The sequence below is a fragment of the Neophocaena asiaeorientalis genome, unplaced genomic scaffold (genome assembly GCF_003031525.2).
Source record: "Neophocaena asiaeorientalis asiaeorientalis breed wild unplaced genomic scaffold, Neophocaena_asiaeorientalis_V1.1 scaffold63, whole genome shotgun sequence".
Classification (NCBI taxonomy): Eukaryota; Metazoa; Chordata; class Mammalia; order Artiodactyla; family Phocoenidae; genus Neophocaena; species Neophocaena asiaeorientalis.
The window spans coordinates 775,106-834,191 of NW_020175195.1; the positions used below are offsets into that span (position 1 = coordinate 775,106).

General features: G+C 37.7%; 2 protein-coding genes across 3 annotated transcripts; both read right to left on the reverse strand.

The window, feature by feature from the left end:
- Positions 1-4,673: 4,673 nt before the first annotated feature.
- On the reverse strand, positions 4,674-23,005 carry CLDN12 (claudin 12). Of its 2 annotated transcripts, none has more exons than XM_024765181.1 (3): positions 22,062-23,005; positions 13,447-13,533; positions 4,674-7,971 (listed from the first exon to the last, which is right to left on the reverse strand). In XM_024765181.1, exon 3 carries the CDS (start codon positions 7,936-7,938, stop codon positions 7,204-7,206), a length of 735 nt encoding a protein of 244 aa, XP_024620949.1. In that variant the 5' UTR covers positions 7,939-7,971; positions 13,447-13,533; positions 22,062-23,005; the 3' UTR covers positions 4,674-7,203. The 2 variants fall into 2 exon arrangements, with proteins under 2 accessions (XP_024620949.1, XP_024620948.1); XM_024765180.1 differs by lacking the exon at positions 22,062-23,005 and adding an exon at positions 15,224-15,714.
- Positions 23,006-23,075: 70 nt separating this feature from the next.
- GTPBP10 (GTP binding protein 10) lies at positions 23,076-44,337 on the reverse strand. Its single transcript, XM_024765182.1, has 10 exons — positions 44,231-44,337; positions 41,367-41,560; positions 38,603-38,694; positions 38,034-38,178; positions 33,153-33,226; positions 31,547-31,599; positions 29,118-29,225; positions 28,485-28,562; positions 25,817-25,940; positions 23,076-23,765 (listed from the first exon to the last, which is right to left on the reverse strand). Exons 1-10 carry the CDS (start codon positions 44,261-44,263, stop codon positions 23,503-23,505), a joined length of 1,164 nt encoding a protein of 387 aa, XP_024620950.1. The 5' UTR covers positions 44,264-44,337; the 3' UTR covers positions 23,076-23,502.
- Between the last annotated feature and the right edge of the window lie 14,749 nt (positions 44,338-59,086).

A 59,086-nucleotide genomic window follows, 5' to 3' on the forward strand; every position in this document is an offset into this window, starting at 1 on the left:
CTGGCCAGCCATCCACTGCCGCCCACCATCCCCAACCCGGGTCTCATTTTCTCCTATGAATCTCTTTTATTCCCCAACCAAGGAGCTCAGTGGCCTTAGGCTGCTGCCCTCTGGGCATCCTAATCCACCTAGCTTGCCCCCTTTACAGGCCAAGTGTTAGGAAAGCAATCAGATTAACTTTACTGCACTGAAATATCAATACAATTCAGCTTCCCTCTCCCAATGCTTATCTCACAATTGCTGCCACAGGCTTTTATCTTGTTATTTGTTCTACCAAAGGGAGGTATTACTTGTCAACTCAACAGCCTAATGAGTCTCAGAATCAAGCTATTTCATCATCTACCTAGGAAACTATCAGTTTTATTTTCTTCCTGAAGGGCTGACCCCAGAAATAATTGGACGGTTAGATAAAAACAAATGATTTTTTTTACAGGTATGGTTTAGTTGTTCCTAGTAACCAGAGAACAACATAACCACTATGAATATCAGATTGACTGTAAATGCATTTAACATCTATTCCAAACTCCATGAATGTTTATTCTTCAATTTATTTCCCTGACAACAAAGGCAGTCACTTATAACCTTACCAGAATTAGAGAGAACTCTGCTCCCAACCTAAGCTCAGATCTTTCTCACCTCCCACCCCCAACATACACACTTCAGATTAGGCTCTTTTACCACATTTTGGCAAAAAATATTCAGCACTTTCCAAGGGAATCTGGGATCATGAGAGAGATTTTTTTCTGATATGGAGCAAGGAAATCTCACAATACCTCTTCACAGCATAAAAACAAATATTCCTCAAGATTGCCCCCCTGCATTTGCTTTATGCTCTTTGTATTAGTCATCTATTGCTGTATAACAAATTGCCCCCCAAACACATCATCTTAAAACAACAATAAGCATTATTTCACACAGTGTGTGTGGGTCAGGAAGTTGGGGGCAGCTTGGCTGGGTGTTTCTGGCTTGGGATCCTTCAATCAGGTTGCAATCAAGATGTTGGCCAGGGATGCAGTGATCTGAAATCTGCTTCCAACATGGCTTTCTTACATGGCTGGCAAATTGGTACTGGCTGTTGGTAGGAGGCCTTGGTTCTTCCTAAATTAACCATAGGGCTGTGTATGTCCTTACAACATGGCAGCTGGCTTCCCCTCAGAGCAAGTGATCCAAGATAGAGAAGCAGAAGCTACATCTTTTATGACCTATAACCTCAGAAGTCACAGGCTATCATTTCTGCAAAATTTTATTGGTAACACATGTCAGCCCTGTTCAGTGTGGGATAGGACTGCATAAGGATATGAATACCAGGAAGCAGGGATCATTGGGGGCCATCTTAAAGGCTAGCTATCACATTCATCATGCCATAAAACAGAAATTCCTTGAATAATGTATGTAACCAATCTAGAGGTCCCTGAGAAGGGATATTCCCTATTATTTATTCTTGAATTTGCATTGTTACACATTAGACTTGTGAGATATTGTGTCAATAATTGCTAAAAGTCTCATCAGCTGTGGACACAGTGAAAAAAATCTCTTTCTAGATAACTTGTGTGGCTGTGCTATGCCAGGTAGTTTGTTTTTCCTGGCTCTATATTCTTTGATGAACTCTTATCTGTTCTACTGCACAAGACCTACCACTCAGACTTAAAACAAGAGTTTAGACTCTGTTCTGAGAGGTAATTGCTGAATTATTTTAAGTAGAGGAGAGATTAGGTCATACTTGTATTCATTAGGTTCCTTCTGTTGTCTGTGTACAGGATGGGTTGGTGTTGGGGAGGGACATAGAGCAATATTGGAGGTAGAGAGACCCATTAAAAGTCTATTTCAGAGAGTCCCTTTATCACAGATAAGGTTTTACAGCTCTCAGCACTTGCTATAATTCCCAGTTTCCCAGGAGAGGAGGGCAGGGAGGGAGGGAGGAAAGAAAAAAAAAAGGAAAAAAAACCCAAACTCTAACTTGTAGCATTTGCCAATTTCTGTGGCATCAATACTTCCACCATGGCCAATTTCAAACTACCAACATGATGTCATTGGGCGAGGAGTTGGGAAGAGATGTGCACAACCGGCCAGTACAACCGGGCTCCAGCATCCACTGCTACCTTCGAGCTGTTAAAGCAGAAACAGCCAGGAGCAAGTCAGCAGGTCAGAACATGAGCCAAAGCCCTCATTCACGTGGCTAGCAAAGGGAAAGACAGGCTTCCTACGCGCCTGCTCACCCCAGAGGGGGACTGCCAGGACCTGGGGTCCCCACTATCTGCAGAAACCTCCTGGTGCTAAACTCCCCACCTGGACTGTCCAGAACACAGGATTAGCCTGAGAGTGAGGACAAGAAAAGGGACATGGGGATAGAGGCAAAAATTATTTTTAAATTTAAATGAATTATCTGGATTTATTTACTAGAAGTACCCTTTCAAACTGTTAAAGAGTGAATCTTGGAGCGAGGCCACTATATATAAAGCAGTTGAAGTATCAATAATGCCTTTTCTCTTAATGAGAAGCTGTTAACTTTTTTCTATAAAGCAAAACCCTGGAGACATGAATCTATATTTTTTTTCTATAGAGGATTTTAATGAACAAGGACCACTCAAAATCATGATTACTGCATTCCTGCTAACAGGACCCAGTCATACTGGGTTTTTCATACAAAATAAGAAAAAATTTCTCTCCTCATTCACCATCTCATTTTCTTCGTCAAAATTTGCTGAAGGATTTGTTTCACATAACAGTCTGGAAAGCTGGAATATTTCCAAACAAATTCAAACAAACCCAAATTTCCTGTTAATAGCAGATTTGGATATGACTATTAGGCAGGCTATAGTTGTGCTTTTTCTCTCCGAGTTCCACAGTCCTGTGGTGAGGTTTTAAAGGGCTCTGGCATGCTATGTCACTGACAGAGAACCTTCCTGGGCTGGAGGGTGGTGAGACACACACCCGGGACAGGGAGAATGACCTTCTCCTAGAAAGGTTACTCCAGTGTGGGGGAGGGGAAAGAAGGGGAGATAGCCCTTAGGCTAACCTATCAGTATACTTCAGGACTGAAGATACTGCTAAGCAATGAAATGGCACAGCTAATTAAGATCCCATGAGTCCTGTGGTTCTGTCACTTTGATTTACATCTCTTCTGCAAGGACCTTTCCTTTTTTTTCCCAGAGAAACCTGACACAAGCTCTTCAAATTCTCTCCTAAAAGAGTTACTGTAGGAAATGCTTTAGAGACAACTTAGACTGTAAGGTTTTATGCTTTTCTATTAAAATGAAGAGGTGTGAGATTAGGAGAGGTAGAGAAGGAGGCAAAAAGTAAAAGTGGAACTGACAAACTGCACGTTTCCTCAAGATTAGTCTCAAGCTATGTATTTTTAATGGAAACACCACAAAAGCAATGATCTGACCTTCTTGTTGCATCATATTAGAAGGTGCATGGTGTTGGTTTGTTGTACTGGTGATAAATTTAATCACTTGGTTAAGGGTGTGTCTGCCAAGTTTATCCACTAATAAAGTTACTACTTTTCCCTCCGGAATTAGTAATTTGTGGAGCAGTATTTTGAGACAACGTAAATATCCTCTTTCTCATCAAACTTTCATCAACTAGTTTCAATTCTATTGATGTTTTCCCAACTCCATCTATTTTTCCATATTTATTATTTGGTATTTTACTGTAAGAAACAACTTTTCTTTCTTCCCATTTGTATTAGTAGGGATGCATGGATTTTTGCTTTATTCAATGGATTATAACCCATTACTATTATTTATTTTGATGCTCAGATTGTCCCAGATTTGGCCAGTGGGAACCTCTTTAAGCCGGCTTCTGTGCAATTGGGTAAATCCCCATCATTCTTTGACCATTTTCTTTACAGAAGACGCTGGGCTAATCTTGTACTTTCCCTACCCCAGGAGTAGAATCAGTCCTTTCTCCAAGGAGCTCTGTGTAGGGTGTATTTTTAAAACACTGGTCTTGGATAGTGGTTGCAAGGCATCTATATTTCTCACTTCTGGTTGGTAAATCAGTCTCTTGTGAATTTGTTTAGCATGAAGAGTTTCTCTAGCATTTCAGCCACCCTCAGTGAGACTGTGCAACCAAGGGGCAGGCTCCGGACTGTGGTACGTTAGTATAATCAGCTATGGGGATGGCCAGCTTGAAGCAGCTTTGGATTTCCAGTGCAACGTACGGCTCTGGCATCTAATGTCCCACCAGAGAGCCTTGGGTTCAGTGAGGAGTGCTTGTGAGTGCTCTCACCAGGAGGCAGAAAACTAAGAACTCATTCCAGGCTCCAGAAATTCTGAGGTGACTTACCTGTTAGGATTGCTTTTCCTGTTAACCTCAAGTTCTGAAGAATAAGGAAAGATCTGCCACTTAACCATCTGAGAAATCCCAATCTCCAAGATCACAGATCGCTGAAACACTCCATCGATGAGGCAAGTCTGGCACATTTGACTTTATTTGGTGCTTTTTTTTGTGGAATATTGAAATCGTCCAGTAAACTCCTAAGACCACTCTTAGAAATGAAGGGTCCTGATGCTTCTGAGATAATAATGCCAAGTTTTCCAATTCTGTTCCAATTGCTATTCTACAGGGCTTTAAGTGGTGCTGTCTTTTTCAATTTGCACATATTTGAAAAACATTTCTCGAAATATTTCAACTTAAAGCACTGACGAAATGAGGATAGAAACAGAAACTTGTAAAAATACATCTTTTAATAAACATCAAGTACAGTGCAGTTTTATCGAGGTTTTACATTGCAGTTTACAGCAAACATATTATCTATTATAGTGTATATTTATTTACAAGTAAAGTAAGCTCAGGGTTTTGTTTTCTCCCATGGTTGGATAAACCAGATCTGGTGGATCATACTACGTTTAAGGTTTTCCAAACTTCTGTAAAAGGCCTTTAACATTAAGAGACTTGTAACAACAAAAAAAGATATCCCGCATCACAATGATAGACTGATGAATGCTCAAAAGTTATTAAAAAGAATGATAAATACTTGATTTCCTTTGATGGCTTTGAAGAATAGCTCCTGATAGCAAATCTGAAATATTAACGACAATAAGGGAAACAACTGTTTCTTTTGCCAAGTGAATCTATAATAAATACTAATTAGAGGCTACAGATTATGAAAAGAATCCGAAAGATTCTTACAGGAAAAGTTTAACATTTTATATACATGATCCCATGGACTAAAAACTGTCTAGAATATTAATGGCTGAGTCTGCTTTTAACATTGTTTATACAAAGAATGGTGGAACTCTTGACACTTTTGGACAACTTCAGTGAGAGAGGGGACAGAAATTAATTAGCAAAGGGGGGAAATTAATATTAATCTCAAAATTCTACCTGCCGCTGTCTTGGAATGATCAAGACTCAGCTATATCTGAGAAGAATTAAAAGAACTGAAGGAAATCAGAAGCTATAGCTAAGAAAACCATAGTTTTGCGTGCTTTCAACTGATGGCATTTAAAAATTATACAACTGTATTTATTTGCTATATACATAAACTAGTGTTTGTAATTAGAAACAAAAGTACCATTTACATCCACAGAAGTACCAGAAGCATACTCAGATTTGCAAAAGAGGCACAATAATCTGTTAGCCATGCAACTAGCTGTCTGTGAATTTTGTAATGGGTAATAGAACAAAATCCCCATGAACATAGCACTAATGTGTAGCAAATTACATCAAATAAACAGCTCAAATTCATAAGGGTAAACACCCAATATCCCTGAATTTCTAAGCATTCATCTCGGTGTTAACATGGTTTCCTCTAAATGTTACCCCATTAGAAGAGAGATTTTAAATATTCCTCCCTCTTTAATACATCGTCATACTTTCAGAGGTGAAAAGGGAACAATTTAATCTTTACCACTTTTGCCCATCCATTCTTATGAATCTGATATCATGTTATTACAGTGTCTAGGCTAATGTAGGTGCTCTAAAGGATCTAACAAACTGAATTTCTGGGTTCTAAATATTGCTGGTATTGTACAATAAGCCTGTCTGCCAGAAAGCCATGTCTCTGGGTGAAATATATTCCTAGATCAATGATTGAGAAGTGAAGACCAGCTGTCACTGAAGTCAGACTGTTCCCTAATTGTCAGATAACAATTTGATCTTCTCTATTAAATTAAAATTTCTTAGTAGATGGGACCAGATCTCATTCTTTGCATGTATCCTCTATAGCACCTAGTAAAGTGTTGGGCAAAGATATATCCTCAAGAAAATAATCAGTGATGGGGGCAGGAACTGAATCAAGGGTGAATGCAGTCATGGTGAAGTCATGCCTCACTTCACCCATCACCCAAAAGGCAGTCACCAGAATGAATCTCTGATGTTGTCACTGAAGAACAGATGCTTGTCCCCTACCACTGTCTAAAGGAGAACTAACCACTCGGGCCTCTTTATTTCTTTCTCTTAGTCACTAAGAGATTATACGTGGGCATGAGTACCACTTGGTGGATGATATCTGGGGAAAAGTTTTTCTGCCTCAGAGGAAGCACCAATCCATCGCATGGCACACTTTAATAATACAACTTATAGAACTATTAACTTTTAAAATTATGTTAAATGTTATCCATACTAATAGATATTTTAAATGTTAGGTTTATTCTCTCTGACATCACTTAAAATACATTTTATTTTTAAACACAGGCATGAGGTAGAAGATAAGAACTCACAAAAGAAAGTCATCTTCAAAATACCGAACTCTATTCAATACATTTTGCCCCGAGAAAGAAGTAAGAAAAGTTACAGCCTAAGCTGGTAGACTGGCTACTGTTAAAATATCACCCTTACCTGAAAAAAGATTTTTATTTTGAAATTGCCCTTTTTTCCCAATTTAAGGTATTATAGCAAAAGGACAAAACACATTCTGAAATACTCATAAGGATCGCTTATAAGAGCTTCTCTTAGCAATCATTTTTTACTATGTTGCTCTAAATCACCTCAGTTGAGACACAGGTCCTTTCCACCGAAATAACTGATCAGATATCAACCTGGAGGCTAAAAATCCTTCTAGCATAAGAAGATAAAAGGAATGATTCACATTTAAATATTGTACTTTTCATAAAAACTAGCAGCACTTCATCCTACTAAGACATACTAATTTGGCTTCACTGACTGTGATCAAAGGAAAATGTATATAGGTCCAAAATAGCTCCTTGCACAAGGGAAATGTGAGGCTACAAGTTTTCTTTAGCAACTATTTCCCCACTAGGTGCTGTGTGAAACTACTGGAATGTCAATTTCTATGGCAGAGAGGCGGGAGCGTGCTGAATAGGGCTGTGAATATGTATGCATACTGGGAGGATGGGAGTACAGCGGTTGCCAGAAAGGAGAAGGCAAAGATTTGCATGCACAGTACCAAATAAACAGTAGAAGGGAAGTCGTAAACAAGCCCCCAGCACTAGCAATAGTGACATACACTGCATAGTCAAACATAAAGACTGGCTCGAACTTCCTGTTCAGATGGATGTTATAAAAGATGACCCAGATGGATGGGGAGAGGCTCACAGTACCTGCCAGGAAAAACAGCAGCCCGGCCACCAGATGGCAGCCGGCACTATTGACCAGACACTTGGCCAGTTTGATGTTGGGCACCGAGGACCTGAAGGCGGTGTTACACATTCCAATCAGGCAGAGCAGCAGGGCCCCCATTGCAATCAGGATGCTGAGGGGCAGGGCAAACTGGAGGACCCGCAGGTCCAGCTGGTCAACTGATGAGTACCAAGTAGTGTCGTACATCAGGCAGTCATTGCCCCCGTCGTACCGGGCACATTTCACCCACAGGCCTGTGTAAACAGTCAGGTTCTTCTCATTTCTGTTGAACGTGATCAGTCGTAATTTTCTCCAGTTGGGAAGCAGAGTCCCCGCAAAGAGGCCTGCTACCGAAGCGATTCCACACAGGAAGGAGAGGACCGTGGCTGCATGGACATCCCGACAGCCCATGGCAGGCAGGCTTGTGCAGTACTGCCAGTCAGACTAGGGGGTGACACACAAGAGGACAAATCATGAGGGGACAATAGGAGAGCATGGTGCTGACTGGAAACACAACCAATGACATCAATGCAAACAGGGAAATTCTGTCCCTTGTCTCCTCTCCATGTACAATATGAATGTATATAAGCACACATGCATGTGACCTCAGAGCACAGCTGCACACACACACGATCGCTTACTACTGCCTGGGTCATATAGCAACTAAAGTCTTCACACATGAGTATTTTTCTACACAGTGAATCAGAGGAACCACCAAAATAATTTCAGATTCTCTTAACATCACATCAGGAATTCTCTCAGTTGTCCAAAATCACTCATTCGACAACCACATATCAAACACTTTGATGTGTCAGACACTCAAATATATAGGGTCAAAGCACTCATCAACCGTCAACTACAAACAACACAAATTCGGCTTCAAATGCTCACGCAAATGTAAAATGGGACCAGCATAAAAGACAAAGGCATAGGGAAAGAAGCACTACAGGGCAGCAGAGTGGTTGAGGGCAGACTCTGAGCCAGACTGCTTGGGTTCCAATCCGCAATTACTCACTTTCTAGCCAAGTGACCAAAGACACCTTGGGTCAACAACAATACTTCCGTGTGCCTCATTTTCCTCATCTGTAAAATGGGAAAAGTAACTGTGCCTACCTCACAGGGTTTTCTAAGTATTCAATGAGTTAGTATAATGTCAAATGCTTAAAGTTACATCTGGCGCCTTATAAGTGGGATGCAAGCGTTAACTACTTCTTAGCACTCAGTGATCAGCTCAGTGCCTGGCATCCTGGAGCAGTTCAAAGAACATCTGTTGAACAAACGTTAAATTAAAAAAAAGCAAACATCTCATTCCTATATACCGGGCATACCAGAAAATCACAAAACATAAATAGACTCCTCTCCAATGAGTTACTCAAACGAAAAAGAGAGAACAAAGGTCCCTGAAATTATTCTACTCATCTACTTCCTGACTGGTTCAAGATGATGGGCATGCATTTCAGGTTATTAAACTATTGGTTATTATACTAATATACTATGATTGGTTAGTCTACTATTACTGCTCATATAAAATGAATACAGAGATTTCTGAAGTAATGACAACCTATCTCTATTAATGCTATTATAAGGAAAAAGAAAAAAGGTAGCCAGGCCTTTCATCTCAAAAGGCTGTGTTCTTTTTCTGTATATGACAAATTATAAAAACCAGTATATTATTCACCTTTATTTATTCAAGAGTTTGAAACTCACTCTCCAAACACCACTCAAATGTATTTTCTCTGCCTTCCATCATGCCTCCTATGAGACAACAGAACAGACTATTTTAATTTACTATATATTTAACACAATCACATGAACTAGGAATAATTTTACTAGCAGAAAACATACACGTATGTGTACATACCTATACACACACACATATATGTAAGTGTACAATATAAAAATCAGAGTTTAAGCACAAGTGACCATTTTTTAAAGTCCTCAAGTTAAGCATAACTAGTTCTAAGTTTCTCTGTTCTTAGTTTACTACTTGTTTATCATGTTGTCTTCTGTCAATATTACCAAAAGTAGTAATTGTTTAAGAAAACGTTAAGGATGAAAATACTTCAAACAGAGGAATTATGGTCCTAATTTATTTTTTCCTGCAAATTTTAAATGCTTAATTTTAGCAACCAACCGACCACCTTAGTCCAACAATGGAAACTCTGGTGCAAGTTTGAGGATGTTTACCCTGGAAAAGGCCACTACTGTTGTCAGTCTCTAGAATCCAGCTTCCTGTTGGTTTCTGCTCATTCGCCTGTCCCCCCAGTATACTGTAAGTAACCTGCACAGTGCCTGGCACAAGAGTCATTTTAGGAATATGTAAATAAATAAATACTGGGCCCCGGCCCAAGGCCACAGCAACTCACAAAGGTAGGCTATTAATGACGTAGAACTGCACAAGGAAGTAGCCATTACTAAGCAATCATTCATTCAACAGGTATTTACTGAGTATCTAGCACATGCAAAACACTCTGTTAGGCCCTAGAGGGACACTAAGGCCATTAAGATCTGGACCTTGCCCCAGTGTGTTAACAGTCAGACTGAGGGAAAAAATATGCTGTTTTATAAGAACTCAAAATGCTGATAATGAAAGAGATGTCTGATTATTACATATCAAGTGATTATTGTTAGGTATTAAGCAAAGTGACCCAATAAGATACCTGTTCATAAAAATGAACAAAAAATTCAGTGTTAGAGAACAACTGAGCAATGAAAGAGAATGAAGATTTAATCAATGTTGTGAAGACGTAAGGAAAAAGGTTCCCCCAGTTTCTTTCAAAGCTTCAGAACTCCTTCACATAACCCATGCAAAGTCCTAACCCAATCACAATTCCTTCCTGCTTTCAGAGGTAGGGGACAATTACTTGGAGTATCAATGTGATTGAGATTTCTTCAATCAAGCTGCCCTGTACCCCTAATTCCTACAACGCAAATGAAATGAGAAACAAGATCAGTATGAATGACTTTGTTATTGATAAATAATTTCTGTAGTTCTTAGCCTACAGACTATCAAATGACACTAATAAACAGAGGTGGGTCAATAGTCAATATCTATTTCAGGATCAAGTATGTTCAAATTTATCCTGCATCAAATCAGTACAAGTGTTATATCAGTCCCCTGAACTTGTGTCTGCTGAAGTATTCTTAGCTCAGATCCCAGAGACTAACGAACAGTCCTATTTTATCTTATTTTATTTATTTATTTATTTTTTTTGCGGTACGCGGGCCTCTCACTGTTGTGGCCTCTCCCGTTACAGAGCACAGGCTCCAGACGCGCAGGCTCAGCGGCCACAGCTCACGGGCCTAGCCGCTCCGTGGCATGTGGGATCTTCCCAGACCGGGGCACAAACCTGTGTCCCCTGCATCGGCAGGCGGACTCTCAACCACTGCGCCACCAGGGAAGCCCAACAGTCCTATTTTAGAGAGCCAGCAAGTATACCATGGCATTTCTCAGAAGGGAAATACTTTTAACCTCTATTTAACTAAATTTCAGTCTCAGTGCTGGAATTAATGTCCTTGCTCTTTGTAACTTTCTTTGGCTGCTGTACTTTTTATATACCCTGCTCTTAACTCCACATATGTATGATTTGATGGTAAGTAGTATATCTCACTAGAGGGATGAAGTAACAATTTTATAGGGATAGTTGAGAAAAGGAATATGTTTAGTGATTTAAAACTGAAAGATAATGCTGACTTTTAGAGCTATACCAATTAATTTCGAATTTGGTATAATTTTCTCAAATGCAAATCTGATCATTTCTTACCATTCAATAGCTTCCTACTGAATAGCTTCCTCAGAATAAAGTTTTAAATCTTTTCCATAGTTTCCAAAGTTTTAAATCCCACCATTTGGTTCCTGCCAGATTCTCAATCTCCTTATTGTGTCATTCTCCCACATTACATATTACAGTCTATGCAGCCATACTGCTTTTCCTTTAACTTCTCAAATTTTGTTTTTCAACTTGGCTAAGGGCTTTTTCTCATGCTGTTTTTCCTCCTAGAACTTTCTTAATCCCATCCTATTCTTTGCTTAGCTAACTCGTACTCATCTTTCTGGTTTCCAGGGAGTCTGACCCTAAACTTCCCGTCTCTTCCCCCACCCTTCACCTTCCGCCTGCCCCTAGTTACACCTTCGTACTTTTTCTTTGGTAGCAGTGATTATTCTTATATTCCCTGTTCAGTGTTTATCTTCCTCACCAGACTGTAAATTTCAGGAGGACAGAGAGCCTTCTGTTTTTTTCACTGTGTCCAACACTGGCACATAGAAGGCACTCAATTATTTGTTGAATGAATGAACAAACAAACAAATGGAAGGTCCATGTGAGTATGGTCAGGGCACAGAAAGTTAAAAATTTGCTCTAGGATCAGTTCCACTCATTTCATTCATTCATACTCTGTGTGTTGAAGCCTTCAAACTGCTTCTAGAATGTGCCCCTGCTTTCCATTCTTTATTGGCCAAAGCCTCTCATTTTTAAAAATAAAGTTCATTTTCTTCCCCCAGAAACTTCCCAAGAAAGATGAGGCCATTACCAGGTATTTACAAACAGTCTATGCTTGTAGAAACAAATATCTAAGTTTGGCAACACTGGTTAACTTCCACAGTGGTTAGAGATTCGATCAATTATGGCTCTGTTGATTCTCATGTTTTCAACTTAACAGGTATGTTACATACGGGATTCGCCCCTTGCCACTAAGACTGGTTCATATATAAAATTAATGTTTGCTTATCAAAGTTAAACAATTTATTATATTTTTATTTCCTCTTTAAAATATTTCTCCCAATGAGGAAAAAAACATCTTTTTGCCATATGAAAACCCCTTATTAGCGACTGCAGCAAATGTGCAAGGCTAAGAACACAGTTTAACAATCTGAGGAGCACCCATGAACACTAGCTGGCTGACAGTCTTGAGCTGGGTTGTATATACAGATGTGTCAGCTTGCTGTTTCCATCTGGGAGGCAGCTTGGTATTGCAACCCAGGCAACCCCAAGACTCATATGCAAGTCATAAACTACTATTTGCAAACTGGGAAAGTCACCTATGTCCTTTGCATCTTAAATTTCTCACATGTCCCCCAAGGTAGCTGTGAGATCATATATAGTAAAGCCCTTTGTAAAGCAGAATAGGGTCAGGAATTTAAGTCTGTAATGATTATTGGTAGGTTTATGAGAACATTCTCTTTGAGAGTAGTTACTGACCAAATCAGACAAGAACTCTGTTCAAAACACCCACTTCACATCTGTCATCTAACTGTTCCACAATGACTTGCAGAGAAGTAGACGGATAAATTTTTGTACACAATTAAAGGTTATCAAAGATATTTCAAATAAAAATATTTTCAAAAGAATACCTTTCCTGTGGTTTGGAATAGAGTTCAAAGAAGTTTGAAGCAGGAATAGTGGCTAAGAGCTTAAAGAATTACCAGATCCACTATTATTTTTTTTTTTTTTTTTGGTACGCGGGCCTCTCACTGTTGTGGCCTCTCCCGTTGTGGAGCACAGGCTCCGGAGGCGCAGGCTCAGCGGCCATGGCTCACGGGCCCAGCCGCTCTGCGGCATGTGGGATCTTCCCGGACCGGGGCACGAACCCGTGTCCCCTGCATCGGCAGGCGGACTCTCAACCACTGCGCCACCAGGGAAGCCCCAGATCCATTATTGTATTGTTTCAGGAACAATTCTAAGGAATAGCTACGTAAGCATACATCTGTGATAGCAGCTACATTAATCCTTGGTAGTAACACTAGCAGTCCCTTCTACCGTAATTCTTCCGTAATTTGGGTTTTCTTAGAAACTGTAGATCATCAACATAGCACTTGCAATGGAGGTCTGTCCTATAACTTTATTTTGTTAAACAAGAGAAAAAAGTGTCATCTGATATATGGTAGCAAAAGGAAGAGATATAATCAAGGAATGTACTTACTCTTTGAGGTACTTGATAGTTCTAAAACTTTAATCAACTTAGAAGAAATATATGCACATCTGAACACACAGCACAGATGAACTGGACCTAAAGAAACAGGAAAAGTACTTCAGATTAAAATGGTACTAGTTTAAAAACTCAATTTGAATTCACAGAGCATTAGGAGAAATAATTAGCAATCATCTGAAATCAATGAAATCTTAAACCAAAAAAGGTGGTTAATGAGTTAAAAAAAAAAAAGGCAGTTTATTCTTAAATTCACACAATATCTATATGTGAGATACAGAAGAAAAAATTAACCCTCATTTTGTGATTCCAGAAGATAGGAAAAATAAGGATAAAAGTCACTTTACTGTCCTGGAAATAGATGATCAATATTTAATAAATTTTTTAGATCCTTTCATGACTATAGTGAAAGAATGGAGGGCCAATGAAACACTGTGTGATTAGTTGTCTTGTCATAAAAGACATTCATGATGTTTTTTTTTTTTTTTTTTTGCGGTACGTGGGCCTCTCACTGTTGTGGCCTCTCCCGTTGCTGAGCACAGGCTCCGGACGCGCAGGCTCAGCGGCCATGGCTCACGGACCCAGCTGCTCCGCGGCATGTGGGATCTTGCCGGACCGGGGAATGAACTCGTGTCCCCTGCATCGGCAGGCAGACTCTCAACCACTGCGCCACCAGAGAAGCCCCCATGATGTTTCTTTAATACCTTTAAAAAGGATACTGACAACAAAACTAGTCCAAGCTGATTCGCACTGTGCCTACTAAGATTTGCATCTAGAATGTTTTTTTCAGTTTATAGCTCCACCAATAGCTCAAGCCGCCATTTAAACGTTTCCATATATCTTTCTCAAGCATCAACAACTTCATCTTCAAATACTATTTACCTCAAATAGGAGGATGAGAAGGAAAACTTGTAAACACCTGAAAACTTCCCGGATTAAGGCTGTATCACTAGCCCTACTACGATCATTAAGTAGAATGATGTTCCCAACAGTCTGCACAGAAGTGATTTCAATCAGGTGGTTTTTTTGCTTTTGTTTTTGTTCTTCTCTTTTCCAGATGTATGTCTGGGTTGGTTTCAAGCACAACTGCTCAATCCAAAGTTAAGTGAAATCATTTTTACAATAGAAAACACACAACAGGATCTCTGAGCAATCATTTTTAAGTGGGGTCACCAAGTCTGGCTTTCTAATGTCATGACTAGCCTCTTGCAAAGCCTGTAACACAGAACGTGGGCTTCAGAGGAAAGCAAATCAAGCTTCCAGAGAAGCCTCCCCTCCCCCACACCCTCCTCTCACTCCCTTTGAGCTGTGTCCTCAGGAGCACCAGAGCGAGCAGAAAAAAAGAGAAAAAAAAAAGAGCTTTCCAGGTTAGAACCAATGGAAAGAGACCGCAACAGTGACTATGAACGCTCTCAGAAAAACCCATCTCTGCAACACTGAGTGGGTTGAACAGTGAGCAGGTCATCATTACACAACCAGCATGAGCTGCTGATTCAAAAATAGCAACCTGCAGCTCCACACCGCACACCCGGCCAGGCAAGCCCCAAGCCCCTGGCTGCCCCGACCAGACCCCTAGCCATTTTCATACTCCTGGATCCAAAATAATTTTTTAGAGCTCTACCAAACACCTCCTCACTCAGTGTTCACGTCCGCAAATGTGGTCAGCATTTTTCAAGGCTAAATGACTCCCGTCGTTTAAGCAACCTTACACAAAATCCTCAGCTACTTATGCAAAAGACCCAGAAATTAGAACATTCTTGACCAGACCTACCTGTTTCTCACATCCAGAGCATTTTACTCGCCCACACTGAGGAAGCTCTTACAGCGCCTACCTCTCCGCGTCCCAGGAAGTGCGTTCCCAGTGAGCCACACCGGAGGCTTCTGGGACTCGTAGTCAGGTTCCCTAAACCAGCATGTCCTGGATGACTGGGAGACTACAATTCCCAAAATCCACTGGGCCGGCAGTCCCAGGCAATATCCTGGGACCACCTCCCGCCCTCTGCTCCGCTTCCCACCTCCACCATTCCTCTAGCACCTTCAGTTCCGTCCAGATTTGTTACAGGTCTAAAAAACAGTTAAAGGAAACAAAACTAAAAATAGTTTTGAGTTGGGTCCCCAAGTAAATATTTCCCACTAAATGATTTATTTACCACTTTCAGTGGGAAAGGGGGAGGGAGGGTCAGTGTTTTTTTGTTTTTATTTCATTTTTTTTTCCACCTGCTGTTTCTCAAGTAACTTTAATTCAAAACAATCAATATGCCATTGAGGCATATTTGGAGGTGGCCTTGCCCTGGGCAGATGCTGAAGTGTCATGATCACACATACACATAAATGGAGATAAAGTAAATGTGGTAAATATTGATAATCGTTAAATCTAGAGAGAGTAAGTATACGGGTGTTCATTGTACTATTCAAATTCTCTGTACCTTTGAACATTTTCAAAATAAAAAGTTTGAGAGAAAGCATCATAATTTTAAATGAAAGTAAAAGATGGCATCCATCCCTATCCCACTCTGCCGCTGTATGACCTTGGGCAAGTTAAATAACCTCTTTGTAGCTCAGGATCTCATCTGTAATAATAATGTATTTATATCAGAAACTATGGTGAGGATTAAATGAGTTACTATACATAGACAGTATACGTGTCTAACACACAATAAGGACTTTACATATTTGCTATTTCCATTTGACATTTTTGTGTTGCTCTAGTAACGGGACTATGTGTTAGTAATGAAAAAGGCTACTATCTGCACTGCTACCACTTTCTCATCTTCTATACTGCTTCAGAGGATGTAAGGTGATTTAAGGCCAGAAGCAATCCGATCCCAAAGCCAGACCTAGAGATGTAACAATGAGAAAGAGGGACAGCATTGGGTGAAAAGGATCTCTGGGTACAAAAAGGCTCTGGGCTCCAAGCCAGCTCTGGCAATAGCAGATGGATGATGACGATATGACACAGGATTCTTTGCTCTGAACTTCAGTTCTCTAATCTATAAAACTGAATTGAATCAAATAACTGTGTACAAAATCATTTTATAATTTATTTCCCAGTCACTGATGACTACCTTGTTAGCAGACTTTAGCTGAGATGTATATGTAGTTGATAATATGTTTTTTTAAAGCTATAAAAGGAAGGGAAGACAACCCTATTTTTAGACTTATTGATCAAGTTCAGGTCTATGTTTAGCCTGCCTCTGGTATGGAAAAGATGAAGTGAAATACTTACATGCCCTAGTGGGACTAGAATGTTGGAATATCATTCTCAGAAGTACTTTAGGTAAGACTTTGAGCAATTAACAATCCTGGCTTCCAAGTTCACTGCAATATACCGTTCATCACCAAAATTCTACGAAGATTCTCGTTTATTCTATTAGTTTCCTATTGCTGCTTCAACAAGTTACCACAAACTCAGTGGCTTATAAAACACCACAAATTTATTATCTTACAGTTCTGGAGGTCAGAAATCTGACAGGGTCTCCCTGGGCTAGAATCAAGGTATCAGCTGTGTTTTTTTCTGGAAGCAAGAGCTGTGTTTTTTTCTGGAAGCTCCAGGGAAATCTCCTTTTCTTTCTACTTCTCCAGTTCCTGAGGACACCTTCATTCCTTAGCTTGTGGCCCCCTTCCATCTTCAAACCCAGCAATACTGGTTGAGTCTTTCAACATCTAAATCATTTCACCCTACATTCTTCTGCCTCCCTCTTGTAGCTTTTAAGAACCTTGTGATTAAAATTGACCCATCTGGACTACCCAGGATAATTTTTCTATTTTATGGTCATCTGACTTGCAACCTTAATTCTGTAACAGAGCATTTTCAGATTCCAGAGAGGAGAAGAAGGACATCTTAAGGGGACTATTATTCTCCCTACAGTCACTAATAACCTCTTTCTGCTTGAATTCAAAGGCTTCTTTTTGGTCCTAATTCTCTTCCACCGGCTTCAGGTCCACATTACACAATTCAGACCACCTTTTTTCCCTAAACTTTTCTTCCTTGGATATGGAAACATCAACATTTCTACCTTTCTTCTAGTTTATCTGATTAATTCACTGTCCACCAGCTGCTTTCACTTCTTCACATAAAGATATTTTAACAGTTTCCTTACATATATTATCAATTAAAAAAATAATAGATAACACTGAATATATACCAAGCACTTTTTCATGGACTCTCTAATTTAATTACCATAACCTCATATTAATGACAAAGAAATTGAGATGCAGAAAGGTTAAATAATTTGCCCAAAGTCAAGAAGTGGTTAAGTGGCAGATCTTCCTAAAAGATGGCTGTCACTATTCAGAATTCTCCAGACTCAGGACAGTTTCCTATTTTTGGATTTCTGCCTCTAAGATCTAACTGCTCATTGAAGCTATTCCTGAACTTGAAATGACCTCATACTATCCTCTTTGCTCACTCAAATCCTACCTACCTCCCCGCTGCTCTGAATATTTGTATCTTCACTAAACTACATAGTAAACTACACAGTTCAACCTCAAATTGTAAATTAACTTGCACACACTGTTCCTTTTCCATGTTAGTCATATTTCACCATAGTATTTCTCCAACTCCACGACTGAAATTCAGCAAACTTAGATTAATGAAAAAACCCATAAACTTGTTTTTAGACGAGACTGTCAAATAAAAATAATAGATAACATTATAATTGGGAAGTTGGCAAGTATAGTTGGGAAGTAAATTTTTACTATTAGTTGGGAAGTGTAGAAAGAAAAGAAGGGAAGCCTTGTGGGTTGAATATGTCCCTCAAAAATTCATCTACTGAGGTCTTAACTCCCTCAGCATACATCAGGATATAACGTTATTTGGAGATAGGGTCTTTACAGAGGTAATCAAGTTAAAAAGAGGTCCTTAGTATTAGCCTTAATCCAATATGACTGGTTTCCTTAGGAAGAGGGGAAATCTGAAGACAACCTCACACAGAATGCCATGCAAAGATGAAGGCAGAAATTGGGGTGATGCTTCTATAGGCCAAGGAATGCCAAAGATTGCCAGCTAATCACTACATGCTAGGTGAATGGCATGGAAGATTCTCTCTCCACAGCTCTCTGAAGGAATTAATCCTGTTGGCACCTTTATCTCCAACTTCCAGCTTCTAGAACTGGAAGAGACAGAAGATTTCTGCTGTTTAAGTCCTCAGTTTGTGGTACTTTGTTATGGCAGCCTTAGCAAACTAATACAGGAAATAAGGGAAGAAGGTTCTGGATAAATCAAGCAGTGAGATGTCACTTTAAAAACTGTTAGGCGAGCGAGCAAGGGCACCTGTTTCTTGTTTTCGGTTCCTCGGTGCTGCAGCAGCACACAGAATGAGCTCCCCCCTGCTTGAAAAAAAAACTGTTAGGAATGTGTTGTCTACTATAACATAGCTAGGACTACAGCACTCATTCCTGACCTTTAATAAAGTTACTAGTGAAGAGGGGAGGGAGCCGGAAGGGGACGGGACCGTACAACAGAATTGGCTTAAAGTATAATAACTGAAGGCTTTTTCCTGGAATTGCTTGCAGGTGTTTTAAATCGTTTGTCTTTTACCATGCCTATTACCCCTCCTCCCACCACCACTATTTTTTGTATGGATTTTTTTAAACATCTTTATTGGAGTATAATTGCTTTACAATGGTGTGTTAGTTTCTGCTTTATGGGAAGCCCATATACCCCATTTTTAAAGAGAAACCTGTATGTTAAACATCTGATGAACATGTTGCAAATTTGGGATTATGACATTAATGGTTCTTTTAAGTCTGTGAGTTTTCTGGTTCATATTTTTATAGAAAAGGCCATGTGTGCTCAGTATTGTTCTTACTATTTCTCTTGACCCTGGGAGTAGTACCAGTTCACAGAAAGATTTGTTTTTGAAGCTGAGGCTCAATTATTATGCAGTACTCTTATTTCCCTCCATTAGGGTTTGGTTGACCAGAGGCTTTTATTTACTCTGTCATTTAATCATGCTTCAAATCCATCCAAAGCCATAAGCTTTTACTCAATGTCTGCTCTTGATTTAAGATATTTTCAATCTCCCTCAATTTGTAGCAAACCATAAACAAATAAAACTGAAGGTATGTTTTAGCTTTATAATCATATCCTTTTTCTTAATATAAGAATATTACACCATGGCCTTTCTAAAGCCTTTTATATAGAAATAATACCAATAACAATGTTTGACAACAAATCAGAAAATGAAGGCACTGGTCAGAAGATACTGACAATTTCAGAAAAATATATTGAAATATGTGCCATGAACAAAGGAAGCTCTTGTCCTTTGCTTTCAATTTTCAATGCACTCAGAGTTTACAAAATAAATAGGAAAAAACTGCCTTGCTATATTTGCTCCAGAATTAGTTGTAATATAAATTGCATATGCTGTTCTTCAAATTCCAAGTATTTCAAAGGAAAGGACATGATTCAGATAACACCTATGCTTCACATAGCTTGGTATCTGGGTACCCCAAAAGATTTCATTTCTATTATGAACACATTAATAATATACACAAAGGAGATTACTTCCTTTGAAGTCTTCCAAATACCCAACAACTATTAATTAAGCAACTGTCTTACAATGAGAAACAGAAAATTTTTTTTAAAATTAGGACACCCTAAAATTAGTGGTTATAGTCAGAAAAGGTAGTTGAAATTGCCGCTGGCTTCTCATCCAACTGAGACAATGAGCCCATCTTTTACTCCTAAGTTATCCACAAGGAAATACTCCAACTTTCCAACATACATACTTTTCTTTCTCCTTTTCTCATTTCTATTACCTATTTGATTTTGCTTTTCCTTCAGCTGGCTTGTGACACTCACTAAAAAGCTAAAAAGAGTCCACTGATACTTTCCCTGTACTTGCTACCTCCAATCACAAAACAGAAAATAAATAGAACGCTTCCCTGAAATATCTCTTTAAGAAAAAAAATAGATATTTTTCATCATTAAACTCTGCAGTAAAGATTGTAGCATGTTGTCTGCCAATATTTATCAACTAGGTTTACCTCTTAATTCCCAAGGTATATAAACTTTTGTAAGGCAAATACTTTTTTGTAATTATAAAATATTTTAGATCACAAAAAGGTCAAAAAAAACCCCAAAACACTCATGTACCTACCATCCAACTTAATGATTTGGACTTCAAAAAAAATGTTGCCATATTTTTAAATTGTCTTTTGTATAAAGTTTACCAATTTATATTATTCCTCATTTTCATTTTGTTTTTTAAGCTATAACTTGTAAGTATATTTCTATGCTGTTGGTTTGAAACATTATTTTTTTATTTTTTTTTTTTGCGGTACGCGGGCCTCTCACTGTTGTGGCCTCTCTCGTTGCGGAGCACAGGCTCCGGACGCGCAGGCTCAGCGGCCATGGCTCACGGGCCCAGCGGCTCCGCGGCATGTGGGATCTTCCTGGACCAGGGCACGAACCCGTGTCCCCTGTATAGGCAGGCAGACTCTCAACCACTGCGCCACCAGGGAAGCCCTGAAACATTATTTTTAATGTACCTCAATGGTATTACAAATTTCTTGATGGAACTTAACTTTGTTAACTGAATATTTTATCTGAACTTTGCAAAAACCCTGTGAAACTACTTGGAAAATACTCCATGTCTTTGTGTACATTTTTAGCAAGAAAACCAAATCTGTAGTTTTCATTAACTTTCTCTGACCTCTATCCTCACAAAGCAAATGAACACTGAGCTAAAAAAAAACATAACTTTACAGGAAAACTAACTGGATAAATCCTGAAATAAAATACCCTTGACCTAATTTTGCCCATTATGAAAGCAAATTTCCCCCCTTGATTATATAATACATGTTTACCACTTAAAAGAAAACATTTATTTTACAAAAAGGTCATTTCGCTATGATAAATAATATGGATATATATTACAAAAAGAACAATAGGTTTCTGAATTTTTTTTTTTCATAGGTGAAATCTTCAGAGCACAGATCCAACCTCACAGTTGGATACTTGACAGTGTCTGGTAGCATAAATTTGTAATTTATGATGGTAAATGACTCTGAAATAGCAAGCTCTGCAAGAATGACTGGAACTTGGTAAAAATTTGTTAAACACAGTGTATTGATACCCTGGCCATTCAGTACTATAACAATTAAGGATCCAATTAAGGATTCAGTATTATAACAATACTTTTTAACAAAAAAGTATTAAGGACAAAATAAATGGCAGTTAAAATATATATTTCAAAATAAATCTTTAAGTGTTTAAAATTTATTTTTTATTTTATAAAAAAGGAATTCAGATTTTCTTCTTTCATTTAGAATAAAAATCAACCATCAGAAAAAGGTACATAGAGTACACTTTTGGTAAGAAGAAAATACAAATAATGGAACATTTTAGTGAGTTACATAAACTGTTTCAGTTAGTCGTGGAGTGGTAACCTGGGCAATACAGACACAACAAATAAGCTACAATTCCTCTTAGTCCTCAACACACATCTACTATCCTTTGCCACAGCAAAAAATAAGATTATGGTGTCAGAACTTCAGAAATTCACCTGATCAAACTGTCATCACACTGCTACTTGTTCATACTTAGGAAACAATAGAAGTGAAAAAGAGAAAAATGACACTCAAGTTATAAATGTAAAACGTACCCAATATGAAACATGGTCACTATGATCAGTAAAGATGTTCAAATTCCAAACGCTTTCCTCACTCTTACTCCTTTGCTGTAAAGTGCTCTAATCCCCTGCAGCTTCTGATGTTGAACGTGAGATCCATGAGGGCAGCAGGTCCTGTCTATTCTCCTTAACATTGGACATGCAGCGCCCCGCACAGTGCCTGGCACAGGGGAGACACTCAATAAATAGCCGTGCAATGAAAAGAAACACAAGAAAAGCCAGTGATCTGGGGACTGGGATGGGAGGTGGGAGTGGGGAATAGAAAACAGAACAAATAAAAGTGAAATAACAATTGTAAGAAGTCACTCACATTGTCACATCAGAAGAAATTTAAGTAGAATGATAGTGCCATTTTTATTTAATACTTACAGCCACATGTTAAGGCTTCACTTAGCCTTAAATTCCAAAACAATTCCTAATAGTTTAAAAGTAGCACTGAAGAATAATTTTTAGAAGCTCATTAACTTGCTACTATTTTGTAAAAACCAAAAAACCTTGGAAAGTCTTATATAATGAACTCATTTAGGCAAAAAGATATATGCATTAAAAAATTCTGCAAGAACATGTGGTTTTCTCTGAGAACTGGAGAGCCTGATGCAGAAAGATGGGAACTTTTCTTTTTTACTTTATATGCTTTTGCACTGTTTAAGTTTTATTTTATTTTACAATTAACATGTATATTTTATAATAAAATGCATTAAGAGAAAATGTATAATATGTAAGTATTTTTGAAAGTCAGGCAGAAATTTAGAAATTATAATCTCCTGAGAATATACTGATGATGGATAATACTGTTTAATATTGTACTTCCTATTTATTCTCCTTACTAAAATATGAAAGTAGACAGTGAAAGGACTAGGACACAATAAAATGAGATATACATCAGTGTGTCCAAAGCAAGAAAAAAATACTTTTTTTTTTTTAAAAAATACTCTTATACTTAAGAAAGAAAAATTTCCAAAAGCTGAAATCACAAAGATATATCTACTGATTATCAATGGTCTTTATTATCACTGAATATGTTCAAATTTAGGGTTTGAGGTTTTCCAAAAAAGAGAACTATTATATATTTAGTAGAACCAGGTACATGACAGACTTAAAGACAGACAAACAAAACCTAGTTGCTCATAAGGAATCCTTTATATAATTAAAAAAATGATCTCACTAGAGACATATGTACAGGAATATTATAGGATTTTATTATAGGTGAATTGGCCATAAAATAATAAACTGTCATTTTTAACCCTCAGTTACTTTTTTTTACTGTTGATAGACTTAACTACAAAACATCTTTAAAAAGTATGGTTCTTGAATGATGGCATATACACCAGGTTAGTAACAACTAACCTTCTAAAAAGTATGTCTGTGGAAAAGCTTCCAAATGAACGCAATTTCAGTATCACTTTTAACATATTCAAGTTATATCTATTCTGGCACTAGTAACAGCATTCTTTGATGGTAGCTCACTATAAGATATTGTATTGGAAATACGTAAATTAAGCAACTGCTTCTTATGATATGCATCATTTTCCTGGTTGGTGTGTTCATCCAGAGATTTCCTTATACAATTCTTTAGTTCACCAATTCCTTCTCCAGTAACTGCAGAGATGGGGATGATGTGTTGGAACTCCACAGTCCTCTCTGGAATCATGTTTTTTTCAAATAAATGCAAAAAATCTGAAACAAAGAACACAAAACTAGGCTGATTTTCACTGTCTCTGAAAGTAAGTCAAAACTATGCTAGAGGTTTGATTTGTGAACCAGTGAACCGAAAACTAAGCATTTAAATTTCTTTTTTCCTTCTCTTTCTAATAAGGTCTCAGAACCTTTGGTTTTTACTAGTGACAATGGTAAGGTTCTTGGCACATGACAGGTACTTAATAAATATTTGTTGCATGAATATATTTTAAACAAAATTAAGTGTAAGTAAAAGATGAATCAGAAGATGATTTACTTACAGAAGCAATAAATTTTGTTTTGGGGCAGTTCAATAAAGTAAGACAACATAGATTTTCTGAAAGAACGTTCCTATAACATAACATCATTTGTGATTTGGGATATTCTAGCTCGCTTCAGCACACAGGTGGCCTTTAATTGTCCTAATGGCTTATCATCACTGGTGCTATGAGCCATACTAAAATCGAAAAGAGTTCAAGGAGTTCAATTCATCATTTTAGATGAATCCAATCTATCACCCCACAGGGGCTGACAGCCATTATATAACTTTTCGTTCTTCCCTGCCACCAAGGCAACAGAAGTAGGGATGCCATACTGATGGGATGGATCAACACTGACATGAACTGGAAAGGCTGCCTAAAAGAGGTTAGCCAAACCAACACAGAGCTTGGATTCTGAGATTCATTTACCCCCAAGGAAGTCTGAGAGGCTAACTCAGGAATTATCACTGAGGGGACTACATTGTTTTATGATGGTCCAAAATAGCAACAAACTCCTGAATTACCCTCCCTTGTGGTACCTCCTCTGAAAGTTCCCTTTTCTGCAAGACCAGCCAGCAAATAGATCTAATGACCTCATAAAGCAAATAACATTAAGGAATAAAGGTTTATTTATAAATATTCCAGAGAATATTTACATTCCAAAGTAACTTATTAACTCAAGGACAGCCCAATATGTAAATTATACGGGGTGTGGGGTAGATTTTGAGAGGGGAGAGAGGATCTTCTGGTGCTGCCTGATAGTCCTAGTACATTATAATTTAGTTTCCCCAATTTTTATCCCAAGGATAAAAAGAGAGATTAGGTCTATTTAAAAACATGTTAACTACTTACCTTCCACCCTACTTTCCTCATTTGTGCAAAAGGTCCTCTACTAGACTCAGAAAAATGAAAGTGTCATCACTGTACGATAGAGAGTGTTCTGCAAAGGTCAATACTCAAAACTATGGAGAATCCCTTTAAATTTCTTTACACATAATGGTCCATTTAGGAACAAATTTCAAACAAATCCTTTTGGAGTAACACCATCTATTATTCTGTACCACACATACATAGTGACTCAAGTTCTTTTTAGAAGATTAGTACTCTTCGGAGATCTACAGACCTGGCACTGCAAAGATACATACCTCTTTTTTTTTTTGCGGTACGCGGGCCTCTCACTGTTGTGGCCTCTCCCGTTGCGGAGCACAGGCTCAGGCTGTCCAGGCTCAGCGGCCATGGCTCACGGGCCCAGCTGCTCCGTGGCATGTGGGATCTTCCCAGACTGGGGCACGAACCTGTGTCCCCTGCATCAGCAGGCGGACTCTCAACCACTGCGCCACCAAGGAAGCCCCATACCTCTTTTTAGAACTACTAGCTCTGTTTTAAAATTCATGATGTACTAGGGGAATGAAGTTCTAGAACTGGTGAAATATGTTAACAGACTTCACAGGTAGATGCTGACTTTATTCTCTTCTGATCCAAATTCCATTAACTCTTTAAGAGCTCACTTTAAGTTTTACTTCTCGATGATGCCTGACATTTTCAGCTCAAATTAATCTTTCTTTCCTTCTGTCTCCTCTAACTTATTGTCCATATCACACATTCTGAAATGGGATATTATTTTTTACAGTGTTATTTAGAAGTTTCATATGGTATGTGTTCTTTCTTCAAACATACTTTTTTTTAAGAGTAGCAACTTTCAGTTTTCTTTTCCACTGATTATAGTACCTAGCACTCTCTGCAAATAGCAGGTATTCATTAAATTGGCACTAAATGAATGAATGGGTTTACCTTTAGGATTCTGGAGTTGGTTCATCAGTACATGGAATTTATCTTGGGCATCTGGCAAGTCCATTTTATTAACTGCCAGGAGCGCAGGTTTTGTCTGAAGTTCCTCTCTGTACAACTCCAACTCCTTTAAGCCAAAGAGAAAAACCAAATAATTTTATTACAATATCTATATAAATGACCTATTTGGTAATGTCTTTCTTTACTTTATAGGCCTGGGTAATCTAGGGCCCATTCTCACCTCTGAAATGCAGTAAGTCCCAATAACCACAAAACTAATTAACAAAGGAAATGCAGAAAATGCTTACTAGTTAAGTCATATGTTAATACATTTTAGCTCATATGACATCCTAGAGACAGTTGTGATTTTGTGCCTAGAGCCAAATACAGATATCTGGACGTCTAGTAAGCACATAAATAAAATTCAGAACTAGATAGTGACAGCTTAATGCTATACCTGTATTATTCTTGGAAAAAGTTAAGTATGCTTAGAAGTAAATCTTTGTGACTATGGATTACGCAGTGGTTTCGTATATCTGATGAAAAGCATGAGCAAAAGAAAAAATAAACAAAGGGGACTTCATTAAAATTTAAAATTCTGTACTTCAAAAGACAACCTAGGGGGCTTCCCTGGTGGCGCAGTGGTTGAGAGTCCACCTGCCGATGCGGGGGACGCGGGTTCGTGCCCCGGTCTGGAGGATCCCACATGCCGCGGAGCGGCTGGGCCCGTGAGCCATGGCCGCTGGGCCTGTGCGTCCGGAGCCTGTGCTCCGCAACGGGAGAGGCCACAACAGTGAGAGGCCCGTGTACCGCAAAAAATAAAAATAAAAAAATAAATTAAAAAAAAAAAAAAGACAACCTAAAGAAAGTGAAAAGACAACTGAAAGAATAGGAGAAAATATTTGCAAATCATATATCTGATAAGGGATTTGTATCTAAATTATAAAGATCTCTTACAACTCAACAATTAAAAGACCACCCATTTTAAAAATGGGCAAAGAATGTGAATAGATATTTCTCCAAAGACATACAAATGCCTAATGAACACATAAAAAGATGCTCAACATCATTAGTCACATTTCTCAACATCATTTCTCATTAAAGAAATGCAGGGCTTCCCTGGTGGCGCAGTGGTTGAGAGTCCGCCTGCCCATGCAGGGGATGCGGGTTCGTGCTCTGGACCGGGAGGATCCCACATGCCGTGGAGCGGCTGGGCCCGTGAGCCATGGCCGCTGAGCCTGCGCGTCCGGAGCCTGTGCTCCACAACGGGAGAGGCCACAACAGTGAGAGGCCCACGTACCGGGGAAAAAAAAAAAAAAAAAAAAGAAATGCAAATCACAACCACAACTACAATGAAATACCACTTCATCCCTACTAGGAAGGCTAAAAGAAAAAGACAATAATGAGTGTTGACATTAATGTGGAAAAATTGGAACCTTCATACATTGCTAGTAAGATTGTAAAATGGTATAATGCTGCAGTCACTCTGGAAAACAGTTTGGCAGTTCCCCAAAGTGTTAAACATAGAATAACCATATTATCCAGCAACTCCACTCCTAGGTATATACCCAAGAGAAATGAAAACATATCCACACAAAAACCTGTACACAAATGTTCACAGCAGTGTTATCAATAACAGGCAAAAAGTAGTAAATGAAATAGGATATAAAAGTCCTGAAGATAAACAACATCATGTTGTGTTAGAGAGAAATCATTGGCTGGATATAGAATGTATGGGGTGTGGCCAGGGGTGGGGAGAGGGAAGAGAACAATAGAGATACAGTGCTTGGTAAGAACCCAACCTTGCCAGACCTCGTAAACCATGTTCATGTTAGACTTTAACCTAACAGCAATGGGAGACCATCAAAGTGTTTTAAGCAGGGAACAAACATTTGCTTGGTTCTTTAACAAAGATCACTCTAGCTGTGATATAAAACATGGCCTGGAGAGAACTAAGACTGGAAGCAGGGAGACAAGCTGGAGGGACTTAGAACATTCTAGTAAGAGGGGTTGATGATTATAACAGTGTGTGAAGACAAGTAGTTGCATTTCAGAGAAATTTAGGATATAAAACTGTCAGGGCTTGATACAGGTGGTAAGAAAGATAGAATCACTACCACCGAGGTTTCTGGCTTACATATTCAGTAAAGTTCTGGGGGAGGCTGGAGAATTAAAAGAAAAAAAAAAAAAAAGGAGTTCAGTTCTATACATATTACATTTGAGAAGTTGATGGGACATCCAATCAAAGATGTCCAATAGGCAGCTGATCTAAAACAGCAAAATATCTGAGTATCAGAGAACCTAAAAAGTAGACTGAGAAATAGTCTAAGAAGTAGGAATAAAAGTTAAGCAAGATACAGTCTGAGAAGTATGTAACAGGGATTTGGAATCAAGGAAGGTTTTAATGATTATAACAGTTTGAGGAACAGGTGAACATCGCAAAACTGGAGACAGCAAGTTTAGATAATTTTTTAATTAACATCAAAGCTTTAAAAAGTAGAGGCAGGGCTTCCCCAGTGGCACAGTGGTTGAGAGTCCGCCTGCCGCTGCAGGGGACACGGGTTCGTGCCCCGGTCCAGGAAGATGCCACAATTTATTTGAATTATCATACGTTATTCCATACAGTCCTATGTGCCTATGTATTAGACCAGATATAAAACAGAAAACCTACTTTTGAAAGCAGTAGTATGGTTTCAAAGGCAGTTCTGTACTGAGTTTGGGAAGAAAGCTGAAATCCAGAAACATCAACCTAAAAAAAAAAAGGGAAAAAGACTGCTTTTAACATAAGAACAACAGCTATACAATTCTGTTTTGAAATGTTTTACTCGCTCAAGCTAAAAATAATTTCTCAATCTATACTCTACTGCTAATTTAGTAATTCGAAATGAGAGAAACTGACGTTTTAAGATAATTATAATTATTCTGATAAAACCACAATCATTAATGAGAAACTAGTATAGATTCAACAATTTATACCAATACAGACAATCTCATATATAACTGAACACCAGAAATGAAGTAGGAAATTGATCCTATATAATTTAGTAGTATATTGAAAATCTTAATGAATTAAGCCTGACAAGTATGGCCAAACTTTAATCTGACATAGTAAACAATGCCACTTCCATCCCCATATTATAAATAAAGATTACTAACTGTATCTGACCCCTATCTAAATAGATTTAGTGGAATAATATATGCTGCTACTTTATCTTTAAATGTTATTATAAAAAATTTCTAGGAAAACTAAATTCACTGGTTCTCACATTCATTTAAACATTACATTGATATGCATATGACTTACAACAAAAAGTAGTTGTTTAGTTCTTTCTATATGCTTGAGGAATTTGTGGCCCATTCCTTTGTTCATGTGTGCTCCTTCTATTAAACCAGGAAGATCAGCTACTGATATCTAACACAAAATTAAATGGTATGATGATAAAAAAAAAATGAAAACCACAAATACAATTACATCCAACAATTTTCATGATATTTCAATTATAAACAGTTCTTAATTTGTGATTACCACTGCATCTCTATAAAGTCAGGATACCTTTATAACAAAATAAATGTATTAAGAATCAAAGTCCTTTGTTATCAGAAATTAGTCCCATTTTTTACTTTAACAATCTAGGAATTTTATGGCTTAGTTTAACAATTACTAATCACATAAATTCTCTTTAGAATTCCATAAATTATATTGTTCAGTATGAACTTTTCAAAGAATTTCAATTTTCTAAATTCTTAAAAATATACAAGGAGGGCTTCCCTGGTGGTGCAGTGGTTGGGAGTCAGCCTGCTGATGCAGGGGACGTGGGTTCGTGCCCCGGTCCGGGAGGGTCCCGCATGCCGCGGAGCGGCTGGGCCCGTGGGCCATGGCCGCTGGGCCTGCACGTCCGGGGCCTGTGCTCCGCGGCGGGAGACGACACGGCAGTGAGATGCCCGCGTGCCGCAGAGAAAAAAAAAAAAATATATACAAGGATATTAATTCAGCAGAAATTGACTTAGTATAGCTTTGTAGTTTTAAGTTTTATTCTATATGTAAATGGTTATTTGGTACCATTGTTTCTTTATTGTTCATATTCTACCAGAACTATTAACCACTCTTAAAAAGTAAGGGAAATAGTGTTACTGTACTCCTTTTGGAGGTTATAAGAGTTACTAACCATTATTCTACACTTGTGGTTTTCAAACCTCACTGCACACCATAATTATCTAAGAAACTTTTCTAAACTACAGGTGCTCAAGCCCTATCCCCAAGGGGTTTGGTTTCAAATCACGGGGGCCCAGGCTTCATTTATCATTGTTATTCTTAAGCTACCCAGATGATTCTGATGTACAGTAAGGGATGAGAAACACTGCTCTACACACACTGCCTGTGTGGTTAAAAATTTCAGTTTTAAAGAAAGTTGGAGCTATGTGACAAAGCAATGTACATGTAGGTCTCATGTCCTGAAATTCTCTTCAGAGGTTTTCTACTGATTTCCCTTAAAAATTACCAATAATGTTGTCTTTTCCTCTAAATATTGTTCTCTAAATTCATATTATCCTGTACTTATAATTTTAATTATTATTTAACATTCTATATAATTGTTGAAGTTTTAAAAAATTTTTACTGTTATACCACTATTATAAATATACATCTTCTATGTCTTTTGAATTATGTCAATGGATTGTATGAAAGTATACTGATACATCATCACTTTAAGCCCATACTTTACATTAGGGTTCACCCTTGGTTTTACACATTCCATGGGTTTTGACAAATGTATGACATGTATCTAGTATCATACAGAATAGTTTCGCTGCCCTAAAAATCCTGTGTGCTGCTTGTTCAACCTCCTAATCCTTGGCAACCATTGACCTTTCTGCTATTTCCATAGTATTGCCTTTTTCCAGAATGACATATAGTTGAAATCATACAGTATGTAGCCTTTACAAATTGGCTTCTTTCACTTAGTAATACACATTGGAGGTTCCTTTGTGTCCTTTCATGGCTTGATGGCTCATTTCTTTTTAGTGTGAATGACATTCCATTATTGAGATGTACACAGTTTATTTATCCATTCACCTACTGAAGAACATCTTGGTTGTTTCCAAGTTTTGGCAATTATGAACAAAGCTGCTGCAAACATCTGTGTGCGGGCTTTTGAGCGGACGTAAGTTTTCAGTTTATTTGGGTAAATACCAAGGGATGCACCTGCTGATCACACATTAAACATTTTAAAAATTTTGTTACTTTCCTTTTTAATTTGTTTTTATTCTAATTATTCAAAAGTTCTTCCGTAGCAGGGAAAAATAATTTTAAATAGCTAGTTAAGACGAGGATCCCATTCAATTAAAAAAAAAATTTTTTTAAACAGTAAGTTGGAGTAAAATTACATCCATGAACTTTAGAAAATGTTTTTAGGAAATGAAAATCAATAATCAAATATGGCAGTAAAATATGGACTTGCAATGAGGACAAACTGATTAAGGCAATGAAGATACAATAAATGTTGTAATGACAAACTAGACCCAAACTTTAGATGAACAAGAAATTATATTCTAATACAATATTTTTACTCTGATAGTGGTCAGCAGAATTGATTTGATCATGGCTTCACTTATCAAAAACAAAATCCTGCTACTTTTTCCCCCTAACACCACAGAAACTCCCAAATATTATAAAATCTAAGCACTAAGGCAAGTACTTTCATTACTAACCAAGTGTCTTATTTTAAAAATACCCACCTGCTTGAAATCATTATACATAATTTTTCCGAGTTCAGGCTTTAATGTTGTAACTAAAAGAAAAACAATAATAAATTGAGGCTAGAATAAAGGTTTATACTGTCAAAATTGTCTTAGCGTCATGTATAAAATAAATAATATTTTGTTTCTGTGAACAACCTAATTCAGATTATGTTCTCATTTGTTGAAATTAAAGGTATAATTATCTTTGCTATTTATCATATACTTGGAAAAGGACAAAATACAGATTTTTATAATCTTCGAAAGCACAGGTGTAATTTAATTAGTGGGCCTCAAAGTGCCTGTCTCAAACTTTAAGGAGCATGGTAAAGGTGCTGAGGATGGGGGCAGAATTTAGGTTTCTATCACTTGGGCTGTGGGTGAAATCTCTCTATGGTCCTTTCTCATTTAGTTATCCTCACACTTCATCAATCCTGCCCTAGCCTCCTTCCTAGAACTTTTTGCTTTTCTTCTTCTTTCCTTCTCAAGAATCCCCTGTATTGTAACAATAAATATTGGCCATGTGATTTATAGCAGTTAGTACAAAATTAACTCTACTTTATCAATTTTAGAATGGTTTAATTTTATTTTCCATGTTAATGTCAATCTGTGCCATTTTGTTTAATGATGGCAAAGATCCTATCACATTCATTCACTACTCTTAGTCTAAGCTTCCATTATATCTCATCCAGCTACTGCAACAGTCAGTTCTACTAACTGTTCTTTCCAGATCCATTTATGTCCCACACCACTCCATGTTCTACATTACACGCCAATAGATGTTTTTTGAAAAGCATATCTAATCACTGTTTTCCCTTGTTAAAAAGCTATCAACTACTCTTAAGCCACAGAGATCAAATACAGCCTATATGGCCTATATCACAGGTCTCCACCTGCATCTCTAGCCTCATCTTGATTCCCTCTTCCCCTTACTACATGTTCTCTAGACAAACAAATCTACTCCCTGCCACCAGAGTCTTTGTGTACATGCTATTTCCTTTGACTGAAAGACTCTCACCTCCATTGTCTGTCACCAATTAACTCATATTTATTGCTCATATCTCAGCCCCATCATCACACTTCCCCAAAGAAATCTAAAGCAGTCACCTACACTCTTTCATAGAACCATATTACATTCTCTTATATTCATTAGTGAAATATGCGCCTTCCCCCACTTGTCTGTAAGTTCAATAAAAATCAAAACAAAAGAAGTATTCACTTCTGCTTACCAGCCTTTGTAACTCCAGAACTTATTGTTATTGATAGTTCCTAGAAATAAATACTTGCTAAATGAATGAAGGAATTGATCTCTGCCTTCGTAGCATTTATCAGTGTTTGATAAAGGGTAGGTGCTCATAAAATTGTTAACTAAACTGAATAATGATTATACAACAGACAAATAAATGCAACAAAGTGTCTAATAAGCAGTACTAGGAACTTTGCTGAGAGCTTTAAAGGTTTCAAAGATTAATGGGAAATACATGTACTCTGTCTGCCAAGAGTTTTCAAACTAAGGCTACCCCAGTTATCATTTTTTTCATACTCGAAGATTAGTCTTTAAAAATTTGCCTCTACACATTAAAAAAACAAAGCAAATTATACTTACATGCATAATCTGCAATTGCAGGTTTTGCATGAGAAATCTTACTTAGCAAAGAGGATTTTCCAGCATTTGGGAATCTGAAACAAGAAAATAAATTTATATATTACAACAAATACCAGCATTATAAATACTTGCTTATCTCTGAATTCCTAACATTTCAAGAAGCAGAATTCTTGAATATTGCTGGGATTAAAAGTAGAGTATAAATTTAAAATAATCTTGAAAAACTTGAGGAACAAAATATACTTATAGAAAAGGTAAAGATAAATTTATGGTGAACACTAAAGATGTTTCAGTATTGACAGTAAATCAAATAATGTTAAAAAAAACAGCTTGTAAATCATAGAAAAACATAAAGAAACTAATAAAAATACCTGCAATTCACTATCTCTAGCCAAATACTGACAAAATATTTCTTATATTGTTTTTTGTATTTTTAAAAAAAAACATTTTATATGGACATTTCACTAGCAAAGTAATGAATCCTATTTAGCCATCACCTAGCTTAAACAAATATTAATACATTCTTAATAATTTTTCTGAAGTTGGTTTCTTTAAACAGAGACCCAAATAAGGTCTGCATATTACAGTTGGTTGATGTGCCTTTGAAATTTCTTTTGGTACAGGCTCCCTCTCCAGGTTTTTCCCCTTTGCAATTTTATTTTTAAAGAAACTGGGCCATTTGTCCTGTAGTTTCTTTGCCATAGTCTGGATTTTTCTGCTGATGCCCATGATGTCAGTTAACATGCTCCTATAAATTGGTAGATATGAAGCTTTGATCAGATTCAGCTTTGATTCCTTTTTTGGCTGAAAGACTATTCACAGTTGGTCGGCCTCCTTTCAAACTGAATTATATAAGGTGAATGCATTTCAAGGGTGTAGTGTAATTTACTTAACTAATTTCTTATTGTTAGGCATTTAGGTGGTCTCAAATTTTTTACTGTTATAAATAACTCTGCAAAAAATATGCATACAGCTAGAAAGACATACACCAATGTTAAGTCACCTTAACATCAAATGGTGCGATAAACATTTAACTCTTTTATTCTTTCTGCAAATGAGCACTAATTATTTGTCAAGCTTTTTTTTTTTTTTTTTTTTTTTCCGTTATCTCACTGTTGTGGCCTCTCCCGTTGCGTGCACCGGACGCGTAGGCTCAGCGGCCATGGCTCACGGGCCCAGCCGCTCCGCGGCATGTGGGATCTTCCCAGACCGGGGCACGAACCCACATCCCCTGCGTTGGCAGGCGGACTCTCAACCACTGCGCCACCAGGGAAGCCCTGTCAAGCTTTTTTAAAAAAACTTTAAACGCTGAAGTGAACCTTTACATATACCTTTAATTTCTTTCTTGAGGTAAATTTCTAGATAAGGAAATACTAGATTAAACTACATGGCTGTTTTAAAGGCCTTGATTTTATTGCTAAATATCCCTCAAGAAAGGCCCACAATGGATGAAAGAAAGTACTAGGAATGGGGGCCACTTAAGAGATGATTTCCTAAATTTCATTCAGATATTTTCATTAAATTTATTCAACCAATGGGAATGTAAATTGGTGCAGCCACTATGGAAAACAGTATGGAGGTTCCTCAAAAAATTAAAAATAGAACTACCATATGATCCAGCAATTACACTTCTGGATGTTTATCCAAAAAGAATAAAAACCAAAAACACTAACTCAAAAAGATATATGCACCTCATGTTTACTGCAGCATTATTTACAATAAACAAGATGTGAAAGCAATCTAAGTGTCCATCAATGGATGAATGCATACAGAAAATGTATGTATGTGTGTGTGTGTGTGTGTGTGTGTGTGTCAGCAGGGGGGGAGGGGGTTACAAAATGGGCAAAGGTGGTGAAAAGGTAAAAAAAAAATCCAGTTGTGGGGAATTTCCTGGCAGGCCAGTGGTTAGGAGTTTGCACTTCCACTGCTGAGGGCTTAGGTTCGATCCCTGTTTGGGGAACTAAGATCCCGCAAGCCACATTGTGTGGCCCAAAAAAAAAAAAAAAAAAAAAATCTAGTTGTAAAAACAGTATCATGGGGATATAATGTACAGCATGGTGATTATAGTTAATAATACAATATTGTAGGTCTTCCCTGGTGGCGCAGTGGTTGAGAGTCCGCCTGCCGATGCAGGCGACACAGGTTCATGCCCCGGTCCGGGAAGTTCACACATGCCAAGGAGCGGCCGGGCCTGTGAGTCATGGCCGTTGAGCCTGCATGTCCAGAGCCTGTGCTCCGCAACGGGAGAGGCCACAACAGTGAGAGGCCCGCGTACCGAAAAAAAAAATTTTTTTTAATATAATATTGTATATTTTAAAGTTGCTAAGAGAGTAAATCTTAAAAGTTCTCATCACAAGAAAAAAAATTTGTAACTATACATGGTGTCAGATGTTAACTAGATTTATGGTGGTGATCATTCTGCAACATATACAAATGTCAAATCATTACACTGTACACCTGAAACTTATATAATGTTATATGTCAATTATATCTCAATTTAAAAAAAGTATCCAACAAATATTTATTGAGCACTGCCTTGGGCCAGGCAATATACTAGGCAGGAGAAATATAGCAATCAATAAGACAGACGTGATCCCTGTCTTCACAGTTTTCATTCAAATCAAGGTCTTTCAAAACTCTGCCACATTTTCATTTGGAATAATGGTGTAATATTTTACAAATATTAATTTGGAATTCTATAAAAATGTATATGCTCTTAATGGAGATCTTTAAACAATTTTTCTCATTAAAATATTTCTATAATAAATTTAGAATAAAACTATGTGAGATTTCTTAATGACTTGTTTCCCCTAGAAATACAGTATTTTCTTATATCCTGTTACACTTAGGCTCTTGTAACTTTTTGAAAAGCAAATTGCAATCATTTTTGCCATGATTATCATTAGTTGGACTTGCTTATTTCTTTCTAATATCCTCATATTTTCATAACAATGATTAAACACAGAAAAATGCAAGCAACTATTTCCAAAGATATCAAAATACAAGAAGAAAAAGGAAGCTACCAGGTGAAGAACAGATACCTGAGACTTTTATTGACAAGTACCTAATGAAAATTTTAGAGGCTGAAATCCAACCTATGCAAAGACCAGATTTGAAAACAGCAGTACAAGTGTATTAGTTATATGATACCTTTCTTCTAATGTTCAGTTCATTCCTGAAACCGGCTAAAAGGACATCTGCTTATGCTGGTATTCACATTAGCAACTTTTTAAGAATAGTTACCTAATTTAAAAGCACCAGCATACATGTTAAACATTGTGCTCTAGAATCATGATGCTTGCTATTGACTAATATCAAGTCCACTTCTGAAAAGCTTAGTGTATCACTATATGTGGTCTCCAGTAAGTTGGCAATGATGATGATAATAGCAGCTACCAACCATTCATCGAGCATTCATAAATCCAAGGCATGTATTATGCTGCAAATGCAATATCTTATCAGCAATAACATTTTAAGGTGAGAACTACTGCCGTCCACTATTAAAGATGAGAAAAAAAAAAAAAGGCTTTAGAGAGACTGTATCCAAAACCATCCAGCCAGCCTCCAGAGGATTTGAGATTCTAACCCAAACAGTCTCACTTGAGTCTGCCATCGCCATCCCACTTTTATTCACTACTCAGCCTTGCTATGTTCTTCTTAGGCTCTAAAGGTGTCTCTATGGAACATGAAACATATTTTCCTACAAAATGAGAAAGTGAATGGCTGGATTCTCAGTCTTATCCACAAAACCCTATTAAGTCCATAATGTTCCTAAAAATATATAGTATTACAGAACCTATGACTCATAACCCTCATAACTATGTTTCATTGAAAATATTAAATGCGAATGGCAAGCTTAAATGCCAGGATCACATCTTTCTCTGTTACAATTTCAGCAGGAATGAGGCCTCTGTGAACTCTAAGCCACTGCTGGTAAGACTTAAACAGGCATGGAAAGAGGTGAGGGATTCAGAGTGAAGAGTGTGGTAAAGAAGCAGTGAGATGCGGGAAGAGGAAGATGAAAGAGCTTAGAAAGAAGCTATGGAAAAGCAAGGCATGGAACTGGCAGCTGGAGTAGAGCGGCAGTTTCCCCTCCCTTTTCCTGAGGCCTTCCATCTGACTATTGTGTAATGCTATAGTGGGACTTGGGAGAGGAAGGGAGAGGAGACATGCAAAGCTGAAGTTTTCCCTTCCTTTATCTACTTTCTATCTTGCTATTTATCTCCCTCCATTTATGTGCCAGCACTGCAAACCCTACAGCTAAGTAGCATTGTTTGATGAAAGAATGGAGGCTGGTGGAAGAGGACAACATTGGAAGGTCTGCAGCACTGAGAATGGACAGCTCCTAAACAGAGAGTGAAGGATAGGGAAACGGTCATAGCAAGATCCAGCTTAGTGCTCAATAGTGTGTAAAGCTGATGGTTGAGATCATCTGTACCGGCCTTTAGCCATCTGATTAATGATACTTCAATACCTCTATTAAGACTTGTAAGAATATCTTGGTCATTTTTCCCCTACTTTTTATTTCCTTCCATACACTTTTTAATATGTGGCTTGTTTGGATTTCTAATTTTTTTCTTTAATACTTGGTAACATTCTTTTGTATTTGATTGACCTGTGTTTATTTATTTTCTAACATTTCCACTGCCCTATTCAGTTGCTATGATCTTTGACAAATGAATAGTGACTATGAAACTCTATGTTGGCAATATTAGCAGCATATTCTTTTTTTTTTTAAGCAGCATATTCTTAAAGTACACAACAATACACAAATTCCATGAACTAGAAATAATGCTGGCCCCAAATTACCATTTATATTTACTTCCTATTCATGAACTATCTCTCTGAAAGTATAAAAATAAAAATATGAATGATACTTACCCCACCAAGCCTATATCAGCTATAAGTTTTAGATCAAGGTGAATTACTCGTTTCTGGCCTTTCAATGGTAAGAAATTTGTAAGTAATTTACCACCAAGACCTCCTTCAGCTACCAAAATTCTGTCTTTCTCTTTATTGAGTTCTCCTTAAAAAGAGAGATAAAGATACTTAAATCAAAGATTAGTAAGTGGAGCTAATCACTAATGACATTTTTCTTTCAGAAACAGATGCCAGGAAATTCCAGTTTACAAATCTAAAGGGCTAAACGATAGCATCAAATTTCTATTAAAAATCTCACCCCAAGAAAACACTTTTGCAAGTGGTTGAAAAAATGCTAGTTATTTGTTTTAAAACCGAGTAAATACTCTTACATCCCTAAAATAATTTTAAATCTAGCAGCTAACTCTGAACTGTTATATAATGTTTTTAAAAGCTGTTTTATAAACTAGCAGCTAAAATACTTAATGTTTAAAAAAAATCCTGAAACTTAAGAGGTGCTATTCCCCACAGATCTCAATTTTAGAAAACGTGCACATTTTTCACAACCTTAGAATCTACAATACACTTACCTATAATTTTACCATTTTCATCAGTTATTGAAATACCCAAAGGTACAGGAATTTCACAGTCTTTTCCTTTGGAGCCTTTCAGTGCACTAACTCTATAAAAAAATAAAGCTAAATTAACATAAAGAAAATCTGCTAGATTAAATGGTTGATGTTTCAAGCAAATACAATGGTATACAAAGAAGACTAGCAACCAATTCTTATAATGCAGATGTTAAATGGCCAAATAATGGAGAAAAAATAAAATTATCCCTATTTATTTATTTGCATTTTAGACTACTGTATCTCAATAAAAATAATATTAAGTAATGATTTAAGTTACTAAGCTAACTACCAAAAGTCATTTTAACTCATAATGAACTAAAATATTGTACGTTTGAAAGGAAGAGATCATTGCAACATGAATAAACTAGAAAAAAAATGGAAAATCCAGTGAATAACAAGGCTTTTTAAAAAATGACCTGAAATGAGAGTACTTTAATTATAGGAGGCTCATATGGCGATTCTTAAACTGCTCAAGAGAGGATAAAGTGGTATAAGCTTCTAACTAGTAATTCCACTTCTGGGAATTTATCCTAAAAAAAAAAAAAAAAATTGAACAACCATGTAAACTATTATATACACAGAGATGTGTACTGTATTGTGACAATAACAGTAAAAAAAAACAATAATTACTTAAATAGATGAATGACAAAATAATTTATGTTATTTCCAATACTATAAGACTATGCAGCCATGCTTAACAATTCTCTGGAATGGAAAAAAAAGTTACAAGAGAAGGTTGCAAAATTTTGTGCTCTTGTTTTTGTATCCCCCAATTTTACAGACACAATTAATTACATTTGGGTAGAGACACACAAAAGTCTTAGAAAAGTCATGAAAAGGTTAATAATGGTTATTTCCGGGTAGAACAAGTCTCGGAAGGGGAATAAGATTTTGCCAGATACTCAAGGCAGGAAAGTGTTGGCAAAGAGAAAGAAAAACAAACCAAACACACACACACACACACCCCCCAGATTAGGAGGGAACAAGGTATTTCGTGAAATAATTATTTCTAGCGTAAGCATAGCAGAAGTGGGGTGGAAGACACTGTGGTTCAGATCACGAAGAGCCTCATATGCTATGTTAGAGAGTTTGAATATTATCTTAGATTGATGGGGAACATTGAAGGATTTTAAATATGCAAGTGACATTAATAAATTGGTGTTACAGAAAAAGCACTGTAGACATAATTGGAAAAAGAATGGACTGGAGGTGATGACTGAGACTGGAGAAGGAGACCAATTTGGAGAATACTGCAGTATTTCAGAAACGATGAAGGTCTGGCTTGTACCTATCTTTCTAGTCTCATCTTCCTCTCCATTCTGTGTTTTCTGAATTCCAGCCACATTGAGCTTCTTTTAGTGTTTTATACTGGTATTTGTCTTCTATCACTGGGCCTTTGTTCATGTTGTTATCTTTCCTGTAATGCTTTTTCCTTCCCTTCATCCAGTTGGCTCCTATTGATCCTTTAGATTTAAGCCTCTACATTCTAAAAATTCCAACACACAACCGCAGTAGCTGTTCTATTTAAATCTTTCTTAACATTTAAACATTATACACCATCTTTAGCATACCACTTATCTAAACACAGAATAAGGTTGGAATCACAGCAACCTTAATTTTCAAAAGAAATTATAAAATGATGAAAAATTTTACTTTAGGATATAAACTGCAGTTATTTTCTACCTGTAACATCAAAATAATAAAACAACATTCTGATCTTAAAGCGTTGATTACTGAATTCTAATATAGGGCTCACAAAATTTGCCCTGTAAAGACTATTCATAAACAAAAATGCTCAAAAGAAATTTAAGGGGTTTCTCCAAGGATTCCTTTACCAGCAGAGGATGCTGCTGGATATTTGGGGCAGGATAATTTGTTGTTGGGGGCATTCCTCACCCTGCATTACAGGGTGTTTAGCCTATATCCAGGCTCTATCCTTTGCTTACACTCATCCCCCAAGCAAGTGACACATTACATCCTCTACGACTGTGACAAATAAATATACCCAAACACTTCCTTGGGAAGGGGAAAGAAAAAAGGAACAGAAAGCCTAACTTTTATACCAACACCTCCTAAGGAACAATAGAATGACAGAGGCCTGAGGAACCACAGACTGCATTTTGATGGAAGCTTTAAGAATTTTTTTTCCTCGTTTTCTTAACAATGAAAGAAAAAATTCTTCTCATATTTTGAGGCCAACATAATATGTTCCACAGAAAATAGCAAACATTAACAAAAAACAAAGGGAAGATTTTGCTGTCACAGAGAGAAAGCCAAAACAGAGTCAAAAGGAAAACATTCAAGAGATGTAGCAGCAAACAGGCTCTAAGTTTTAAGTACTGCCTACAAGATGCTGGCAGAACTATGGGTGGTAGTGGGGTGGAGTAGCCAGTTAAGATTCTAGAAAGTTTCCTAAAGACTGTCAAAGATAACTTTAGAAGAAAACAGTAGGGATTCAGATCATTTTCTGGTTCTACAAAGGAAGTATACAAGAATATAAACAGACACTGGGAGAAGAAAAGGATAAAAAGTTTAAAAACGTCAAAACATTCCATAGTACCTATCTTTTATATTTACTAGAGACAAAAATAGTAGATTTTTGCTCAGTTACAAATCCAGGATATTATTTACTTCAAATTACCAATTAAATTTTTATCTCAACTTTTTTTTCTTCTTCTGGGGGGAATTAATTTCATACAAAACCATTCAGTTAAATACTTACCGACTGTTTGCTCCTTCTCCAGCCACAAACCGTTTCTGAGGATATTTATTTTTAAGTTGTTTTAAAGTCATTTTGTTATGGGCTACAACCCAGACGTCACCGCCTTTTCCACCTTCTCCACCTAAGCGAGGGTAGCCCATTCCACCACTTCCTCCCCTGGTGAAGAGTCTCAGGTTATCAATGAAGTCTCCATACTTAAAAAGAGAAAGAGGACATTTGTATACCACATGTGCTTACCAATTTTGAATTCCTTTCTAGTTCTTTGTTGCCACTAAAACTCCTTAAAAAAAAAATGGCTTTCCGTATGCCACATTTATTGTCTTTTCTTAGTTTACCTCCTGTCTGACCTCACTTTCCCATTAGATTAACTCTCTTAAGACCCTGTTTTTCACTATCAATTGTCCTTCCAATCCTGAAGGCCTCTGACACTGGCCCACTTTTCAATCTAGACTTTCTCCCCTGGGTGATCTCAGTTTGTACCAGTAACTATCACCTAGGTGAGATATTCTCTATCCCAGTTAGTTGGACATCTCCACCAGATGTGAGCTTAATAGTCTAAAGCAACTGAGAACAAGATCAGTATTTAACTTATATTTGAAACCCCTCAAATATATAACTTGTTCTTAGGTATTGAAAGGATAATAGTCACCTAAATACATGTTATATAACAAAACCAAACTTTTCCCTAGGTAAATTCTGTTCCTCCAATGTTCTCACAAATAATGAAACGATAGTTTATCTACTCACTGAGACCACATATGGGGATCTTAGACTATACCTGCTTCTCTTCCCGAAGCCCTACTATCTTTCCTTTTTTGGCACAACTAACTACCCTAGTATCTTGATCATTACATTAGCTCCTAACTGGTCTTTCAATGTCTAGTCATTCCTTCCTCAACACATTCTCTGTCTCACTGCCTGAGCGATTTTTCTGACAATGGATCTGATCTCTCAACATGTTTCTCCCTTACTCAAAAACCATTCATGGTTTTTTGCTGTTTATGAAATAAAGTCTAAAATTCTCAGTGCTATATTCAAAGCTCTTAACCTACCCTTCACATTTCATTTCCATTCATTCAACCACTCCTATATCCTCTTCCTCTTTGCTCTATGCTACAAAATATACTGTCACTTCTCCATGGCATTCTGCTCATGCTTTTTCATCTACTTACAATGTCATTTGTTCTTTTCTATCATAAACCCACCTGAATGTCATTTTTTCCTATGTTTTTCTTAATTCCTTTAACCAACACTTACCATTGATTTTCCTGGGCTCTCAGTAATTGGATTATATCTCTATTATTAGATCTCTAGAAATCATACACTGTATTTAGGGTTTATTTCTGTTTCCCTCACTAAATCAAGAACTTCTTGCAGGTAAGATCCTATGTCTTAACCCCCTGGGCTATCAAAATTCCTCACAAAGTAATTTCTTAAATTCATAATCTTCACATCTTTAATCATTTAGGATAGTTTTAAGTATCGAAAACATCTGGGAACTTTTTTCAAAAATGCATACACTCCACTGACCATTCTGATACTCTGGAGGAGGGGATGAGAATAGGGTAAGGCAGCACATTTATCAAAAGCTCCTTTGCTGATTCTGATAAATCTGTCTAGACTTGAGATTGCAGTGGATAGTTACACAGCAAAGATTCAAAGCACAGCTTTTCATTTGAGTATGCAAATATAATCATGAAACAGAGTATTGTAAGGGTGGAAGGAATACACAAAACATGAACTTAAGGGCTAGCCAGAGTATTTTTCTCTGGAGGCTGACAAACTTGTGCTTTGGCTGGGTAGAGCTAGATCAGAAATGCATCACAGGTAAGTGAAGAGGTAGATTCACCTTGCAAACAACATTGACTGGAAGTGACTGTTATGGCAGTAAGGTACACAGCTAGCATTTAAAAACGTATCCAGCAAAAACTGCAGTAGTTCATTTTTTTAGCTTACAGATTAGTTATCCTATATGCCCAAGTACTATCCTTCACAAGTCTCTCTTCTTCTGACCACCTGTTTTCTGGAAAATAGAGGGTTGAATAAAGTAAAACTTTATTAACCATGGTATTACTAACCATGCCTTTCCTCCGACAAAAAGAAACCTCCTGTTTTTGAAGTTCCTTTCAATACGTGACACATTTTTTACTGCTCTACATTTATCAGGTTCATAGATTTAGAACTCAAACTTAAAAGTAATATCTCAATCTTGTCCTTAGTAATAAGGTAATGACCAAACCTGATGACAGCAGGTTTCAAAAAACATTGCTAGGAAGGATCTTAAAGAGGTTTTTAAATTTGAAAAGCAACTGTAAATTTTTTACAGAAACGATTCTAAAACCCGCACTGCACAAAAGCTGACCTAGTTTCTTGCAAGAAGGCAAGTCAGTTACTTATTTTCGTTTACTGATGAAGTTGTCTTTAGAAAGCTCTTAATAACAATGCACTCAATGAAAAAATATGTAAAAACAAGTTATGGATATTATTACTTAAAAGGAGGAAAATACACTATTTGAGCCAAAAGAAAAAGTCAAACCTACACTTCACATACATCGTATTGCATGTATAAACAACAGGCAGTTACCCCAGCTCTTCATCCCACGTGCGCACAATTCCCCTGAAAAATCTCAAACAACCGTCCTAACCATGCCCGGTAGACTAGACACGCCCTTCTCACCCCTTACAGGCCAAGCCCGACTTCCTGAGGGGCGAAAAGGAGAGGACTATAGTAGAAAAGAAGCACGAAAGAGGCCCCCAGGAAGAAAACAGTGGGGAGGGATGGAGGCGAAGGAGAACCAGAGCCCTCAAGTGGGGCTAGAGGCACCAGGTGTCGGACATCGGGCTGAGGGGCACCAATCACGGACCTTTCTGAGCAACACCCGACTGCAGCACACCATGCTCGCGAAGGTCGAGAATTCACTCCCGCGGAAGCTGTTCGCACCGAAGTGCGGCGCGCTCTTCTAACGTCACCACCACCCGCCGCTGCTGTTTTGTATCCGCACGCTGCCGCAGGTTAGCCTCAGCGGCCGTAAGGCGCGCGCGCTCACGGAAACGTGCGCATGCGTTTTGCTGTGCCCCACGGGGAGGGAACGGTGGTGTCTGTTAAGAAGCAAGCTGAGTGAAACGCTGAGGAAATGTTGAGCGGCAATGTGACAGGGGACAGTCAGGTGCGGAGTAGGTACCTCAGGAATATTTTGAATAGGATGGCACTGGAGACTCTACTGCCTTGGAGGAGTTTTTATGCTAATTGAGGAAACCACAAGATACCTCAATCTTTACTCTCGGCGAAGCAGAGTGGAAAAACAAAACAAAACACCTCCCACGGACAATAAAAGCAAACGCGTAAAAGACTCAGGAACTCAACTGGGAAGAAAGCTGTTAATTCATTGACCAGCTGAGTAATATCCAGCAAAATCTTCCAAGAGACAATGAATTTAAAATTTGGGACCCAAAGGTCAGGATCTGAGATCTGTAAGAATTTCACTGTGTTCTGTGGGGAAGGAATCTTGCAACTGTTTGTCAGATAGCTTCTAGGGGTCCGGTAGATACTATGGGTCATTATTCAACTCTCATTTGCAGCGCGCCTTTGTGAGAATTAGATTCCCTTTTCTCGAGCTGGGCAGGACCAGCAGAGTGACTGGGTCTCCGTCCGCCCCACCCACCCCGTCTCCCCCTGCCCTCGCGCAGTGGACAGGTACACAGCCCTGCTAGGCGGCCCTGCACTACGCTGCCAGCCTAATAATCTTTCTGAACTCAAAACTGAGAATCCTTCTCCTATTTCTACCCCTCACTTATGACAGTGATTGTTAGGAAATACACGGTGTAAGAACTATTCCTTTCAGTCTTGATTCCCTTCCTGCTACTGAACCTCCCTCTACCCCACCCCCATCAATAAAACTATAATTGTCACTTAACGTGTAATGATTAATTAATCAGGAAATTAGGATGGGAATTCCCTGGCGGTCCAGTGGTGAGGGCTCGGCGCTTTCTCTGCCGAGGGACCGGGTTCAACCCCTGGTCAGGGAACTAAGATCCCACAAGCCACGCGGCAGGGGAAAGAAAGAAAGAAAGGGAGAGAGGGAGCGGGAGGGAGAGGGAGAGGGAGGAAGGAAGGAAGGAAGAAATTAGGTTGTTACTAAGTAGGTGTTTAGTTTAATCTTAATAACATTTGCTGCCATTTGGATTATTATCTTTACTAGGTCTTACAATCTCAGAATTATGCTGAGCCCAATCTGTTTATTTTCTAAGGTTTATTTTTTTTATTAGTGAACACAAGCCCAAATTGTTTTCCTTGTCATAACATTTACGTGGGAGCATAATAACAGCAGATAAAAATAAATGGGAAGTTGATATGAAAACATCTCAAAATACTGAGGAACATTAGGTACTATAAACAAATAAGAAAACATAATATTTTTCTTGAACAAGACACCATCAGTGCCTGAAATATTTATTACAGCTCTGGTTACCAGATAGTAAAAGAAACACGAAATGTAAATCGTCCCCTTTAAATGTTCGGCTAAAATGAACATGAGGTGAAATGACCCTGATGCATAAGTCATTACTGACAGAAACTATTATTAGTTCTGCCACTGAGTGGATAGAATGCCTTCCCCATGGCTGCTAAGATTAAAGTACAGGCAAACCATTAAACTCAGGCACTAGAGAATTTTGCATAATAAGCAATAATCTCAAATGAGCCAGTGGCATACATACAATTTGATTTTTTTAATGTTGTAAACTAGAGTTATTCTAATAAAAATAACTAATAAGCATTCTAATAATCATTTTATTTTGGAATAATTTAAATTTACAGGAAAGTTACAGATAGCCCAGAGTCCTATATACCCTTTACTCAGTTTGCCCTAAAGTTAACGTCTTGTATAACCATTTGTCAGAACTAGGAAATTAATGTTGCTACAGTGCTCTTAACCAAACTATAGACTTTATTTGATCTCACTAGTTTTTCAACAATAACCTTTTTCTGTTCCAGGACTCAATCCTGAATACCACATTACATTTAATCTAATAAACATTTTAGTGTAGTTTATTACTTTAAGCATAAAATGAACAAATATAATTAAGAAGTCTAGCACTTTATAATGCTATTTTATAATCATCCTGCTTCTCTCTGTTAATATAGTTACTCAAGAGGTAATTTACCTCAGCATTTGCTGTGATATTAACTTTCTGATACTCTTCATCATCTATAATTTTTGTTATAATGATATAGGTTAGCAAGAAGTAATCATTAAATTGGATTTACTAGTACGTCCTAAGAAAATGCTTCTTCTCTGCAGTTCCTCTTCTGGAGCCACCCCAAGGATAGAACGTTGAAATAATTGGGTTTTTTTTTTTTAGTTCTTAACCTCCCTTTTCTGCATCCCCCACTCCCTTTCTTTTAATTGCCTCTTCTTACTACAGGTACTAAGTACCCTTCTGCTTTCCCCTCACAGTACCTATCAAAACTGGATCTCAGGCATAGCTTCGATACCTGCATTTTACAAGCTGATGTGATTTTAAGTCAGTGTGTTGATTCTCAGGGCATTTACTTTTAGTTTTTATCTCTAATTGTGAAATGAATAAAAGGCTCTAGCTTCTACTAAAAAAATTCAAGCGTGAGTGTGGGAGATCCTTCCATGGGGGGGAATATGTGAAAGAAGCGGAGGCTTTTTGTTATCCTTTGTATAAGAGAAGGTAGCAGCTGACATTGTTTTTATAAGATTCAGTCTAACTTTAATTACTTTATTGATTCTATAACCCAACTTAGCAGGTTTCACTAGCTTTCATGTACAAAGAAAATAATACAACACAATGGTCTTGTTCACTATAGTCCTTTATCCATATGATCTCCAGAGGAGTTTTTGGGGGTTTTTTCCCTTTAAACATACAGATTTAATCAGATCACTGGATTCAAGATCCCCTCATGGGTTCAGCATGACTGCTGTATCCATGTTTCAGATGGAAACATTTATAAAGTTCTTTTCTTGGACATTCCATCTTTATATCTTACTGCCACCTTGATCTTGAAAAGATTTTTTTTAAGGGGGATATGTTACCATCAACTATTCAGATGTCTACACCTTACCCTTTTTTATATTTCCTAACAGGTCCTTTGGCTCAATATATACTCTCTGAATATTTGTTAGTTAATTTATTTTTTTTAGGAAAGACAATAGCTAGATTGCTAATTCCTATGACATATGAATTACCTGAAGTGGGGCATAAAGTTATTCTCACTCACAGCCTTATAATCCCCAAAACTAACGTCAAATATTCTTTTAGTTTCATACTGTTAAAAATAGTTACTCTGAGAATCATTATAAATTGGGTCTTACACTCTACGATAAAATGAAGTTCTCCTAGATGATAAAAGTAAATGGACTGAACAAATGAGAGCTATACACCATCTAAGTTCTTCATCTCTAAGTTAAAATGTTGTATTGTCAAAGTAAGGGCCTCAGATCATGTAATTATTGTCCTGAAACAAGGCCTATGTGAAGAAAAAAAAAAGTGGATTTATTGCCTTTCTTCCTAAGGATTTATAGTTTCTTCATTTATTCACTCATGTAACAATTACCAAGTTCCTAATTTGTCCCACACACTCAGGTATGTGCTAGAACACTGCCTTGGTTACTGGAATAACTAAGTAAGAATAATTAAGCACAGTAGTTGTGTTAATGAAAGAAGCAAATTTTAATATTATTGATACCTGAATTCATAGTGAGTGGAAAAAACTTATTTCTGTTGAACATGATTTTGCTTTGCTTTTAATGCACCCTGTTTTTACTTTGAAGGGTATCCCTGAAAGGTTATTTTCTTAGAAATATATATATAGAAATCCTAAGAAATAGTTGAATCATGTTTTGAAGACCCCCATTGTCAACCATTTGTACTAGAGGAAGGAAAATATTTTAAGGGGCTTCTGCTATACTATGAGTCACTGAGTGCTCTTTTTTTTATACTTTCTTTTAATCATCTACAGGTATAAGAATGGCAGTGGAATTATCAGAAGGGCCTTTGATAATGATGCTTCCTGCTTGTCCAAAACAAGGGTACTCATGCAGCAGGAAAGTTGGTAGTGTATTGAATTCTCATTTACCTAAACCATTTTCTTTGTTACTTATTACTGATATTTCATAAAGCAGTAATCACTTACTGAGAAATAGAATTCTTAGATAATTTGAATAGTAATTCAAAATAAGGAAATTAATGTTTATATTAGCTTATTCCTGTATTATTTTATTACTACCACATCATAAATTAATCAGCTAAAATATTCTCTTCTAGAAAAAGGTATTGTAAGAATATGTAAATCATTGTCCTAGGCATGTGTGTTAGACTATCACTCTATACATGGTAAGCTAAGCTACAGCTTTGGAATGGAACAGCATTTGTACACATTGCACTCATTATATAGCCTACTTAGACTCATGGCAGAGAATATACTCTGAGATGGTGCAGAACACATAACTTATTGGAGGATATGGTTGGAAATGAAGTTTATTGAGAACTCATTTTGTTCAAGAGTTTTATAGAGTATAACTACCAAATATAGAATGGATGGCTGGTGGGAAGTAGCTGCATAGCACAGGGAGATCAGCTTGGTGCTTTGTGACCACCTAGAGGGGTGGGACAGGGTGGGTGGGAGGGAGACGCAAGAGGGAGGGAATATGGGGATATGTGTATACGTATGGCTGATTCACTTTGTTATACAGCAGAAGCTAACGCACCATTGTAGAGCAATTATACTCCAATAAAGATGTTAAAAAAAATAGAGTTTTATAGAGCATAAAATATATACAGTTTTTTGAACCTTTCTTAAGGGTCATAGACACTTAAAAGAGATATACTTTTAAAAAATTAAATCGGTAATAATTCCTTTTGGCCTTTGAATTCATTTACTTATTTAGTCTAGTTCTTGCAACAGCACTAAATCTTTCATTTGGTTACTGCAGAGCTCCCAGATATTTTAGTATTAATTTCTTATATCTATTTCCTTATCTCCCATTCAGTCTTTAACTCACTAGAACTTTAATTCTGTTCTTACTATTTCACAAAAATTGCAGTCACTAGGTCCTTTTCTCAGACCGTATTTTATTTGACTTGGAAATATCTATTAGAGAGGATATTAGATATATTGGATATACCCCATTTTTGTTGACCAAACTCAGTGCTAACAAAGGAGAAAAAAATGAAGGTATCAAAAGCTAATATAATCCATAGAACTTTTTATTCTGTGTAATGCTTTTACATACTTCTTAGTAAGAAAGGTTAGGCTCTAACCCTGTATGTGACAATACTTAGGCTGGGGGAAACCCACAATGTTTTGCAATTACACTAAGCATAGCCCCCCCCACCACTATCCCTTGACCTAACAGAATGCTAAGACAGTTTCTGATGAGTTAGAAGGACATGGCAGTAGTTGAACAAAGGAGAGGATAAGGCTATGTCTAGAGAGAGTAAAGAATAAGTTGTTTACTCTAGGGAGCATTATAGGATAGAGCTGGTATAAGCTTTATATGTGAATGATTTTTTTTAATTACTTTAACATCGAACAAACCCTAAACATAAAACCTAATAAAACACATTTTTTGGCTTCCCATTATCTCTTTAAATTAAATATTTTACGCTTTCATTACATTTTACATTGAACAAGCCCTAAGCATAAGACCTAATAAAACATATATATATATATATATATATATATATATATATATATGGGGTTTTTTTGCTTCCCATTATCTCTTTAAATTTTTTCAATGATGGAAGCTTCCCCCCCACCATTTAATTAGAGTTCTAAGATTTCCACTCACTCTTAGATAATAAGCATTCCTGAAGACATTTGAAGGCCCAAAACACTGTCTGGATTCAGAAATTAGAGTGTTGGTTCCTGTATAATAATTGAAACTCTGCATTTAACTTAAGAGTTACATCTTTTCCCCTCTCTCAGCTATTGCTGGCTTTAGTTGCCAGCTTGCTAACCTTGGCTTTAGACCTTTCCAGGTTTGGTTGGACCATGAAAGGGAGAAAGAAAAAGATAATAAGAAAATCCTTACTTGAACTTTGTTTGGTGGGCTAGATATGAGGTCCTGGGATCGAGAAATATTTAGGGCTGACTCTCTCATAGGTGCTTTTGTGGGTACTTGGAAGAGTCCCATCACTGGAGCCTCTCACCTCTGGTTTCCTAATGGATAGATCTCTATTTGAGTGGTAGATTTAGACTCTCCTTGCCCTTGCTACCTCTAGAAATCGGGGTCCACACAGATATTATCCTTGTGGATCAGGCCCCTTGATCCCTTTCTGTAGCCCTGTTGGACTGAATCCAAGGTGAGCTCTTCCTCATATACTACCCACCTCCAGGCCATGGGAAACCCTCATGTAGACTTTACCTGGGCAAATTTGAAAGTGCAGGCCAATCCCCAAAGAAAAGAAACTCTCCGCCATTACCATCAAAGCAGTTGGTGAGCCAATCTCTTGGCTGCTTGACTTCTCTGTAGTCTTGAGTCAAGACTACAGCCATTTTGCCTCACCACTGCAGAGGTAAGGCAGTAAGTTCTCTCGGTAGGCTTCTCGGAGGCACATCCAAATGAGTATGAGGAAAGGGAACAGGCACACTCAAATCCCTGCCCATCAGGGATGGAGGACCTGAGAGGTCCAGGAATTTTGTGAACGTTTCCTTTAAAAATCTGTATTTGGGTCTGGCACCTTACTTTGGTAAGAAGTATCTCCGTTCCCTTGATGTGTCAGCTGTAACTTGTCATTCAATATCCTAAGATATTCCCTCTTTGAAAAATAAGAAATTGGGGGCTGGAATTGAGTTTGACTAAAACATTAACACATTATTTTCTATTCTTTCTTGCTTCTCTGAGTGATCCAAAAGTTGTCATTTCTCTTCTTAGTTAATTAATAATTTAGTTATGGGGAGCTGGAGAAGGAATTAATATGAATTTTTCTCTTTACAACTTTTGTATTATAATAACTGATATATATTTGGGGGATGATATTTCCCACCTCTTTTATTATTTTTCCCCTTCTGATATGTAAAAGAAATAATAATAATCCTTCAAGTAAACCTCTGAGGGCTGATCTTGGACTGTGAAAACTGCTCTCTTGTGTGCCATTCATTTCAAATTTGGACTTCTCTTTAGCTACTGTGTAAATTGTCTTTCCAACAGATAGGAATGATTGCATAACTTCATTAAGGAAATCATCTCACATGAAATGTCATCTTAGAAAATAATGTTAATATTATCAATCTTGCCATATAATATTTTTGACAGAAAATTCTCTCACAGATGAAAGGTAGTTTTTCTTAATCAAAGGAAAATGGTGTCTTATTAGCTGATAAATACTCTTTTTGTTAAAAGAAGATGAGATCTATGATGTATAGAAATTACAGTTCACAGAGTAGAAAAACCAATAACTACATCAATTTCGTATTACTTCCTCCTAAGATATTAAAGTGTTGGGATAAGAAAGCAAACAAAGATTACTTATAAAACATTACTGTGAGGCTAGATATAATAGGCTGTAGCAGAATTAGGTAGGATATAAAATTGAGTAATCTTGACCCATTTTATTTATATAGGCACATAGGAATTACCACTGTGGTCCATCCAGCCCTGCATTTTACTAACAACTGTAGCCCAAGTTTATAAAAACTGCTATGTTAATGCTAGTCATAATGTCTGAGAACTTCAGATGGAATTGTTGGGTTGTTGGAACCAGAAGGTTGAGTTCATTGAGTTATTTTGTCCCATCACACTCCATATACTTAAATACATCCAACCTCATTTCATGTCTTTTTTTTTTGCACTACTCGGGCCTGTCACTGTTGTGGCCTTTCCCGTTGCGGAGCACAGGCTCCGGACGCGCAGGCTCAGCGGCCTTGGCTCACGGGCCCAGCTGCTCCGCGGCACGTGGGATCTTCCCAGACCGGGGCACGAACCCGCGTCCCCTGCATCGGCAGGTGGACTCTCAACCACTGCACCACCAGGGAAGCCCACTTCATGTCTTTTTAAGTAGGGCCATAATTGGGGTCAAAGTGAATCACTGCCTTCTTTCTCATGGTATATTTGGTGAAGAACATGACTGTGGTAATTTAGTACTGTGTCAATTCATCAGGAACTATGGCTCCTAGAATTCCCTTCCCTTTAGTAGTTTCAGTTTAGAGTTGGCCATTAGAGAAATTTGCACGAGATTTGGAAGGGAGAAGCAGCAGTCGTTATGCAGGAGGTTACTGCAGGGTCCCAGGCATTGCTCAACACATGCCTGCATATGTGCACACACCTGAGTGTGTGTGTGTATGTGTGGTTCCTGATGTTCTGGCTCACCTTGTTCACATGGAGCAGCACCCAGGCCCATAGCTTCTCTTATTCCTATAAGATCTCCTCCTTCAGTTTTTCCAGTTCCTGGGCAAGTAGCATGTGTAGCAAGGCCGTCCAAAGCACTGACTTTTTCTGCAGGTGGCCTGCATCCTTGGAGTTTGACATAATGAGTGACCAGTGTAGGTTCCAGTTTGTCCTTGAGGAAGAAAAATGTGCCCATGCTCTACCCATCTGTCTGTCCAACTTTTCTTCCTGACTCTCTGACTTACTAACTTATGGTGACTTCAGGCCCACTGCCAGATGCAGGGGCAACAGCCTTCCACAGCTCTCTTTATGGTCCCTTGTTATTGGCTTTTCTCTAATCCTCCAGGTATTCACATTCACACCTGTATTTCCTCAGCTTCTCACACAATCGTGTAAGTTCTAATACCCATATTAGTCCCTTACTCCATTCTATTCATAGTGTTGTTTCCTTGGCTGAACCTCATCTGATAAAATGCCTATTTATAGAAAGGAGTGCAAGAGTTACCCTTAGCTGTACCTCAGTGGGAGAGCTCAAAACACCCAAGGTATAAGATGTCCCTTGGACATGGCAAAGAAGGAGAAGATACGTGTTTGGCCTAGTAGGAGAGCCCAGGAATGCTACAGACTAGCCTACACCTAGGACTGCCAACGGATCTTAAATGTAGCAAGGAAATTAAAATGGAATCCAGAAATCTTTTCAAGTCTACCCTGTATATGTACTTATATTCTCAATGAAGTAAAATTAAAAAGAGAGCTAACTTTCAAAATGTGTCCTTTTCTTTACATATATTTTTCTTTACTAACAATTCAGTCTCTACTCTCTTTTCTGCTTTTACATAATTATAAACAGAAAAGAAAGGAAGAAGAAAAAGAAAATCCAGAGGGTAATATGTTAGGAATTGCCTAACTTTGCTTTCTGGAGATAACTTTTCAAATTCTCTTAAGAATTTGATGAAACTTGTGTATGCTCCCAACCTGAAGTCCCTGTGAATATATACCAAAAATTTTCATTCCACTTAAGGGCATTCAAGGCTCCTGCAAAACTCATCCATGTAAGCATAAGTAGTTTATGGACCCCAACTCCCACCACTTCCATAACATCATCTTTCCCCAGTTATCCCCATCTTAGTTATTAGAATCATCATAACTAACTGATGAAGCCCAGACCCTCAGAATCAACCTCAGTTCCACTCTTCCTGATTTCTCATATCCAATCCTGATTTCTCATATCCAATCCATCAAGAATCTAGTTGGCCAAACCTCCTAAATATTGCCCAGTTCCAATACCCTCTTACCATCTTCACTCTTACCTTTATTTATCCTCTGCCTGGACTGTAGTAAAAACCTCCCAATTGATTCCTGCTTACACCCTTGACCTCTTTGGTTCATACTCCACAGAGTAGCCTGTGGGATCCTTTGAAAACATAAATCAGATTATTTTCTTTTGTAGCTTAAAATTCACCAATATCTACTCGTTGCTATTAGAGTAAAATCCAGAGCTATAAAGCCTCACATGACTTGGTCCCTGAAAATTTTTTCATGATGTTCTCTTGACACACTAAACATGTACCGAATTTAAGGCCTTTCTGCTAGCTGTTCCCTCTGCCTGACATCTTCTTATCTTCTTGGCCAACTCTTTCATATCGTTTTAGTCCCTGCTGAAATGTCATCTCTTCAGAGGTGTCTTCCGGACCACCACGTCTAAGATAGTAGCCCCCTCTTGGTCATCTTCTATTTTATTATTTTCATAACACTTGACACTATCTGAAACAATCCCTTTTCTTTATATATCTGTTTACTTATTTACTGTCTGTCTCCCACCTCTAGGGCCTTGTCTACTTGTTTTCCACTGCAACTCCAAACCTAGCTCAGCACCTGGCAAGCAGTGAGTGCTCATCAGATACTTGTTGAATGAAGCATGTGATGGCTTTATTTTGTAAAAAAATTATGAAATTAGTTGATGCCACAATTATACTCCTAGTTTTTATAACATATGCTTATAGAAACATTTACTGTGAAGACGTATATTGCATGCCTGAACTGTACATAATTCTGGATTGCTTGGATCGCAGTGATTAGAAATAACAATAATCCATAATGCCCTTTTCCAACTGCTCTCTCAATGCCTGCCGTACCAGCATACCATTCTTTCTGTAACTGTTCCCTTCAGGAAGCTGGTCCCTCATTACGGTAAATATCTAACCCCCTGAGCCCTAAAACGTTCCTTTGGCTTCTCTACCCTTAAATTCTCCATGGTGTTGCCTGGCCCACAGTAATCCCCAATTAGTCATATGTTATTTTTATTGGCTGTGTTTTTGATGATGTCCAGTTTACCTCAGGTCTTCTAAATGGTGTAAATAACACCCCCCAAGCTAGATGTAGGGGGCCAAATGTGCTGTGAGTCTAGCTAAAAATTAACAATAAGATACAGATTTAAAAACATATTTCCTCTAATCTCAAAAGGACTAAGCATCAAATTGTCCTATATCTCTGTAGAATTTAGAGGAATAATAGTCTACAAAGCAGTTCCAGAAAGCTTCTCTATATCTATTATTTCAGAATTCACAGGTGGATCTACACCCCAGTTACCCCTAAGAAAATCCTCCACATCTAATAGGGAAACTCCAATATAAAGCACACTATTCTTATTAGTGTAACAGTGATAAAATTATTAACTAATTGTGTAAGGAAGTCATAATTACTAATTTACGGACATTCATAGGCTCCCTCTTCTTCTTGACAGTCCACCTACACTTAAGAGAAAGGATTCTCTTTTTTGGCCGCTTGGGGCTATTGTTTGCTATCCAAAATTCAATTGTAAGTCTAAACAAACAGAACAAATGAAACCAGAAAGGCTACATGGAGCTACATAATAATAAGCTACAGAAGAAGGAAAGAGAGAAGATAGAGAGGAAAGGCATATGGGGAAGCTGTCAGAGAAGTTTTGGAGGGCAGGGAACTCTGAAAAGTTAGAGTTTCTGGGAATGGCTGTGGTGCTGGAGAATATTAAGAGGAATGATGATGGTCTGAGAAGATTTTAAAGATGTGCTGTTTATTAAGAATGCACCAAGACCCCGGATAGCCAAAGCAATCTTGAGAAAGAAAAATGGAGCTGGAGGAATCAGGCTCCCTGACTTCAAACTATACTACAAAGCTACAGTAATCAACACAGTATGGTACTGGCACAAAAACAGAAATCTAGCTAAATGGTACAGGATAGAAAGCGCAGAGATAAACCCACCCACATATGGTCACATAATTTATGACAAAGGAGGCAAGAACATACAATGGAGAAAAGGCAGCCTCTTCAATAAGTGGTGCTGGGAAAACTGGACAGCTACATGTAAAAGAATGAAATTTGAACACTACCTAACACCATATACAAAAATAAACTCAAAATGGATTAAAGACCTAAATATAAGACCAGACACTATAAAACTCTTAGAGGAAAACATAGGAAAAACACTCTTTGACATAAACCACAGCAAGATCTTTTTTGACCCACCTCCTAGAGTAATGGAAACAAAAACAAAAATAAACAAATGGGACCTAATGAAACTTCAAAGCTTTTGCACAGCAAAGGAAACCATAAACAAGACGAAAAGACAACCCTCAGAATGGGAGAAAATGTTTGCAAATGAAACAACGGACAAAGGATTAATCTCCAAAATATACAAACAGCTCATGGAGCTCAAAATCAAAAAAACAAACAATTCAATTAAAAAATGGGTGGAAGACCTAAATAGACATTTCAACAAAGAAGACATCCAGATGACCAAGAAGCACATGAAAAGATGCTCAACATGACTAATTATTAGAGAAATGCAAATCAAAACTACAATGCGGTATCACCTCACGCTGGTTAGAATGGCCATTATCAAAAAAATCTAGAAACAATAAATGCTGGAAAGGGTGTGGTGAAAAAGGAACCCTCCTGCACTGTTGGTGGGAATGTAAATTGATACAACAACTATGGAGAACAGTATGGAGGTTCCTTAAAAACTAAAAATAGAACTACCATATTACCCAGCAATCCCACTACTGGGCATATACCCTGAGAAAACCATAATTCAAAAAGAGTCATGTACCACAGTGTTCATTGCAGCTGTTTTTACAATAGTCAGGACATGGAAGCAACCTAAGAGTCCATTGACAGATGAATGGTTAAAGAAGATGTGGTACATATATACAATGAAATATTACTCAGCCATAAAAATAAACAAAATTGAGTTATTTGTAGTGAGGTGGATGTACCTAGAGTCTGTCATACAGAGTGAAGTAAGTCAGAAAGAGAAAAACAAATACCATATGCGAACACATATATATGGAATCTAAAAAGAAAAAATGGTACTGACGAACCTAGGGGCAGGGCAGGAATAAAGACGTAGACATAGAGAAAAGACTTGAGGACATAACGGGGCAGGGAAGCTGGGGTGAAATGAGAGTAGCATCGACATATATACACTACCAAATGTAAAATAGTTGGCTGGTGGGAAGCAGCAGCATAGCACAGGGAGATAGGCTTGGTGCTTTGCCATGACCTAGAGGGGTGGGATAGGGAGGGTGAGTGGGAGAGAGGCTCAAGAGGGAGGGGATATGGAAATACATGTATGCATATGGCTGATTCACTTAGTTGTACAACACAAACTAACACAGTATTGTGAAGCAATTATACTCCAATAAAGATTTATTAAAAACAAAAAGAATGCACCCTCCCCTCTCCCTTTGACATTCCTGTCAGAAGACCTATAATACTTCTAATAATTTTTTGGTTACTAAATGTGTATCTGTTCTGAGTCATGTGGAGTACCAGATGACCTAATCCAACCAAAATAAAGGTGGTCTTCATGTTGTTAGTTTGCCTTTTGATTTTGCAGAATACGTCTTTGTGCCTGGCATATTTTTCTGTTGCTGGACCTTGTTCTTTAGTATTTTGCACTGTTTTTCATTCTCTCTGTGGTTCCTGCTGTACAGCATTCTCTTGCTCCTGCACCATGGGCTTACGCAGAGGGTGTATGAAGGGAGCAGCATCCCTCAGGGTATAGAGGCTTCCCTTTCCAGACTACTGGTTGGTACATTCTATTTTCAATCCTTATAGTTCTAAACAGATTTAGCAGCAAAGAAAGGTTCTAGGAGATTATTTTATTCTTATACAATGTTTGCAGTTTTTTAGACATTTCCCCAGAAAATACCATCTACTTCTCATTGGTTCTCTCCTGTTTAATTAAAATAATTGTGTTTTAACTACCTTTTATAAATGGGTCATTTACTGCCCTGAATTCTCTACCTCATCATGCTGGTAAATAATCCAGATCTCCAATATTTATTAAATATGGGCATAAAGATTTACTTGTTTCAATAAAATGAGAAAAGAGGCAAAAATAAAGACCCCTGGAACCAATATTCATCTTTGTATCTCTCCGGTTCAGTGTGTGGCTGAACTCAGAGCAGGTGCTGGATACCAGTTTGAAGAAAGCAGAGAGAATTGGAAGGAAAGCTGGATGGAAGGAAATGTAGAAAGAAAGACAAAAGGGAAGGAGAAAATCCAGGAGGCTGTGAGGGGCACCTGGTGGGTGTACTTTTAAAAATGTGAAGAGTGTCTGAAAATGGAGTGAAAAGGCTGTCACACCTGGGAAATGTGGCCTGACTGACATTCACCTGAGTACTGGCTTCTGCAGGCCCACAATTGAGTGTTATTTGTAAATTTCACCTTGCCCACCTTGCCACAACATGGGATTCTCTTGGTCACACCCATTTATAGGACATAGTTATTAATTATTGTGCAGGACAAAGTGAGGTGTAATGTTATGTCTTTATATTTGTATTTAATAATAATTAAAATGAAATCAAAAGAATATGTATATATTTGTATAAAAAAAAAGATTTGTTTCCTACTGAACATTGCATTGAGTTGGCTTTTCCAGTAGAAAGGAAAGTTCGATTGTGGTAAATATGGAGATGTAACACCAAGATCCCCCTTCAAGGAAAGGCTTAGCTCACATGCTGGAATTGATGTTAACAAGCAGCTTTTAGCAGTAGGCTCCTTCAAGAATTGTCTCAGCTGCAAGAAGCCGCAACCTTCTGGGGGTGGCCCTCCATTGACTAACAGAGGGAATACAGGGCCAACCAGCTTGACACAAGGTGAACAAATCTGACAGACCTTTCCAGCTTCAGCACTCCCTGTGGGATTCTCTGAGGACTTCACGGGAAATTCGTCACAGCTCAGCTTCTCTCTCTGCTTAATCCTGCTTCCTTCCCCTCCCTTCTGCAGGTATGGATCCCAGATTCTTATTTCTCTAAGAAATATCGTGCCCCCTAAATGCTATCACAGAACCTGCTTCCTGGAGAAGCCAGCCTATGATAATG

Coding starts and splice junctions, on each gene's coding strand:
- CLDN12 (XM_024765181.1), bottom strand. CDS start 7,938: ATGGGCTGTCGGGATGTCCATGCAGCCACGGTCCTCTCCTTCCTGTGT.
- GTPBP10 (XM_024765182.1), bottom strand. CDS start 44,263: ATGGTGTGCTGCAGTCGGGTGTTGCTCAGAAAG. Junction 38,179..38,602: donor TGAAAATGGTAAAATTATAG/GTAAGTGTATTG, acceptor TCTCTTTTTAAG/GAGAACTCAATAAAGAGAAA. Junction 29,226..31,546: donor TGTATAATGATTTCAAGCAG/GTGGGTATTTTT, acceptor ATTTTGTGTTAG/ATATCAGTAGCTGATCTTCC.